Source organism: Lonchura striata, chromosome 1 (genome assembly GCF_050655825.1).
Source record: "Lonchura striata isolate lonStrDom1 chromosome 1, ASM5065582v1, whole genome shotgun sequence".
Classification (NCBI taxonomy): Eukaryota; Metazoa; Chordata; class Aves; order Passeriformes; family Estrildidae; genus Lonchura; species Lonchura striata.
The window spans coordinates 25,900,001-25,953,194 of record NC_140703.1 but is presented as its reverse complement, the minus strand read 5'-3'; the positions used below and the strand labels follow the sequence as shown (position 1 = coordinate 25,953,194).

The 53,194-nt window shown below is 44.4% G+C and overlaps 3 protein-coding genes across 7 annotated transcripts in view; 1 reads left to right on the top strand and 2 right to left on the bottom strand.

The window, feature by feature from the left end:
* Positions 1 to 4,866: 4,866 nt before the first annotated feature.
* QTRT2 (queuine tRNA-ribosyltransferase accessory subunit 2) lies at positions 4,867 to 22,371 on the bottom strand. Of its 3 annotated transcripts, XR_014958332.1 has the most exons (9): positions 22,172 to 22,371; positions 21,133 to 21,188; positions 19,814 to 19,890; positions 17,029 to 17,238; positions 15,914 to 16,113; positions 11,323 to 11,474; positions 9,730 to 9,847; positions 7,495 to 8,685; positions 4,867 to 6,883 (listed from the first exon to the last, which is right to left on the bottom strand). XR_014958332.1 is itself a non-coding variant. In XM_021549022.3 (8 exons), exons 1-8 carry the CDS (start codon positions 22,360 to 22,362, stop codon positions 8,424 to 8,426), a joined length of 1,266 nt encoding a protein of 421 aa, XP_021404697.2. In that variant the 5' UTR covers positions 22,363 to 22,371; the 3' UTR covers positions 6,787 to 8,423. The 3 variants fall into 3 exon arrangements, 2 of the variants coding, with proteins under 2 accessions (XP_021404697.2, XP_085447586.1); XM_021549022.3 differs by having other exon boundaries at positions 6,787 to 8,685; XM_085591460.1 differs by lacking the exon at positions 21,133 to 21,188 and having other exon boundaries at positions 6,787 to 8,685.
* A 47-nt stretch (positions 22,372 to 22,418) lies between these two features.
* CCDC191 (coiled-coil domain containing 191) lies at positions 22,419 to 43,609 on the top strand. 2 transcript variants are annotated; one of them, XM_021548991.3, is made up of 16 exons: positions 22,419 to 22,490; positions 24,542 to 24,683; positions 26,929 to 27,057; positions 27,599 to 27,777; positions 28,291 to 28,514; positions 29,304 to 29,457; positions 31,311 to 31,501; positions 32,701 to 32,947; positions 34,283 to 34,737; positions 35,237 to 35,331; positions 36,904 to 36,986; positions 38,027 to 38,128; positions 39,007 to 39,150; positions 40,144 to 40,296; positions 40,679 to 40,833; positions 42,299 to 43,609. In XM_021548991.3, exons 1-16 carry the CDS (start codon positions 22,458 to 22,460, stop codon positions 42,429 to 42,431), a joined length of 2,619 nt encoding a protein of 872 aa, XP_021404666.2. In that variant the 5' UTR covers positions 22,419 to 22,457; the 3' UTR covers positions 42,432 to 43,609. The 2 variants fall into 2 exon arrangements, with proteins under 2 accessions (XP_021404666.2, XP_021404667.2); XM_021548992.2 differs by lacking the exon at positions 22,419 to 22,490 and adding an exon at positions 22,546 to 22,680 and having other exon boundaries at positions 26,934 to 27,057.
* Positions 43,610 to 46,637: 3,028 nt separating this feature from the next.
* The window catches only part of ZDHHC23 (zDHHC palmitoyltransferase 23), a 7,422-nt gene continuing 865 nt past the window's right edge, over positions 46,638 to 53,194 (bottom strand). Inside the window, exons 2-4 of one of the 2 annotated variants that reach the window (XM_021549014.3) lie at positions 52,991 to 53,194; positions 52,075 to 52,242; positions 46,638 to 51,273 (exon numbers count right to left, since the gene is read on the bottom strand). The exon at positions 52,991 to 53,194 is cut by the window's right edge and continues 459 nt beyond it. In XM_021549014.3, the coding sequence (XP_021404689.1) occupies positions 51,006 to 51,273; positions 52,075 to 52,242; positions 52,991 to 53,194 (640 nt within the window). In that variant the 3' untranslated portion in view covers positions 46,638 to 51,005. Of the gene's footprint in view, positions 51,274 to 52,074; positions 52,243 to 52,957 lie in introns of both variants that reach the window. The other variant, XM_021549013.3, reaches the window with a different exon arrangement.

Below are 53,194 nucleotides of genomic sequence, written 5' to 3'. Positions count from 1 at the left end.
ACTGACTAGAGAGAAAAAAAAAATAAAACAACAACAACAACAACAACAACAACAAAGACAGCACAAAACCCTCACACCATTACAAAAACTTAACTCAGAACCAAAACAATCTCTGTCTCCCCCTTGCTCTAGTGCTGCTTGAGCACCATGCTCAGTTTTCCTCTGTCATTATGAACATAGGTGATCCCATAGAAAATGCCAAGGAACAGAAGCAATCAAAGGTGCAAGCAGTTGATGCCCCTCCATCCTCTCCAGCAAGCCAGAGAGATTGCTGAGGGCCCCCCAAGACACACCTCCGCTCATTATTTACAGCAGAGCAATACGCATTCTCCAACTGCTCAATGTCTCCTACTAACCTTAATTTTCTACATTTTCCTCCTTGCTGTTTTGTTTTCCCTGCCTCCACAACTGGCTGGGAGAAGTGAGCTGTGATGCTGTGCTCTGCATTCTGTGGGGATTCATTTACATGCTGACATTCACATTAGAAAAGCCTTTGGATAATGCAGAAACCTCTCCTGCAGAGAAGAGGGAGCTCAGAGGCAGGCACAGGTTGCTGTGGCAGCAGGGCCGGGCAGGTGGGCAGTTGCAGCACGGGGCCCTGCAGGGTGTGCTCACCTCCACCAGCCCCACCAGGCAGCTGCAACGGGACACCTCAGATCCCCTGTGCTGGAAGACATTGGTAAATGAGAGAGAAGCCAGGAAGCAGCTCCACCGTAGCTGAGGGGAATGAAGACCCTTTGGAGATGAAGGAGAGCTGACAACACGCACGGGAAAGATCAGCCCCACCTCCCACAAGGTACAAGGCAGCCATCCAAGTACTGCCTATCTAGGCACATTTACAGCACGCCTGAGAAATGGACTGATAAACACCATTTATCCCCTGCATCCACCATCTCCCAGCTCACAGAGCCATGGGCTGTGGCTCAGCTGCAGGAACCCAGATGAATGAGCCCACATATCCCACAGTTTGCTATTCCACGTGTACCTGGGGCTCCCCATCTGTGACAGATGTGCCACATGTTGCACATTAAACCACAAAGTAACCCAAGTTACTAAAATCCTAAATGGTACCAGGCACTGAACTGAAGCCATCTAGAGTTAAAACCAAAAGCTCTTATGTTGCATTTTACACTGTAAAATACAAACAGAGAAGAAACCATAAAACACTCTACTTTGTCAGAGGCACAATAGGCACCAGATCATGCAAGAATCTTTAAGCAGAAGAGGACAAAGGTCCATGGGCCATAAGACAAAACAATCTTCCATGAGAAGAAAGCTGATTCCTGGAAAGGCAAGGAATTTATGGAGGAGGTGGGTTTCACCTGCCATCAAAGATCAATGCTCTGCAGGTGACACTGCTCAGTGAATATTCTGCAGGTACCTTGCAGCAGCTTTTGGACATGTTATTTTAACTGTCCCAGCTGCAGATATTAAAATCCACATTTGCCAGACTACAAGGACAAAGCAAAGCTTTGGCAGAAAAATCTCATTTCTCCAGGTAACCCTTCTTAGGTCCCTTAGGGACTGGCCTGGCCTGGCCAGATGCTCAGCTGGATCCCACGGTGGGGCTAAGCACAGGGAGCTTCCCCCTTGGGAAGATGAGGGAGTACACCTGGAGTCTGCCTCTCTAAGGGGGATTGGAGTGACTCTGTTCCCAGCTGTGACCAGCACGACCTGCTCAGGATGGCAGCTTCCCTGGAAGACAGAGTTTGGCTGCAGCTTATTGCTGTTGCTGATGTTTTCTGAAGGATGTCTAATCAATGCCAGCATTTCAAGGAAGGATCAACAGCCTGGAGGCTGCTGATATGGTGACATTCAGAAAACTACAAATAGGAATTATGGACAACTCAGAGGACACTGGTAGCAATCTGATTAGTTTCAGCTAAGTGTGTGATGGCTTGGTCACAAAGTGACAGACCCTGACAGCCTTCAGTCTGCAAACGCAGCTGGCTGCGAGGTGTCTCATCTAACAAGAATGGGCTCATCAGTTCTTTCTCTGGCCAATGCAAGTATCCCAAATCTGCATAAGCCTTTGAATGAGCCACTGAAGTGAGTTTTTCCTTACCTAATGGTAATAATGAATTAACATTAACATAACAATGTCATCTGGCCGTATTTTGCCACCTGCCTCATGAGCAAAGGAAGGCTCATAAGACTATAGAAATTTAAAGGTGTGAGTGACTCAAAACTGAACTTCTTCAAAGTCAGCATCAGCTGCTATGTACCTCTTGGTGAATGACATTGAACAGGATGTGGAAGATGCATCCCAGACCAATGCTGCCTTTCCATCTCAAAAGCCACTGATCCAGTTATTCTCTGTTACTCCCCAAATAGCCAATCTTAAAACATAGCAGTGGCTTTTCTTGTTATGCCTTCCTGGCATCACTCATGCCATCTCTCCTTGGTTCTTTACTGTCTCAAATGTCAGATCAGGAGCCCACCAGCTCTGATGCCAACCACACATTTCTACAACAGGGATACATTTTCTCTGAGGCCCAGGCCAGGAATTCTCCTGAGCTTCCTTCATGACTCTGGAAGTGAATTTCTTCCTGCCTGACACTGGTCTTATCCCTGAATGCCTCTGGAAATGTGAGGCAAAGAAAACCCCTGGGGCGAAAGAAGAAAACGAACATAATTAAAAATTAATTTCATTATAATGATTTAGGCACTTCAGTGAGACAAGCATCAAGCTTGTTGTATCCTTGGTGATGTGGGAAAGACCTTTCTGGCTTCCTGCCCTTAGGGACTCTTGTCAGTTTTAATAAGTTTTACTGCACAGCTGTGAGCATGGCAAATCCAACAGCCCAAATAAAGACCATTTTTCACCAGACAGAAGCACAAATACTGAGGGAATCACATTTCTTTCTGCCATCCTATGTCATGGCAGAAGGGCTGTGGTGCAGGTGTTCTGCTCACCTTGCCATGCCTCAGCTGAGAGGCAGCAGCACTTCTGTCTCTCTGTGGGGGTGAGGTCAAGGGACGTGAGCTACAGGACTCCCTTGAATGTTTGTGATGGCACTGGCTGTGGGCAGCAGGGGAGATAGGTACCAGAGCTGAGTCCAGCACAAAGTACTCCCATCAGCCTCAGCTCTGAAGGCTACCAGCATTACTCTGTGGCCTTTTGCATTTTTTTCAGCTGTTGCTGAATTCCCTGAACCACAACAGAGTGCTTCTTCCTCCTCAAGATGTGTGCAAAACAAGGGATGAAAAAAGGCACATGCCAGGGGCTTCTGCAACTTCATGTTGGCAGTACTACCCACAGACATACTGCACAGCTCCCACTCTTTTTTTTTTTTTTGCTGGCCTTGCCAAATCCTAATCATCCTGTTTGCCTATGTTCCTTCCTCCCAGATGCTCCATCTATCTCCTGCTCCCTTTCTTGAAGAGGCTGCATCTCTTTAAAGACTTCAGCTTCCTGCCAGTCTGTTCTCTCATCCCAGTTCCCTCAGCTTTGTCTGAGGAAAGCAACTGGCTTTCCTAAGGGCTGGTCAGCTGTTTTTCAGCACACAGCACTACTGAAGTTGACATTACTTTGTAGATGGTTCCATTCTGGCCCAGGAAGGACAGTATAAAAAAAGCTCAAGACAGATTCCTAGACTCTGCTGACTTCCTGCAAGATGCATCAATACCTCCCCTGATTACCTCATCAAAAGGCAAAACAGATGTTCTCATGTGGAAGGAGGGAGCAGCGAGCACAAAGCATTGCTACAAAGCCACCTTCATGTCACATATTACAACACATCCACCAGCTCTGAAAGGCAGCCAGCTCAAGAGCACCAGGTGTCACAGCACAGGCATGGGTCCAGGAACTCTGGCAAAAGGACCTTGGAACTCTCCTTTCTTTGTGAAAGTCTGTGCTGGGCCATTACATATAAGAGCCATCAGTTTTAGGTCTTTTCTTGATCAGCACCCTGCAAATCAATCAACTCTGCACGTACGGGCAGTAAGACACACCTTGTCCTGCAGAGCCTCTGGCATGAACCACTGCCATTGCCTTTCCCAGAGACCACTCCCTTGAGCCAGAAAATGCTTTACACAGTAGCAGCAGCATAGGGAAGACAGAAGTCTGGTTAATCCTGACCTGTCTGGCAGATCCAAATGCCTTTATTTATAATTCCTTTACCTTTGGTCCTCACTAAATAGATTCCTAGATTTTCAAGCTTCAGAAGCTTGAAATAATCCTAGTTAACCATATAGCTCCTTCTCATCCAAAATTGCTTCCCAAAGAGCTCTGCAAGACATTCAGACACACAAATAGCTGAGAACAGACCAGGCTTTCTCCCAAGATTTTGTAATGATGGGCAGTAAGCAAGGCCAGGAGCTGGAGTTGTGTCAGAAACATGATAGAGCATCCCACTGTGTTGCACCTTCATGTGACCAATGTAATTGAACACACAGACAACAGATGGAGACTTACCCAAGCAGTCCATCATCACCTCATTGTGAGGCAGGAAAGGTGCTGCTTTTTCAAATCAATATGTTTCCAGGGAGGAGACTGTGTACTTTGACAGATGCCATTCCCATTGGCAACACCAACAGGGAAGCAAGAACATTTTACTGCATCATTTTTGTGGCAGCACCAACTTTGCCAGTCTAGATCCAACTTCTTGAAGGAATTTAAATTAATTCTCTTTTTGTTTGAAAAGTCCTGTCATGGACTTTTCATTGTGGAATGTACATAAGGATGGTAACGTGCTTGAACATCTTTAATAGTCTGATGGAGTGCTGCATTACCAGAAAAGAGATGAGGTCCCTAGTGAATGATGTCTATCACTCCAGAGTAGTACAAATAACACCATTAAACTGGCCTGTACCATCATCTATTTCATGCATGCCTTCCACATCACGGAGGAAACAGCTCTGAAATTACTGAGAGAACGGTTTGTTTAAACATTTTATTGAAGCCCTTTGTCTACCACCTCAGGTTGTGAATCAAAAATCAACAAGGTTTGGGATGAAGGAAAAAAAAGCTACTCAATGCTTAAAAGCACCTCTGAAACATACATAGAACTAAATTTTCTATGCATAAAAATCCCATTATCTGAAAACCCACTGGACCTTATAGATGTAGAAATAAATTGAATACCCTTCCTGGAACATTTCCAGTCTTGGGCAGCTCCTGCGATCCTGCAGAGCCAGAGAAGCAGACCTAGAAACTGTCAGACAAGGCTGGATATACACTGTGTGTGTCTTGGACATTGTGTCCTAGTGATTTAGAGGATAGTGTGGATAAACAGCAGGAGGGGGGTGGGAAATTGCAAACCTGAAGGAAAGGAGAAGTCTTTTTTGTAATAAGACAATTTGATTTTCCTTAGTACACTTCAAAGGATACCTTTGAAACTGCTAAGAATCTGCAACATTAAAATAGCTCTGGAAGGAGGAAGTTACTGAGCAGAATACTGATGAAGTGGTCAGAAAGACACAGGCCTTAACATGAGACCCTGACAGTTATTCTCATCAGTGTGAAAGGTTTTTCTTTATTAAGGGGAAGATTACATAAAAAGTTGCTAAGGAGAAGATATTCAAGGGTCTAATGTTTTTGCAGCACACCATCTCTTTTGTATTCTGCTCTGCTCTTTTATATTCTGCCCTTTGGGGATGGACAGCAGTCAAGGATGTTTTTGCAGTCTTCTGTGCTTAGTGAAGTTAATTTAGCACAGACATTTTTCCACTCCTTATTAATTTTAATTTTCACTTCTTCATGGAAAGTTTAGCTTTCTTCATGCAGTTTTCATCCCCATATTAGGGCAAGAATTCTGTCTTTGAAAGAAATTAGATCTCTGCCTGGAAATAAATTTTAAAACTTTCTACGTTAGCATGAAAAATGTTGCTGAGATTTTACAGTGCAAACTAAGGGAACTGACATGTTGAGAAGTTGTATAAATAGAACACATTAAGATGGTTTGAGTGTTAGTCATGTTTGTAACTGTATTTATTAGATACTGAATGATGTAGCTGGTCAAATTCTGCCCAGTATAAAACGGTTTACTTTGTGCAGCCATGGTACACAGGTGCACACACAAAAGATAAGCAGAGAACTCTAACAGGAAAGACTAATGGGTAGGACTGGAAAAAAAAACATAACACAGCAGTATGGAAGGACTGGAAAGCCCAAAGTAGAGAAGGGTTTTTGAGAATAGCATGTTAGTGGCACTTAGCTTAGCAGGCCACTAAGATCCCAGTACAGCTACATTTATCTCCTGATGACATCCAAGCTGGGAGATAAAGAAAAATTAATAAATACAAATGATTCACAGAGGTGGGGTATGACGGGGAGACTGACTGCTCACAAGTAGTCCCCAAAAGGTGTAAGACAGCAATTCCAAAACTATCAGTAAGGTTATCAACCTAAGAAGTATGCAGGAAATAGTGAGGAGGACACAAACACCAGTACCCCTTGTCCTGTGTGTCATCCCAGAGCATCCCTGACTGACCTGCTGGACACAACCATCGTGGTGTCCAAGGGCTGGGCTGACTCAGGCATTTTGGTGATTCAGTGTCTGGATACAGGAGTGTCAGTGAATGAGAAGTCTCAAAACCTGTCCCCTCCCAAAATATTTTGCGCTGCAACATTGTTAGAAACAGACACTGCAGAAACAAGCATTACAAGGTCCCATGCACTACCACTGCATTCCTCTTGAAAGAAACAGAAATTATTTTTGTTTCATTAGAATTCCTGCCCTTTAAGTTAGGCAGACCTTCTACCTCATGCTGTATAGCCAGGACACCATCTCCAAGTTTCCCAGTGCTGCATCAATTTTAACAACCACAAAGTACTACCTGGAGTGAGGACAACAATTCTGTATTTTATATCGTTTCTGTGGCTGAATCATTCTCTGTCATCTGTCTGAAGACAACAGTAGAGCACCATTTCTTTAGGATCCTGTGGAACAGAAGTGTAGTTAGTGCAACTGAGTGAATAAGGCTGGAATGATAAAAAGGTGTATGACAACCTTGGGTAGTTGCCCAAAGAGACAGGTAAACTAAAAACCCCTTATACTCTATGGTAAAATCATTCTGATGGGAGGTACTAAAATTTTAAAGTATTGCAGAAATTGTGAAGAACAAACTACAAATTAATCCTTAATGGCTTTAAGGCCATTAAGTGTAGTATTTTTTCAAGCTTAATTAAGGTAGTAGAGTTCTCATGGGGAGAGGGACAGGCAGCTGTCTTCCACAGTTCCAAGTCTATTATGACATTCTTTTGAAGCAAATAACTTGGAAATCTGCTTCATGGTAGAATCCTACTCCTAAATAATGTCCTCCATCAGACTGCTAGGTCAAGTTTTCAGGAGGTATCTTCCTGAGTTCAAATTCTCTGGTACACCACTTCTGTCATACATTGAGGAGCCAGTGTTAGAAATAATAAATTTATTTTATTGTTGCTTTGTAATATAAAATTATTAAATCCGTGATTCCACATAAGGGGCAGTTAAAAAAACCGAGTAAGAGGAATGTAACATTACTAAGTCATATTTTAAAACAAGGACCCACCAGAACATTTTCTAAAAGTCTTTTCCTATGACACTTCCCTTCCACAGCTCCATCTCACAATGACATTTGTGTAGCCTGCTCTGTGACCAGTGCTAGTGTGGCTGGAAAGAATGGTACAGACATTGTCACCCATGTGCTAACATGGGAATGAAACCTGAAAAAAAATGCACAGAGTTAAAAAAAAGCCCTACAGCAGGACATGGATTAAACACTTTCTCTTCTCTCTGGTCTAATTTCACTGAATGGGACTCCTGAGGCAGGGGTGTTCAAGGCCAGGCCAAGGTGGCAGACTTCTTCCAGGCCCAGAGAACATTCTGCACTGCAGGTGGCCTGAGAGAGGAGTACACACACAGGCCCTGGTGCCACTGGACACAGCAGCACTTCCATCAGGTCCCTCCAAGGACACAGATGCTGGCAATGGCTACAAGGACAGTGTGCTAGACTGAGGTGGGATTTCTCACAAAGGAGATACATGATGAGAGACTAGGACACCACTAGGTTTTTCTAGAAAAATAATTACTGTTGAGTATGAAACAAGAGTCCCAAGCAGCTGCTGAGTCTCCAGGCAGCTGGATTAATTTTAAGTATATGCCCTGCTTTATGATCAATCACAGATTCAATTACTCTGTCCTTGCACATGGGAAACCAACAGCGAGTATTTGAAAACAAACCTATCTATACTGGTCTCACTAGTGAACTGTCCAGGGTCTTCCATCCACCAGGAATGCACCAAGCCAATTAACCAAAGGAGGTGTTTGAACAAGATCATCCTTCCCCCACCAGGAAGGGAGATCTCTTTCAAACGTCTCCTTCAGGTCCCTCCAGGAAGACAAAAAAGTGTTTTAAAGGCATTTTACTCCTGCCAGGTGCAGGTGATGCAGTCTCACTGATGAGGATGCAGCCTGCAGCCTCCCCTGGCCTCTCTGAGCTCACTGTCTCAGCGCCATGCTTGCCGGGCCTTGCACCGCCTGCCTGAAGATGAGCTCTTTGAGCTGGTCCAGTTTACTGTCCCTCAGGGCATCCCGAATGGCACTGAAGAAACCAAAGTAGTGCTGGAAGTTGTGCATCATGAGCAGGACACCAGCCAGCAGCTCGTTGGTCACCAGGAGGTGATGGACGTAGGCACGAGTGTGCCTCTGGCAGCAGTAACAGCTGCATCCTTCCAGCAAAGGACCAAAATCATCGTGGTACCTACGGAAGAAGCAATGTTGGGTAACATCAGAGCTAAGAGCCATCCACGCAATAAAGAGTTCCCCTGTAACCATGTGGCTTTTTGCAGGGACCTAAGCCTTAAAGTCCTGAGGTCCTTAATCCAGATTTGCTGACAAATCAGACCAGCACCACTGGCACAAATGACATCAGATATCAGAGACAGTCTGGTTTGGAAGGGACCTTAAAGATCATGTAACTCCCACACCCTGCCATGGTGTGGGACCATGGCTGCTGAAACCCCAAGCCTCCTCATGCCAGAACTTACTTCAGAGCCCATCTAAGTCAGAATAACTCTGACTACATCACAGCTAACAGCAGAGAGAGGCCTCATCTGTGCCTTCCCTGGCAGAAAAGCTGCAGTGCAAGACAGTTATCACACAGTTTACGACAGAGAAAGCCACCAAAACCACAGATTTACTAACCCCACTATTCACAAACCAGTATTCCACTCTACTGTGAGATGCACCATTTCACAGAGAGAGCAAAGCAACACAACTGTCTACTCAGACAGCCTAGAAGCAGCTGTGATCAAGAGAAGGAAGGAAAAGTGGTAACAATGGCCAAAGTTTTTGTGAAGTATCCAGAAATAGCAGAACTGCTCTGCAGCTGCCCAAAAAGAATCAGAGTAGAGGGTCTCCACAGCCTAAATAAAATCTAGTATCTGAAGATGACCCAAGTTAGATGTTGAAGACCAAAGTGATTCCCAGACCAGCTCTGTGAACCTATGGTCTTTCAGCTGAGACATAATTATGACCACAGAATGTTTGTTGAATAAATGATCACAAAACCCCTGGCTCTAGGTCAGGCAAAAAACAGCACTTTTAGAGATAGGCTGCAGCCTGATAACAAGCTAGAATGCTTGCCCAACACTCTCCACTCAGTGTCCAGAAGTACTCTATTCAACAGCTTCATGTTTTATGAAGTCTCTCATCCATCTGCTGACCAGTTGCAAATAAATACAGAGGACTAAAGCATCATATTTATTCATACAGCTGCAGATACTCTCCTCAAAAACTCACGTACTTTTTATCCTTCAGAGATATCTCAAATGGTGTCATTTCTGGGTCAGCTCTGGAGACTTCCTCCTGGTCTTCTTGAGCACCATTCTTCTCCAGGTCCTGGATCCCATTTTGTGGTAAAACTGATTAAATTAAAAACACAACAGCCTTAGAAGAGAGTGCTAGAACAGAGCAAGGGTAGCAACCTTAGAGTAGATATTTCTGCTACTTTCTTGCCAGCTGAAAACTCCTGCAACAAGTTTCTACCTCCTTTTTTCTAGAAAGCAGATATTTTACTTTAATTGCTGTAGATTAGTTAACACAAATACACTTTTAAATGATCAAAACAGCAAGAGACAAGTGAAAATTAATCAACTACAACTAATCAAAAGTTAGAGCTGAAACAACAGTATAACTTTTTGCTGCTCTACTGAGCTGAATTCTTTATAAAATGTCAAAAGTATTTTGTCTGAAGTGCATGCTGAATAGAATGCAATCACCTGAACAAATGGATTTTATTGAGATTTTGTTAGGGTAGACAAGCAACTCATCTGCATTCATTCTATTTTCCATGCTGTGATCACTCAGGGGTTTAGATGCCTCTTGTTTTTAAACAAAAAAAACCCTGGAATCAAAAGAGGCTGGTAGCAGTAATTCAGAAGAGGTGGTTCCATATCTGCCTCTTCAGCATCTATCTTAAAAATAAAGAACCATCTCATAATTTTATAGGTTTGTATTTTTAAAGTTTGTTCTTAAGGAGGAGATATATCCTGAAATACCAATATTACTGTTTGCATAATCCATGCCTACCATGTTTAAAACAGACACACGACAAAACCATTTTACCACATTACTCAGAGCCTTATAATTAAAGAATAAAGTAAGACAAGATAAAGAACAAAACAACAAAGAAGAGGGTTAAAAAATAGCAGCAAGCACAAAGAAATAAGATGTTCTATTCTATTCAGCTGGCTTTGAATTATCCAGGCATGAAAAGCCATTAGGTTCTACCCAAGAGAAAAAATGTGAACTGTTTCCCTGTATTAAAAACATTTAATAGGCCAAAACAAAACAGCTGCTTGAAACACATTTGATAGGTGCTTTAATGGATGATACACATTCCCATCTCACAGTGTAATGAACAGATCATTTTGGTTTTGATATAAACCTATGAATGCAAAGACAGAGAGGAAAAATGCCCAAATAAATGGGAAGCTTCTGACAGCTAGAAAAAAGAACTTCAAAACTCGATTACTGCAACAGACACATATTAATTTAATTCTAGAGAACACTTAATAGGTCCAGCCTTCACTGCTAATGGTAACAGAAAATTTGCCAATGGTGTCAAACTAAAACTCTATTCAGGAGGTGTTTAAGAAATATTTAATCATCATATTTTGGTTAATGAGACATTCAAAGTCCTCAAATTTTACTCAACAGATATCACACCAAAGCACCTTGCCTTCAAAAGCAACACATGGTAGTGGAATCCCACATTTTCCAGTGGCCACTGCACTTATTTCAGGAACAAAGCCCTCAAATACAGATTCCTTCCAGTTATGAATTGTGCTTACCACAATATAAATTCAAAAATGGTAACAAACATCAAGAAGCCTACCTGTTGCTTCAGGAGCTGGATGGCAATCATAACTGAAAACCAAGGCACAGCCTCGCTCCGTCACTTGGAAGGGAAAGAAGCTCTCAAAAATGTCCACTCCCCTTTCAATGCACTCAAGCACCTCATCTGGTTTGCCTACACCATGAATGATTCTGCAGGAGACACACAGGAAGAAAAATCTACAATATTCTGAGCAGAAACAAGCAGGTACCTGAAGGAAAAGACCTCCAGTGTGGCGAGCTCTGCCTGCTCCACAACGGTGTAGATGGACTGAGGTGAGAGATCTCTGAAGGCTGCTCTTGGGGTATAAGGTTTATTGGGGATGCAGAAAGGTCCTGCCTCGAGCTGCCAGATGCAGCACGTGGCGAGGCTTGAGAGGATGGGGAGGGGAGAGACAAAAGGAAGCTCAAGGAGAGGGGGAGTTCCAAGAGGAGGGGAAGATCCAAGAGAGGGGAGGAAGTTCCAAGAGGGCATCTGGCCCCTTGGAGACCCCTTCTCAGGGGGCTTCAAGGTGGGCTGGGACAAGGCTTAGGCCAATGGGGTTACAGGCACTGATGTTTTAGGGGAGGGATACAGGTGCAGGGTGAACCATACATCTTTTGGGGGGTGAGATGAACAGTCCACTTGACCCCTGGACCCATCTGTAGGCAGGGGCATTGTCCGGATAGCTGGGAGGATTGTTCTCATCCTGGCTGTATCATTTATGAATAATTATATTTATCCATCCTCTGTAACACTCCAGGCTATGTGCAGCATATGTGGCTTATCTCTGCAACTGGTAACAGATACCATTCAGAATTCCATGTGCTTCTGCTTCCCCACCTCCAACATATCCAGTACATTACAGGCTTTTCATTATTTGCCCTTTGGAAGGCAGCAATAATCCCTTACTTACTGTGGAAAAACCCCATTCTGTTCACTGTGTTTAAAGTGATTTGTATGTGATTTATTTCACATACACATTAATACCATTAGATTCATCGCATCTGTGCCATAGAACAGATATTTTCCTTACTCATGTTTGTGCCCCCAGTGACACCAGAAACATGGAATCTTTTGCTACCAACTCCCAGACACATGGACCCTTTTGCTTGTTAGCCTTTTAAAAAGAGTCTCAACAGAGACAGCAGTAGATTGCTGGTCAAAGATAAAAGTCCTTCAGGTGACAGACACATCCAATTGCACTTGGAAACTGCCTGAGGGAAAACATACTAATGAAAAACATCATTAGAAAGAGAAAACCTCCTTGCTTTCGTCTTCCCTTTCCTTTACACTCAACCTGCTCAGATGATTTACCCAAGAACGTGGGCTGTAACATCTCCTGAGACATGGTATTAAGAGCCAGGAAGAGCCTGGCTGGATTGCCATCAGTGGTAATAGAAATCCTGCTGGCAGCCAAATTTAGTTGGCAGCTTCACCCAGGGCGGGTGAAGTGTGAGTAGAGCAGTGCCTGCTCTCCTGCAGGTGCATAGGCTGAAAGCAGTAGAAGTTAATGTAGGGCAATGAGGTAAACAGATAATTAGGAAAATATGCAGGGGCTGATAAATGAAGTCACAAGGTGCCATTTTTAGTCACTTTTCTAAGTACTCCAATTAAATTGATGAGCACAGAATAAGGATAGGAGAAGTTTACAGCATGAGTGTTTTGTGTTTCAGGTTCCCATGACAGGGAGAAAATGAAATGCAAAAGTCAAAACAGTAGCTCTGCATATATGATCAAAGCCTTGCTGAAACTCATATGTGCACAGGTAAGGACAAACATTTGTTCTTGCAAGGGTTCCTATGCTACTGGAAAGAAACACAAATTTTATCAAGAGACTTAAGCCGCTTTAGGTACATGAAAGAATTCTTCATGAAGAGTACACTCATAAGATCATTTTCCCATCACACAAAAAGCAGCCACTTCTTGAGTGAAGCAGAAAAAGTGTTTATCTTCTAGAGAATTTCATGCTGAGGAGAACAGAGCTGAAAAACAACTTCTCCAGCCAGAATGGCAAGGGTGATTCAGGAGCAAGGACTGCCTGAAATTCACGTGAGGCACTTCAAGAGTCCCTGGGGCTAACCACCTCTCTTCCTATCAAGGGTCAGAAACACTTGTCTTAACAAGACAAGCAAACTATTTGATAGATGAGGCAGATGCACTGGTAGACTCTGAGGTTAGCTGAGCAGATTGGACTCATGCTCCCAGGGGATCTTTCAAATAGCTCAACCAGACAGGATAGCAACAACACAGCAAGCTTCCTAATTGTCAGGAAAATTCAAACCCCAGGCAACCTTAAGCAAGAACAAGCTGCAACGCCAGACACAGTGCTCTTGCATTTAATTTCCTTTTAAACACCATCAGGTCAGAGCAATGCTCTGCTACTAGAGGGAAGCAGGAACATAATGGGGCCTCAGTCATTCTCTTCAGGAAATGATGAAAAAAGCAACCGTATTATTTCTGTAGCTGTTGCTCAGGTGTCGTGGTTTGACACGGGAAGAGAATTTTTTCCGTAAGGAAGAGGTCAGTTTGGATATTGACCAATTGAAGGTGGACACGCCTCTGAGAACACAGAGGGGTTAAAAGCAGAATTCCCAGGAGAACTCACTCTCTTTAGTTCCAGTCAGTGCGCAGTGCAGCCTCTCCCCTGCCCGGCCGTGGCTGGGTGGGGAGGGGAAGGCCCATGGCCTGACTGAGGTAGGTTGAAGGGTGCAGGGACTGGGACCAGGCTGGCCCCTGCAGATGGAAGGGTGGAGGAAATCTGGGATGTCTCCGTTCCCCCCCCCAGAGTTTCTCTCCCAAGAGGGGGAGAGAAAGAGACATCAGCAGTTTTTGTCAGTTCACTGCGAGGAAGGAGGAGCGGGGGGCCGCAAGGTGCCCAGTGCGTGGGAGATACCGGAGTCTGGCATTGAGCCATCCGGGGAGTTCGGACTTTTAACCCTTCCTTGAGAAATGAAAGCTTTGTGAATTTTTCCTTCCCCTCCTCGGTTTGAAAGAGAGGAAGAGGGACACCTTGGACCCTGGCATGTTAGAAGGAGGAATTCTAGATGGGAGGGGGACAAGGAGTGGCTTTTGGCTGGACTTTTCCGTGTTAGCCACAACCTGAACCAATCTTCTCCTCCAAGAGAGATTGTATTTTGGGAGGATGCCAAGAGTCAAGAGATCTGCTTCAGCTGGGAAAAGACAGAAGTGGAGTGAACAGAGAAAAAGTTAGGGGGTTTGTGATGGTACCCCCTGTCCTCAAAGGAAAGAGAAGAAGATCTCTGTTCTCGGACCCTCAGCCCCAGGGGAAATGGGAAAATGGGGGGGACTGTGGTCCCAAAAAATGAAAAACTGAACTGTTGTTTTTCTCCCCTCTTGGCAGGGCATCCTTAAAAAGAAAAATCCTAAAAGCAGTCTGTCCATCCATGCATTGGTGGTGAGAGCACTGTGCATGGAAAGGAGAAGGGTCACCATGGCAAACTTTTCTCCGGGCGGTGCCATGGAAACACAGGATGTGGAGCTGTGTTTCCTGGGGGGTCTGTGGCACAGGAGAGACTCCTGCCTCCCTCAAAGGGGCTGAGTATTGATTGTCTGGAGGGTGGAAACCTGATTGGGGTCCAGATTATGTCTCACTGTGGTTTGTTGGAGTTGGGTGGTGGGGGGAGGAATGCTTTGCAAGGTTTTAATTTGATCTTTGTGTGTTTTTTTTTCCTTTCTGTTTTTCCTTTTTTTTTATTTTGTAGTAGTAGCTTAATAAAGTTTTTTCCCTGTTATTAAGCTTGGGCCTGCTTTGCTCTGTTCTAGATTCCACTTCACAGCATTCAAGGGAGGGATCACATTTTCATGGTGGCACTGGCATTGTGCCAGTGTCAAACCATGACATCGGGTAAGAACAATCCAGCGAGCTCAGCCCAATAAAGAAAACCCTACACTTCTGAACCACTAGCAAATATCAGTACACATTTTCAAGAAGTCTTTAGTTACTGTTAGTCAGTTATAAGGATCAAAAAGCTGCCACTCCTGTCCAATGCTTGGCATGGGCCTGATGGGCACAGCTAACAACTCAGATATGCAATAAGCCCCACATTGTCCAAGAAGAGAGCACCACTGTATTGGGCCAGCCTGTACCACCCTGGGTAGTGCACAGGCTCAGTGCCTCAGGTCCTAGGACACAGCTGGCAACCAAGATTGTGTAGCAAGCACTAGCTGGTTCTGCCAGCACCCTCTCTGCCATCCACCAGCTTAGGCCAGAGAGAACTGCAAACATTACACTTTTACTGAGAAGTCCCTGCAAAATAACTTGATAATAATGGTTTTGTTCAAGCTGAACTTCAAGCTGAACTAAACCATGGCCTCCAAATGCAAGTAACCCTGATATATCCTACCTGTAACTCTTCCTAAAAACTCTTCCTCAAACCCACAGTATGAGCAAAGCCTGGTGCCAGTTGCAGCTAAAAACTAAACAAGTGTTGAAGACTGCAGCCTGACAATGGTAAAATTTATGCAGCCTGGCAGACACAGAGGTGTGCAATACAGCGATTATTTCCTATGGAGAAACTGCACAGCAGCCTGTAGATGCTCCTCATAATAGGACAGATGGATTTCTTGGGATGTTGCCCACACAACTTACCTTGGTTTATCCTCTGGCAGCTCTGCTGTGACAGAAGCTATCAGTTCCAACTTGGTCTCCTTGGCCATGGCACTTCCCTGGAAGCCATCTAGCAGAAAGCCACCCACAGGCCGCTTGGCAGTCTCTCTGGCTGATCTCAGTCTCTCTTCCAAGATATCTCCACCTTCAATTGCCCCAAACATTACACTTCCTTGTAGTTCCTGTCCCAGGAAAAAGCTACAAGTGTTAGAGCATGCTCTGCCAAAGACATGAAAGACATCTCACAGCCCAGACTTCAGATGCCTTCTACTAAAGCTCCACATTCCCAGGAACTTGCCAGAACCACAGTGTCATCTCATGTAAGACTATTCCCCACCCAACACCGTGAAGTCCATGTGTCAGAAATGGGACTGGTAGAGACAAGAGTCTGCTCCTTGCCTTGACACTAACTCACTGAGAGTTTTGATGCCACTCTTCCCACCTCCCTACACAAGGCAATAACCACACACCATCTTTGTACATGGCTTTGTATGGATGGGGTCTCAGCAATGGATATGTTAGTGCAAAATACAAAGCAAGTGCCATTATCCTGGCTCTCAGACACCAGATGTCACAGGGAATTCCCTTTCAGAAGATAAAAACACCAACTCCTGTCACCTGTTTTCCCTTGTAGTGCAGACTAGTATGCCTCCTTTCACTAATAGGGAGTTTCAAAGCTGCTGGAAGAAATAAAGAATAGCACTTACTAATTCTGTCAAATCCTCCCTCACTTGGAACCAAGGAGACTTCAGAGTAAAAATATGAATAAGAAGATCCCACTTTGCCAATAATAAAATCTAATAAGGTAAGTGAAAGAAATGCATCATAACCCAAAAGCAGAAACAAAAATCCTAAAATGTAGTTCTCCTCAACGAGTAGAGATGAGGGCTGATTCTGGTGCAGAAGACAATTTACTAAAGGAAGGAAGGAAAACTCACTGTGCTACTGGTTATTCCTCACTCTGGACTGTAAGCTGGGCATTCTCTGATATACATGGGACACAACTTCCTACTGCAATTTCCTGGGGCTCGTCCAGAATGCAGTACAGACCAAGAAGCACTTGTAGGGATATTGCCTCAGTATCTTGGGGACCTTACCGGTGATTTTTCTTGCAGCTGAAGGCATATATCCAAGAAAGAAAGTGACCTATCCACAGACTTCTTGGCTCTTTTTCTGCCAGCTTCCCCAGAAATGGTGTCTCCATCAGAGATGCACTGGAACCAGTCTGGCTGGATGGCCCGCTGGATGTCTATGAACTTGGAAGCTGTCATCTCCATGCGCCCTGAGCTACCCCACAGGGACACCGTCTGTACAGGAAGAACAGGGAGGAACAGCAGTTGCAAAGGACAGCTGATCTTAAGGGTGAAAGGAGAGAAGGAATTGGTTTGGTGAAACACCAGCTACTGGAATGTCAGCTCATTAGGTAAGTTTCCCTGGAGCATGGCTCAGACAATCCAGCTGCACTTGACACAAAGGAGATAAATATCTGAACTGGAATTTCTACAATACTCTTTGGTGAAACCATCCCACTCAGCACTGACTTCTCCATCCAAGATAGAGCAACTGGCCTCTCATCACACAAATTAGTGGCAGAATTGGGGGAAAAAAAAAAAGGAGCTTGAATTACCACCAAACTTGTTGTCAAGTAAGCAAAAGCTTATAAAAAGCAGCAAAGGCTGTGATAATACAACCTTCTAGTTTTCTGTACAAAATGCAAACCCAAGAAACTACTTCCTCTTCTGAGCATTTAACTCACACAGCACATATGAATGTATGTGTTTTTATAAACCATGCAGACTGGGAAGAATACAAAATCTTGTTAAGCACTCAATCTTAGAACCCCATGTTATTTTAGGTCCCAAATACAGCAACTCTAGAAGACACTGAAATACCCAAACCGAGCCAATGTAAGGAATGGCACATGCTCATTAGGATTTCACACATGATCTTCCCTGTCTCTTCACATGCTTCCCATCCTGCCAGCACACATGCAACCCCATCTTCCATTGTTATTCTGTGATACCCTCAAAAGAATTTATAGCAAGACAAAAGGATGTGGACAGAGAGGTTATCTTACCTGAACACCTCCAGTCTAGGCTAGCAGATGTCACCATTCAATTCACTACACATTCAGATTCATAAAATGTTCACATTTTAGCCTACTTTGCAGAATCTGTAATCAACCTGTGAGTGCAGTCTGGCCATTGCTTTGGTTGTATTATTGTTAGGCTTTTGAAACTCTGCTCCAAAACTGTAAAGAGGTATTTAAGTAGGTTAAGTAAAAGGCTTGAACCCTTCGGAAGTCAGCTCTTTTCATCTGCAATTCTATTCATGCTTTTTTAAATGAGAAAGGGTTTTCAGCCATCAGAAACAGCATATAGCTTGGAGTGTTATGGGGACTTTTTAGGGCCTGAGGGTATAAACACATTCTAATAGTCTATGCCAGACAGACAGATTAAGCAGAGCAGTTCTCATGTATACTAATTTGCAAATTGAATTGCATCAGCACATGCAAAAAATATGAACAGAAGCCTTTTTTTGGGTCTGATCTCCACAAAGATCCAAAAGGATTGCACAAGTATACCACAAGCCTGTTGTCCATCCATCCATCCTGATTACTTTTGACCTTATCAGCAAATTTCACCAAATTTGAATAAAACCAGAAGTCTCCAGAGTGATAAATTTTTTTGCAAATTTCCAACTAAAAAAAGAGCAACTCCAAAAGGAGTTCCAAAATTTGCATCTACAGAAGAACTGAAACACAGCAGCTGTATGCTTTTCTGCAGCAGCATGTTGTTCAGACAGTATTTGCTGCCTTTACTGTGAGAGCATTAAGGAATAGCTGGTAAAGGCAGGCAGAGGAAAGTCAAGAGTTGTCTGAGCAAAAGGGCAGAGTGTAATCACATCTAGTAACCTTCATTCTGTTCTCGAGAGGAAAAAAGCTGCTTTAATAAATAAAATAGCCCCTCAGCTTAGAGAGCTGAGCATTATCCTGTGATTATTTAAATCCAGCCAGTGCTAGGCTTTCTGGCACAGAGCTTTCTGTCCCATTGCTTTCAAAAAGCTTTCCTCAGTATTTGTCAGCACAGATCCAGCTGCAGAAGGCCTTACAACAAGATGACAGATATCTTCACCAGCTTATTTAAAAAACCCAAAAGTCTCTGAATCAAACACCCAGGTTTAGATTGCTGCTCTAACCTCAAAGCTGCACAACAGTGGGACAAGTTTCAGGTAATTCCTTCCCTGCAGAGAGACAGGACTCAGCCTGGTTCCCAGCAGCAAAGAATATACACTGATAGCTGTCTAGCAGGAGTTATCCTCCTTCACTGAGTTACCTTCCACCAATTGTGGCCATACCCAAAAAGCCCTTGGGACTGACTATATCCAAGCAGGTGCCAGGAGCTCCAGCATGAAGCTGTGTCAGGCAGCAGGCAGTGTGTGGGCTGCACAGCAGTGCGTGTGCCTGTGGCGTGCAACAGGCAAATGTCTGCAACTATGCACCCCTGGATTGCTGAGCCACCCTCCTGCAAAAATTCTGATGTCCTTCCCCTTTGTGGGCCTGTAGCAGGCTGTATGTAAATACCCACACAGGGGGTCAGATTTACTGCTTATCAGTGGCATAAGCATAAGCTTGTACTGCAAATATGCCAAAACACAGGTATTTTCTTTTACTGCCATTTAAACCACAACAGCTGCCAAGTAAGAACATGTGCAGCTTTATTTAGTTATAGGTATGAGCATGTAAATGACAATCCTCTTTGTGCAAGATTTATTTTGCTAATCTTGTGGCTGTCTGAGCACACCCAGAGAGATAAAGAGGGGACTGGCAGATTTGTTTTGGGAATGTAGATGGACCCTTTCAAGTCTTTACAGCTACTGTACCTTGTTAGTGTTGTAGCCAGAGGGGCAGGGAGTCACAGGGTCATGAAGGGAGCAGTAGAGCACAGCATCTGGCATACCTGAAAACAGAGAGACAGATCCAGAGCAGAGTTTCATGAACCAAAGCAAAGCCATGGCAAAGATGTGGTCTGCAGATGTGCAAAAGGGAACAGGGTATTGTCCCCCAACAAATAAATCCATTCTGACGAAGAAAATATTGTTCATCTACCTCTCAGCACCAAATAAGACAGACTTCTTCCCCAGCTTTACTAACTGCCTGGAGAAGAGTACAGCAGCAGGACAAACCATGAAACAACACTCTTTGGTTCTGCAGCCTGCATAGCTGCTTCAGGATTTATCTTTCTTCTTGATTAATACTCCACCTATTAAAATTTTCCAGACCCAGCAGCTGACTCACTTGACTACCCAACTGATATCTAACATTCTGGAGACATCTGACACTTGACACAATCCAAACTAGCAACAGTCTAGAACTTTTAAGGAAGGACAAAGTAGAATCATAGAATGGTTTGGGTTGGAAGGGACCTTAGAGATCATGCCTCAGGGGCAGGGACACCTTCCACTAGACCATGTTATTCAAAGCCCTATCCAGCCTGGCCTTGAACATTTCCAGGGATGGGACATTCACAATTTCTTTGGGCAACTTGTTTGAGTGGCTCACCACCCTCACAGAAAAGGAGAGTGAGAGAACGGATCAACTACACAAATGAGAAATTTATCATCCCTGCTGGACTGGAGGTTTCAAATGTCAGACAGCTAGACAGTATGTCTCTGTGACATACAGCCTTTTCTTCAGAGAAAGTCACTGAAACTGGCAAAGCCTCCAGAAAGTTCCAGATAAAGACATTTTTCAATTTTTCTTAAGGAGTAAATTGCTCCAAGCAGGTATGGTTTATTGAAATGTGGGTGCAAACTTCTTTTGGAAAGCCAAACCATCATTTTTTTTGTATATGTAATGAAATGCATGTCCCAATTTTTATGTGTTTTTTAAGAAACTAAAACAAACAAAACAAGCTTAGGCAACTCATTTTTTTTCTTGCAAAATGTGCTAGATGCCACACAAAGAATTGTCTGTAATTTATAGAAATTACACACATCATGACTGTCTAGCCTAACTGAAGGATTTTTGGCCATACTAGTGACAACATACAATTTCAAGTCTTCCTTAGTGTCACTTTGAGTGAGAAAATCCCTAAATATTCAAAGCCCATATTTTTCTGCTTACTATACTACCTAAACATGCTCTAGTGGGATCCACCTGTATTATCTCTCAGATACACAAGCAAATACTAGTACTTTACCCATAAATTTTGCAGCTCCCTCTTTATACTCCTCCAGGACGTCATGAATTTCTGCCCTGCAATCGAGATATAGGAACACATTAACTAAGCAGACAACTATCTAGAGAGATTGGTGGTTTCATAACCAAGGCTTTTTTTTTTCCATACTTAGGCATTGTCTGACACTGAGCTGGTATTTGCCATCGAGCGATGCCAGTCAGACAGTGAAGCAGGGACAGATGGAAAGAAATGCCAGAGTCGCAGAGCTCTAGAATCACAGCTCACAACCTGGGGCACTCATAGTTCTGTGGCAAAAAAGTAAAGCTTTCACCTGCACTGACCAGGGACCACTGACTTGATGGAGAGCATGAAGCTATACTGTGACTTTTTTGGGAGCATCACTTATGTGTTCACGTTCAACAACTGCACAAGCTTTAACCACGTTAATCTTTCCTTCCGGTTGCAGTTTAACTAGTTTTGAGAGTTAGTTGCTGCTCCAGTTTTACATTAAACATCTTCGGGTATGGAGTACCTACCACCTCTCTGGGCAGCCTGGTCCAGTGTTTCACCACCCTCACTACAAGACATACCCTCTTATAGTTTTAACTCATTACTTCTTATCCTACCACAACAGGCTCTGTTAAAAATCTGTCCCCATCTGTCCTATAATCCTCTTTTAGGTATCAGAAGGCTGGCAAAAGATCTCCCTGGAGCCTTCTCTTCTGCAGGCTGAACACGCCCAAATCTCTCCGTCTGTTGTTACAGGAATGATGCTCCAGCCCTCTGAGCGTCTTTGTGGTGCTCCGAAGGACCTGGTCCAACAGGCGCACATCCTTCCCCCGCTGCGGGCTCCAGAGCCGGATGCAGCACTCTCGGTGGGTGTCACTAGAGCAGAGGGGCAGAATCACCTCCCTGGCCGTGCTGCCCACCTCAGGATGACTGTGAAGTCACCACGACGGGTTTGGCCTAAATACGCTAAAAACCACGCAGCCCTCCAGCTCCCTCCTCCCGTTTCCTACCGCTCGGCAGGGCAGCAGGCCCGGCCGGGCGCGGTACTCACAGGGCGGGCAGGGCGATGTGCGCCACGCCGGGCACGCCGCGCACCTCCCGCAGCGCGTCGTGGGTGAGGTGCGGCGCCGCGCCGGCCCGCGTGTACAGCAGGCAGCCGGGCAGCGCCAGCGCGCCCGCCCCGCCGCGGCCCAGCCCCGCCAGCGAGCCCAGCCGCCCCGCACCCAGCAGCTTCAGCCTCATCACCGCCCCGCGGCGCCGCAGAGGGACGCGGGGAAGGCGGGCCGCCCGCGCCGTCATCACCGCGCGCCGCCGGGCGGGCCCCGCCGGCCGCGGCGATGGCCGGGAGCGGCGGGCGGCGCCTCCCGCAGGTAACGGGCGCGGCGGGGCGGCGCGGCCCGCCCGCCTCAGCGCCTCGGGGGGCGCCGGCCGCCGCACGCTTCCCTGCGGTCCCGCTTCCCTGCGGTCCCGCTTCCCTGGGATCGCGGATGAGGTTGTCGGGGCCGTGCGGCTTGCCGGCGGGTGGGAAGTCGCGCTGGACTCGAGCGAAGGGCGCCGAAGGTGGCATTGTGAAACTCGGGTTCGGGAAGAGGCGCGGGAGGTTGGAACGCTGTGGTTTTCCTTAGTCCCTGCCGTGGTTTGGGTAGCTTGGAACAATGGGCCAAGGCTGAATAACTTGGGCAGTGATATTCAGGATCAGCTTAGACGGGGCTCTCAGTAACCTGAGATGGCTGAAGATCACAGAATCATTAAGGTTGGAAAAGACCTCTAAGATCATCAAGCCTCAACCATTAATTCAGCGCCACCCTGTTCACCACCAAACCGTGACCCCACGTGCCACATCCACAGGGCTTTTGAACGCTTCCAGGGATAGTGACTTAACCTCTTTCTGGGCAGCCTGTTCCAATGCCTGGTCTCCCTTTCTGTGAAGAGATTTTTCCTAATATCTAATCTAAATATACCATAGTAAAACTTGAAGCTATTCCCCCTTATCCTGTCACTTATTACCTGGGAGGAGAGACCAACCCCCACCTGACTACATCCTCCTTTCAGATGGTTGTAGAGAGTGACAAGTTCACCCCTGAGCTTCCATTTCTCCCCTCTAAACAATCCCAGTTCCCTCAGCTGCTCCTCTAGACCCTTCAGCAGCATTGACTTCTGAATCCACACCTCAGAGTCTTTCCTGAGTTTAGGGAGACAAAAGTGGACACAGGACTCACGGCAGCCTCACCAGTGCCAAGTACAGGGGGACAATCCCTGCCCTGGTCCTGCTGGCCACACTATTGCTGGTACAGGCCAGGATGTGATTGGCCTTTGTGGCCACCTGAGCACACACTGGCTCATGTTCAGCTCCTGTCAGCCAGCCCCCCCAGGTCCTTTTCTGCCAGGCAGCTTTCCAGCCACTCTTCCCCCAGCCTGTGGTGCTGCCTGGGGTTGTTGTGACCCCAGTGCAGGACCTGGCACTTATTAAACTTTATTGAACCCCATACAATTGCCCTCAGCCCATCAATCCAACCTGTTCAAACCCTAATGCAGAGCCTTCTTGCCATCAACTAGAGCAACATTCCCATCCAACTTAGTGTTATCAAAGATGTCCCTGCTCATGCCAAGGAGGCTGGGCTAAATGACCTGTAAAGGTACCTTCTAATCTAAACTCTATAAAGAATAAGGTGTTTTGTTGCTATGCATAAAACTCAACACAAAAAACTTGCTGTTGAGGAATGCTACAGGTTTTTAGGGCAAGCAATACAAGAGATTTACCTCAAAACACTGTGACCTGCACCTGCAATCCCTTCATCATTGAAAATGAATTCTAGGGTGAGGTTCCATTTGTTTTGCTTCCTTGGGCACACCCATGCTCCCAACCTTCAGCCTGCTTCTCGTGGCAGGTAGGAGTGTGTATCTGCTTCCTCAGGCAGTATCCTGGACCTCTGGCAGCAGCACAGAGGGAAGGAGTTCAGAAATCTGGACTGTCTGGGGCACAGGTGTTACTTGTGAAAACACAGTGACATGTCAGGACCATTAGCATTTCAGAAAGATGAATATGGGACAGAAATCCCCTCAGCCTGGCTATGACAAAAAGTTGGTATCAAATTTTATAGTTGCTGGTTGCTGGGCACCAGCTCAGCAAGTCTCCATCCAGCCCCCAGGTGCTGGGTGTGTTCTATTCACTCTCTGTTCTCCAGTCTCTGTGTTTGGCACTAATTGCCAAATGAGTGTTTATTCCCTAATGACATCTAAGTCCAGTTTATCAAGCAGATCAAGCAGTTGTAGAAAAGCATTTAAAAAGAAATCTATTCCTTTATATCAACCATGCTTTTGTGTTACATTCCCATTAATTTTGCTGTCTGGAGGAAAAATGTGGATATTGGAAGTGTAAAAATAAATATCCTTAGAAATGTTTTCCTTTCTTTAATTTAAGAGAGTGGACCGAGCCTCTGAGTATGGTGTCTCTGAAGCTTTTTCCCTTCAAAAGTCAAGGTGTGCACTTAGGCCCTGGGGTCCTGTGACAAGTTTGGAAACTGCAGAACGGCTGCAAGTTCATTGTGAGGCCTATGAGGAAGGTGAGGTAAAATTCTGCTTGCCACAAGATGCCTAAAATGAATTGTTCTTGGTCCAGCTTTGTTGTTCTGACTTAAACAGGCTCTTGCAAAGCTTGAGTTCGCAAGAAATAGTTTGTAGTAAGATGTCTTTCATCTAATGGAGAAAGGCATAAGAAGGACCAGTTGCTGGATTCAAGGCAGATCTTGACTGGCATACCTGAGAGAAGGATTAACTCTCTGTCTCCTGGAGATACCAAGGTCAAAACAAGGATAAGAACTGCCCTTGAAGATACACTGGTCAAAACCAAGTTAGTGCACTACAGGAAACCAGGTGAAATCACCTGACATATTTATGATAACAGATTAGTAGTGGAAATGGAGTTTGTGGAGTAGCTCTGTGTAAATTTCACATCTATAAATAACTGGTTTTGTTTTGATTCCCATGCAAAATTTTCCTCACTAGTTACCTAAATAAATATTTATTTTGTAAAGCCTGCAGCTAAAAGTGCTTGCTGAAGTTTGAAAGTAAAGCTGTGGAGGTTTCAAAAACAAAAAGAAGGAAAATTATCACCCATCAGTGCTAGAAATGTGTCTGCATTGTAAAAAGCTAAGAGGAGACAGTATTTTAAAAAGTGAGTTAACCATTCTTTTAAGAATCAAAAGTCAGCATTACAGAACCAGATGATGACACATCTTAAAAGCATCCACTTCAATCCAGGAAGTCAGCTTTTTCATTTGTAATCATCAAGGGTTCAGCTAACAGCATGGAATGCACTTACCTGCTTACAGTGCACTGTCTGAATGTATTAGACAGCCAATGGCTCCAAAGAAGCTGTGTTTGCTGTGGTTAAAAGCCTTGTCTTTTCCTTTGGTGGAAAGGTTGCTTGCTTTCCTCATGTTTCTTTATTTATTTTTGTTTGCCCTTCTCTGCTAGAATCTTCCTTATTATAGCTACCAGTCCCTTGGAATTGTTCCTAGCTCAACTGAAATTCTTTCACCTGGAATCCATTATTACAATAGTTAATGGTAGTAACTACACAAAGCCCACTTTGTAAAGAGAAGTGCCAGGCTTTTACTCTAGTTACAAGAAAATCACAAACTCCAGTCAAAAAAGTAACCCTTCCCCAAGTGGCAAGTTGTTTTCTGCTCTTCTTTCTGTTATCAGATATATTCCCTGCTCCTGATCTGTCTGGAGAGATTGTGAAAGAGAATAAAAGTGATTTGAAGGACAACAAACAGTAGATTTATGTTTTCTTCAAAAAACTCACCATTTTCAAAGAATGTTTGAAAAAGGCTTTATTGCCTTAGAAATACCAGGGAGCATCTTTCACTGTGTGTTAGGAGTGGTATGAAGAGCAGCTGCTTGCTCCTGTCCATTGACTGTGTGTCTTACACTGTCTCATGACTCCTGCTGGAGTGGCTGGTGGGATCCCAGCTCTTTGTCCATCCTCACCACATGGATGGATGAGGATGCTTCTGCTTCTTGGGGGGCTGCTCCTGATGCCTTGCAGTTTACAGGCCTGCGTCCTGCTTCAGGAGCAGCTTGGCCCATACAGCAAGGCCAGCTGGTTTGTTAAGGCAGCAGACACATGAACTGGCCTTGCTTTTGAGAAGAAACTCTGAAAAAGGAATTTTTATTTTTTTATCACAGTTGTTCATTAGGGATTTGAGCTCACTGAAGAGTACCACATCCGTCATAGATGCATTCCTGTAGCTGCACCCATGACCTTGAGTTCCAGATGAAGTTTGCCACCTGACAGATTTGTAATTGTTTCTGTGGTACTTGCAAAGGGTTAACCCGTACACATGAAGCAAAAGTTTGACCAAACAGTGGTTCTTTTGAATTTAGCATATGATAGCCTAGCCTGCGCATGTGGAAACCATCTAAGTGTCTTCAAGTGCAGTGGCAAAACATATGAAAGCTATCTAAAGTATTAATGACCTCATGTGAATTCCATCTCCTTGATAAATGCTAGAAAATAATCACAAGTGATCTAAATGCCTGCAGAATCATAGTAAAAGTGAGGTGGAGAAGAATTAATTTCTGATACACATGACAGGAAAAAGTTTGCCACCTTCTCTTCTTGTTCTTTTACAGATCAAGAAGATAAGAACAGAACTATTAGCTTTATTCCATTTTCTGTTGCAGATCAGGTTTCAGTCGTTCCTAGAATGTGATATAAATATCCCCGACTACTGCTAGTTTACACTTAGCCATATGTTTTTTCTAAGCAAGTGAAGTCATTGGTCTCTTTCCTCATGGTAGCCCAGGAGCTGCTCAGTAACTGGATGAAGTCCCAGCTGCAAATGGAGCTGAGTGATGGAGAAGAGGAAGTTGATTCTGTCCTTCAGGAAGAGCCTTCTGCAGCCCCTCCAAAATATGAGCATTTTGATGGTGAGAGCACTGCAAAGCAGGTCCTGGTTTCCTCTCCCAGGGTCTGCTGGGGAAGGAGGTCAGGCCTTATGGTTTGTCTGAAAGACTGAAAGGTAACAGTTTTTTTCTAGCCAGGACAGTGGACTCAATAGAAACAAGATTAAATGTGATGGTTTTGTCCCCCAGATCTTTACAGCATCTTGCTGTAGGGCTGCATAAATGTGACTCGTAAACATTCAATGTCTCCCTTTGTAAAAGAGAATTTTTTTTCTTTTGTGAACAGGTATTTTTGAGGCCTGTCAAGTTTATACAGCCATTTGAGATGCTCAGAGGCAAGACAGTAAAAAATGGATTAAACATTGTTACTGCTCTAGCGTGTTCAATGGGAGACTGATTATCACTCTGGGGATAAATGGAGTGCAGTCAGTGTGTCCATGTTCATCAGAAATGCATTCACAATCTGGGGAAGTGATCCCTTTAATTACATTAGGCTTTGTGATCTGAGACAGAAGGGTTTATTCATTTCAGACTAGCCTGAGATAATCTGAATTTCTCATTTCAGACTTATGCAGCTATTTGGAATGTGAAATGGAAAGTTCCTCTGTCCAGAAATACCTCCAGCATCTTTTGCAGAGTGAAGCTGTGAACTGTGGGATAGTGAAACATCTTAGACTTGAAGAGATCAAGGAAAAAAACAAACTTGCAGATCCACGAATAATCATGGAGCTCAGACACAAGCAGGTGAGCAGGCAAGGCAGCTCAGTTAAAAGGAATAAGGTGGAGGATTATAGGATTAGAGTAAATGCTCAGTGATACCTCTCCAGTATTCTCTCAGAGCCTGCAATAATCTCTGACTTGGAAGCAACTACCCAAAGATACTCTTCCACAGTTCAGCTGAAATTTTACTGCATCTCCATGTGCACATCAGCCTTTCAGCAGTAGCTTGCACAGTCAGCTTTCACTAAAACTTTTCAGGTTTTTCCCCTTTCTCTGAAGACTCACAGGAAGAGCTGCCACAGCTGTCAGTTGTGAGTTTGCTGCCATTAAGTAATATTGATTTAATTTCACTCTCTCACATGGAGTGTTTTGCTGGTCAAGAGCACAGTCTCTCCTATGAGAGAGTCTCTGCTATGGATAAGGTTTCTTGCTTAATGTGAAAGGTGGATTGTGACCTACCCTGGCAGTGTACAGTGAACTTCAAATTCTTCAGCCTTTTGTGTTTGCTTTGACTTTTGCCAATTTTCTCCTGCCCAGGTGAAAGAAAACCGAATGAGGCATCAGAAGGCTTTAGAGCTTCAGAGACAAGAAGAGTCCCTGAAGAAAGCCATTCTGTCTGAGGCCAGGCTCCAAGCACAACAGGAGGACAGAAGAAAGGCCCTGCAGGCTAAGAAGGAGGAAGAGGAGATCCAGAGGGAAATAGTGAAGCTAAGAAAGGAAATGGCTGAGAAGAAGTACACCATGGCAAAAGTTTGGAGAATGTAAGGAAGGGTGTGGGGGGTGTGGAGAGATGAAAACCACTTATTAGGTCCTTTTGTTAAATATAAGAGCAGTGGTCATTCCTAACAAAACAGCTGTTGCTGACTTTGAACTCTACAAAAGCCTTTTAGTCCTGTTACCAACATCAGTGGCAGAGTTTTTCATGAGTGGGAAGGTGAGCTAAGGACAGTGTTATCCTCCCCTCAGCCATTACAGTATGTGCACTGAATCACAAAGTAGCAGTGTTTGCACCACTGTGCATTCTCTCTATCAATTCTGTGGCTACATCCAGTCTTGCTAGCATCTAATGCCACATGAAAGCCGGTACACAGAAAAAAAAGTAAAAGAACAAAAGTCTATGTTGAAAGTCTAGCACTTGCAATACTTTCCCTACTATGAGAGAATAAAGAGCATTTTTGGCTGAGAATTCTGCAGAGACATTATTTATTTTCTTCTGCTGAGCTTAGATTGTCACAGAGATGTCCCTTTTAGGGATGCCATTTATTTATTTTAGCAGCCTTGAGATCCTAAATCTTCTTACACAAATGCTTTAATGAAATATTTACTGAAATAATTTACTATTTTCTTCTGCCTTCTATGTTTAGGAAATGCACTGGACTGTTTAATCTCTGGGGCCCCAAACCATTACAGAGGTGGTTTTTAAGAAGGCAGAGTTAAAATAATCAGCAAATTTCTAAGCTGTAGAGGTGGTTCTCTTACAATTGTCCAAAAAAAGAAGCTATTAGATTGTATATCATGATATTAAATCTGTGTGTTTGTTCACTTTCCAGGGAGGGGAAGAGACAAGAAAAAACTCAGAAGCTGTCAATGCAGGAGGGGTCTGCTGTGTCACCACCCCTGGTCCTGAAGAGGGAGGAGCAAGGAGAGGAGAAACAGAGGAAGACTCTGGAGTTGCTGCGCAGGATTCACACAAGGAAGCAGAGAGTGAGCATCACTTTTTTTTATCTGAGACTCTGAACTACCTGCCCTTGGTTACCATTTTCAAACCTGAAGTAAAAAGTCCTGTTTATACAGAATTTTTTACTTTTTCAACAAGCTCCTGATACTAGAAAAGTAGGAAAGCAGGGCCAAAAGTGTCTTACAAGACTAGGAGCAGGAAATCCTGAGGTGCCAACCCCACTGGGCCTGTGCCTCGAGTGTATTCAGTGGGACATTTCACTTAGAATTGTGGAAAAGACATGGCTCTCAAGACAGATGAGACCATAATGGCTTCTGCAATCAAGAAATAAGGAGATGTACAGAGGAGGAAGTGGAGTGAGATTTATTTTCCCTCAAGGAAGTAAATAAAAGGGTAAAGTGGCAGAAAAAAAGGCCTGAGAAGCGCTTATTGTGTGCATGGGAAGACATTGCACATTCTAATTCAGGAACAGGGAGAGGAAAGAGAAATGCTACAGCCTGGGATGAATTTTGAGTAATGGCTCTGAGAGTTGATGCATGCCAGCACATCCACAATAACAGGTTCCTCAACGATCCCTTCCACTAGGTGCAATAGGATATTCTGTGTTACTGCAACAGCTCTTTTGAGGCAAACTTTAATAATTCCTAGTAGGAACCCCTTTGTTGCATCCTTCATTATACATGGTCAGCTCTGGGTTAAATACTTATCAAATATTCACAACTAAAGAGTGATATTTTAGTACTGAATAATTTTGTATTATCTCAGCAGTTTCAGCAAAGGAAATACATTTCCTGAGTGCAGGTAATGCCATCCATCTCATAATGTTTTTAATTAATGGAGCAGTCATCATCGTTGATGTCTATATGTCTACATCTAGGGTTTTTTTCAGTAGAAGAATCCTGTAGATTTTATGGTGATCCTCCTCACAGTTCAATCCATCTGCCCATCTGCTGGATTTGAGCTTGGCTGTTATTTATCAGTACACAGCCTCTCTCCAGCAGTCTAAGCTGTGAAGATAAGCCTGAGTGAAACCACAGAACAATTCAGCACTGGCATAATGTAAGAAGACACAGCTTGGCTGAGCTAAGCAATAGTGACATTTTGATTACTTTCCTAAAGCAGAAAGAAACAGCTAATACATTGACTTTTTGTAAGTCTCCACTTGAAGATTTCAGCAAGAGAGGAATGCAATTAACACAAGGCACTATGACAAAAGGGGAACAGCAGAGTCCTGTAAGTTGACCCACTTGGATGATCAGAATGAACAGTGTCTGCAGTGACAGGGCTAGAATTATGGGATAGATTAGACAGCAAATTGCTGCTCTGTACAATGTAAATTACTCCCAAAGGCAGCGAGTCTAATTACACAATAGGGGAAAGGTTTGGCTTCTTGCTGGAACAAGGATGAGCTGAGACCGTGTCATAAATTTACCCTAGGAAGCATTTTGATTTTTGTCTAAGTTAAAAATCCTTTTTATTTTTTTTTTCAAAAAAAGCAGCAGTTATTCACAGATATATTCTTACCCGTAGCATCTTAGACATCTTCTAGATTAGAAAATATTTTCCCTGTCTCTAGAAACTGTATGTTCCTTACCTATTTCCTACCTTTATACTTGGTGAACTAAGTGCATTTCACTCCAAAGCATAGAGCCCCTTGTTATGATGTCTCTTCCTAAACCTTTTATGTTCTTTGTAGAAGATGTACACATGCTCTGCAATACTTTTTTTTTTCTTAATCCTCAAGATAATTGTTGAAAATGAGGATTATAAAAAGAATCCAGAAGAAAGGAAAGCCAGAATAGGCAAAGGGCAGAGAGGATCAGTATTTGTATGACAGGCTGTATCTTGCTCATTGGTTTTTTGAAACTCTCCCATGCAGTGCTTGCAGCAACATTTCTCTGCTTGGCTGAAAGTTATTCTGGAGTACAGAATTAAAATGGGAAAAGCCAGAGCCTTTGCTGACTGGAGATGCCAATTGAAGGCCCTGCGAGGTTGGAGAAACTATACTTGGGCCCAGAAAGTAGAGCAGGAGACAGAGCAATTGGAAGTTCATCTCCAAGATCAAAACAGGTAGTGACCCTTTACTGTGGAATTCCTCCTACTGCAGTTGTACTTGGGCAGAGCAGTGATCAGGGACTGTAAAAGCAGCTTGTAATTTATCCAGCACGAGGAAAACAGCAGCTTTTTGAGAAAATTGCTACACTGCCTGCAGTCTGCCAGAGGCATTGTGGCACAGATGAAAAGGAGGACAGATATAAACAAGAGCTTTAGCATTTTCCAACAATCCTGTGTCTCAGTCTTTGTAGACATCTTTCCTAGAAAACTCACCCTGGCTTACTCTGGACTCCAGAGAATATGAGTTGCCAAATTTATTCCTGATTAATATATTTGCTTTTTTCAGTAGATGTACAGCAGAGATCATTTTGGCCAGTGCCTTTCATTAAGGAGGCTGTTGGATGAATTCCCTATCATCCAGAGAAGATACTTCCCTTCACAGGTGTCTGGCAGGCTACAGTGGTGAGACACTGTCACTTCCCCATACGCAGCCTGCCAGAGAACATGATACCTCTTTTGCAGCTGTCCTGAATCCCAGAGATGCCACAGGAAATTGCAAATTGTGAACTAGTGAAACTTAATTCAGAATAGCAGGCATGCTTTCTGCCCTCCCACTCCTCCCCAGAGGAGCTCTGTACAACTTCAGAGGGCCTTCAGAGTTCAGCAGCAAAAAGACTCAGAAAGTGATGTGGCTTTGTGCCTGGGCAGAAGTCTCACCTCTGCCATAATGATAGTAAAAGGGTTTTAAAATCATGGGGATTAAGGGTTAAAAGGAAAAATAAGCTTATTAGGCCCTGGAAAAATAAACACCCTAAGCACATGGAGAACTTGTACTTGCTAGAACTGCACCTGTACATGATAAACGATATAATTGTTAGATGTTTAGTTTAGTTTTAGATGATTGTTTAGTAATTAAATATAATTACTGTTTAATCATAAGAACAATCATGAGAAACTGTGGTCAGGGACCTAAGAAAGATCATGAGAAATTCATGTCAATGTATAAAATAGAACAATATAAATTTAATAATTAATATGTAAGTTATATAACGATAGAATATAAAATATGTTAGCTCGAAAGCCATGTCGGAGTCAGATTTGGGTTTGGACCCCTGATTCCCAGAGCTCTTAATAAAAGCACCTGCATATAATCATATCCCGTGATTATGTGTGTTCCGGAATGCTAACAATAACACAAACGCATTCCCATTCAGAAAAACCCAACTGGCTGTGGAGCACAACCAGCGACGCCTCCTGTGCTGCTGCTTTCTGGCCTGGCAGCACTGGAGCCGAGCGGAGACGGAAAAGCGAGAGCTGCAGATGAAGAGGGAGCAGACAAAGAGAAAGATGCAACAGCTGCTGGAGGCTGTATCACTGGGGACAGGTGGGGACAGACCCCTGGAGGTTAACAAGCCTGGGACAGCAGAAGTAAACCATCATCAAGATTTAGAGCAAGACAAGGTAAATCCTTCTCATGTAGTTTTGTCTATTGGCATATCAGTATTCTCAGAAAGTACTTACTTTATGCAGTCTGAAATAAAGAGTTCATTGCCCCAGAGGAAATTTTCTTTCCCAGGATTACCCCCCAAATACCTCCCTGCAACTGTTCAGGAGAGAAGTCTAAAAATCAGAGGCAAATGTGAAGGACAATGGATGACTTTTAAAAATAATCTCTAGTGCTGCCAAAGAACAACCCTTCATGTACTCTGAGTCGCAATGAGCATCCCACCCCAGATCACTTTTACTGAGAGATTAGTTACATCTTTGATGCCAGCTTATACTTAAAAAGAATAACTTGACTGCATGACATGACAAGAGATATTTTGCATGCCAGTGCAGCTTTCCTGCTTTTAACTATGGGGGTAAAAAAGGTTGTCACTGGCTGTTTCAGGATAATGCACATCACAGGGAGGTAAGAGAGGAGAATAAGAGGTTGCTTCCTTAAATTGTCATTTGTCAGGTTAGATCCCCATCTTCCCTTCTGTCTATAAAACCTGTACCACATCAGTGATCTAATGTCAGTATCAGAGCTCACATGTACATATTACAGGTCAAGCTTTCTGTTTGCTTAAGTGTAAGCAAAAGTTGATGCCTTTCAGTGCTTATACTATCCTAGTAGGCCCGTATTTTTCTTCTGCTGCACTGGTAAAATTTGTGGTCAAGGAATGGGACTGAATTTAGGGTTTGACCTAGGAATCAGAAAGCAGACTCTATAGCTGATGCAGCTTCAGAGAATGACCATGTGTCAAAAAGGTGCAGCCTCACTCTCCACTGTGCACCAGTTTTGTGGTAACATTTATCAAAGCTGGAAAAGAGGCTTAAGGAAGCAGGACATTGAAGACTTCTCTTCCATTTAAAAGGGGCCTGTTCAGTAGATCAGCTGTGTAGATCACTTCAACAACTGTTTTTAATTTTATTCTCCGTCTGAGCTCTAAGCAGGGACAACACAGTCCAAAAGGGAGTGTGCTAATCCCCAAGAAATGAGCTGTCCTAAGATGTGCTCCCTAACAAAATAGTCAGGATGTATTCCTGCCAAAGCTCTTGCTGAATCAGGATTTCTTCCTCCTGGTGAAATGGCACACAGCTCCTTAAGAGTTCTTTTCCACAGCCTCCACTTTGTGCATAATGGGGCCCCTCTGGCCTGACTGGATAAGGATTGCATAGCTGAGATTACCCCACTTCTCAGGCATCTCACTAGATTTGCAGTAAAAAAAAAACCACTATGCAGGAAAGGCAGAAGAGTGCTTGGTTTTAATCAATGCCAAATTTTCCTCATTTCTTTTTGTTTTTCCCTAGCCAACTGAAACTTACCTCATACAGAAAGAGCCTGATCAGACCAGAGACCAGTCTTGTTGGGATATTGTTCACACATCTCATTTCTGCAGCAGCCCCAAATTTGCCTGGGAGATTACCATTAAACATGCAGCCCTGAGTGCCCAGAACCAGACTACGTACAGGAATCATATAGCCACAGTGCTCCAGCAGTTTCAGGCACTCGGTCCAAAGACGTCTCCTGCTTATGGTAGTTGCTTTGAGCACCGTCACGCCTTCCAGCAACGTGTGATTCAGGAGCAGAGGCAGCAGCTTCAGAAACAGCAAGAGCTGATCCTTAAACTGCAGGAAAATCAGAAGCTGAGCAGAGATAAAGAAGAGGCAGCACAAGCTATGGCTGTAACCCAGATGTTTCACAGTTCTGTTTCACAAACCAGGGAGAAAAAAGAATCCAGATGCAAAAATACAACCCCTTTGAGGTATATGCCCTCCATAAAGCAGGGTCAGTTAGTCATCATGTCTCATTCCCACTCAAGTTGAGCCAGAATTTGCCAGGCATATTTCAGTCATGCTAGTACTATCTGCTGTTCCTCTCAGCTGTGACTTAGCCTCAAAGGAAGTATCAGACTGGCCGCAGTTCTTTCTCCTTCTCCCTCCCTGCACTGGCTCAACATCAGGTGATCCATGCAGGATCCACTTGGAAACAGCAACACCAGTGTCACCCATAGTAGCAGCAGGGATCTATTTAGTTATGAAAGAAATGAGCATCGTCTTCCATTATTCCAGACCATACAGGAGCCCTGGAACTCAGTTCCTTTGCAAGGGTGCATCATCCAGTCCCATAGCAAGCAAAAGAAAGGTGTATCAGGGATAATGCAGCACAATGGAGAACAGAAACTACAAGGCCATAGGTGGTAGGTGTGAGACATAGTTTGACCACATTCACTGAAGAATTTCCTTACTCTTTTTCTTTCACAGCCTACCTGATTCTCCTGGGCCAGAAAACACAAGGGCAGCAATGCAAGGCAGGAGGCCTTCCAGCCAGCTGACCTCACCTCATCCCATACTGAAAGGTATTGTTCTAGACAACAAACACCATTCCAGACCACTTTTCTCAAGAGTTTGTATGGAAATGTCTGTCTTTGCCTCAACTTTGCTGGCTGATGATATTGTGCAAGTAAAATTGTGCACTTTCTTTCCAGTCTGACGAATGCTGTAAGAGGAGAGTGTGAACTGTTCTCCTGTTCGAGTCAGGCACTTGTAAAACCTAGGACACTGCAGGCCCCTCATGTCCACACTGTTGTGGCAGCTGTTGCAGCACTTGTGGTGTCTCTGCTGTGACAAGACTCAGAGAAGCTGTACAGGTGTTTTTTGCCACCAGTCTCATTCCCTTCGTTATGCATCCAAGAAACACTTAAACTAGCCAGTCATTTTCATCCGAATTTGTTAGAGGTGTTGAGATTTCAGAGGGAATTAAGTGCCTAGCCAAGGTTTTGTGAGACAACAATAGCCAGGCTGGGGAAGGAACTCCAGATCCTTGCCTTTTGTAAGATAGCTTCCCTTCTCTGGCCACAGTGGCACAAAATAAACATGGAACCTAGCCTTTTCATCAGTAAAGTAGAATCAAGGTTCTGTTATATCCTTAGGTCAGGTTCTTCTGTATCAATGCAGGGTACTGACAGTCTGCATGAAAGGTTGTCTGGAATACAATCATTGTGATGTTTCAGTAGTTTGGGATCAGCAGACCTTTTTGGCCATGACAGTGGGCATTAATATGTCTTTCACTACCTGTGTTCATCTCCAATGCTACCTAGTCCAAGCCATCATTCACCCTGATTTGCCTGAACTCTGTATACCTTAGAGACAGCAAACATATTTCTCAAAGCATTCAAGTAGTTGTGTTTAAAGATCCCAAAAAATTCAGTGAAGAAGTTATCACTGAATGGTTTTCCCTTGGCTGAGAATCCTGGGACAGCTGTGAGGAGGAAAGAATCTGAGGAAACATACTGTGGCCAAAACACTTCAGTGCCTCCCAGTTATTGATTGCTCCAGCCTGTGCTTTGTTTGCAACTGCAGAGGAAGCAAGCACAGGCTCCCAACTCCTCTGCATGCTCTGTGTGTAACACCTTTGCTGATGGCCAGCAAGATCACTCCATTGCAATTTATCTTACAAAACAAGCATTAAGCAGTAGTTTCTTACTAGTGGGACCAAGTACCTGTATGTTCCTGTGACAGTGATGGTATAATGAAATTACTTTTAAATAACCAGTTAGAGCTTCCTGGAGACCTCAGAGTAATTGCTGCTATATCATGTGCCCTGGGCCTCAGCCCTCAATCAGGCAAGGCAGGGAGGGACAAACCCTCTGAACACAGTTCTTTCATAACTGAGCCTCATGGTTGTGACTGTCAACCAAGTAGGGTGGAGAGAATGTAATTGCCATGATCCTGAGTCATCTCACAAATGTTTATAGGTTCCTTGTTCATGACACTGCCAGCTGCAAGGGGCAGCAGGAAGCAAGTCCCTTTGTGCTGGCATTGCCAGGGCAGTGGGGGCCTGGCATAGAGTGATGCATCTTTGTTCACCAAACTTCTGCCATTACATCATGGCTCATTTCCACTAAGCCTTATGTCCTTTGTTTCTGCAGGGATGCAGGAGAGAGCGATTCAGCGGGCAGAACAGAAGAAGAAAATAGAAGAAGCCAAACAACGAAAAGCAGAGGAAAAATTGGTAAGGGAAGTGGAAAATGAAATAAAGTGATCTTGTAACTGGAATAATGTTTCATTCCAGTTACAAGAAATGCTGATTTAAACCCAGAGTCAGGGACTGAGAAAAGGCTCTTTATCCAAAACAGGAGTTTTGTGACTTGTGAGAAAGCAAATACCCATCACACATCAAAAGAAGTAGTTACTGCTATTTTTGCAGCACCAGCCCTCCTGTATCATAGACAGATCTTGAAGTTGCAGTTCTAGAAACAGCCTCCCTTACCACTCCCCAGCACTTTTTTCACATGACAGTCTTTGCTGAGAATGGTAAGGGTGGAAGTGCCACAGCAATCCACTTGATGGGACTTGGCAGTGGTGGGGTTCCCCTCCCTGCCTTTCCTCTCTGGTCACATGCAGCTTGAGGACATGCAGCCTCACCTAGTAAAAATCTGAATCTTTCTAGGAAATCTCTGCTGAAGAGAGAAGATACAATGTTTGTATAGTTCATACACAAAGTCTGTGATACACACCCAACAGAGGAGCCTTCTTCAAGTCAGGATATAAAACTGTCACTGAAAATATTGCTAGTAAATTGCATTAGGATTAGAAAGTGTGATTTCAGTGTCTGGGGAAAGAAATGTTTGGGTACCTGTAATGCTACTTTGCATGTGGAAATGAAACTTGAGAGCAGAGCCTAGGGATTCAGAACTGACTTCAGTAATCAAGTTCTCAATAAATTACTTGGTGCATGCTTTACTTTTTTTTAGAGGAAGAGTGAACAAATACTATAACCTAGGGCAAAGATATGCATGTACATACATAGAAAAATAGGTAAGATACATAGATAGAAAAAGATATGTATATATGCAGTAAAAAGGACAATCCCTCCTCCATGTCCCTTCCACAGTTCCACACTAGCACAGATTGTGTCTAGTATGTGAAAATTCACCTGCTGAAGCTTCAGGTTCTGGTCAATATTAAAGGAATACTAGGAAAGTTTGAAGATCTGTGTTCATGGAAAAGGTCACATGAAACAAATTGAATTTCACCTTTCTCCAATTCAAGGCCCAGCTGAAGGCTGAAGAGGAAGCACGACAGAGGAAGGAAGCCGAGGAAAAGGAAGCACAGCGGGAAAAACGTCGGGAGGAGAGAAGGCAGCAGAAGCTGGTGACCAAATGCCTTAACTGTTTTTTCCCCTTTAGCAGGGATAGGGAAGAAGATCCATTACCCACTGGTACTCAGTCAGCAGCCAGAATAATGTGAACTGAAGGTCTTCATTGGAAGAGCATAGTTCCACAGCACCCACAGTACAGACTTACAGAGTCTACAGCCACGTAAGCCCCTCACAGTGGCAGCATGTTCAGTCTACTCTCAGATTCCTTCCACTCTTGTCACTGCTTCAATCTATGCAGTGATACCAGTCATGAACACATGATTCAGAAGTAAACGAGCCTGACAGTTATATCAAGATCACCTTTTCCTCTTAGAGCTAACCTAGGAATAGCTGCACTTCATTATTGTTACTTGGAAATGAGTTGTCCTAATAACCTAAATAGCGCATTTGAAATCCTACATGAATTCAACCTGCAGCTACTGTTCTACTTGGATTGAGTGTTTTAGAACATTTGACCTTCATTCCTGAGTATCAGTCAAAAGTAGTGTTACACAGTTATGAAATACCTACATCCCTCTCCTACTGTTTAGGCTAGATTAAGTGGTAGGGTCCATGCATAAACTCAGAATCATTTTGGGACATGTTTTGGACATTAGAGAAGATTCCTGCTACATCAGCACTTAACTCCAAACGGCAGGGCTGATACACAGCCCAAGGGAGTGTCCAGGAATACCATCATCTCCCAGAAGACAAATGCTTTAGAACACAGGTTCCACTGCATGGGATCATGTCTGGTCTGCAGTGCTAAAGATGATGCAGATCCCTATTTCCTGTCAGGTCAGAACCTCCAGCTCCAATATGATAGTCTATTGCATTGCTTAATGTCCTCTTCATCCTGAGGGAATTAAAACTACTGCTTTTCATATTGCAGAAAGAACTGGAGAAGCAGAGGAGGCTGGAGAAAGAGCAGCAGCTCCAGAAAAAGGCTAGAGATCACTATGAGAAGGTCCTTCTCAGAAAGCTGGGAATAGTGCCATGGAAAAGGCTGAGGGAGCAAGCCAGAGAAAACTTAGTGGTAAGTGCTAAGGATAAAGGAAATGACTGGTGCCATAGGAGGAAGGGAAAAAGTAGATGCAGCACTTAGAAGAAGCCTTAATAGGCTTTTAGGCCAGGTAGAGATGGAAAATGCAAAATTCTCCCTGCATACCCTGCCTTATATTAGTTCTTTAAATCAGCCGATCTGACAATAATAATGAAAAGCCATTAAAAACACACAGGGATGGCATCCTCATTTATAGCTGATTAAACAGGATTGAAAAAAGAAAAAAAAAGTCCTATGACATGTGCCTGTCTGTTTTCTTACTCCACAGCAAAGTTTATCAGTGAGATACCACCAAGCAACTTTAGCTGTAGGAGTTGGCCACTGCTAGTGGCAGGATACTACAGGTGATAATCCAACAATCTATTCTATCCTGGCCCTATCCTGAGTGCAGAACAGGGAGTGGCACCTTCCAAGACCTCAATACAGGAGTATTGCTAAAGAAACATTTCTGCACATGACTGAGTCAGTATCCCTTATCAGGGAGAAGTGGATAACACTCAGCTGTATCCTGAAGATCCAGCCAGAGCCCAGGGCTAAGTTGGAAAGCTTCCATTTAAGTCACTGGAACTGGAGCTACTCACAGTACTTGACCAAATGCACACAGGCCTCCAGCTGGGAAGAAGTAGATGGATACAAGCTGTTCCATATGTCCACCCCGCTGGTCAGCATTATGGACAGGTTTGGACTGTGCTGTTACAGGCCATTCCTCTGCCCCATTCACAATCAGTTAAACTGAGCATCTCATTCAAAAGGGTATTCTCTAGAAGGGATGCAGCAGGGGCCTGGTAGAGAGACTGATCTTGTTCCTTATGCTCTTTGTGGGATCCTTGAAGTTATTCCAGCTGTCAGAAATCTGGGTTTGGGTGGCCTCAAAAAGCTAAGATGATTTTCTAGTGCACCAAATTTTCTGTGGCTTTATACTTAGGTAGTCATCAGTTCAGGTAAGCAGCTGCTGTCTCTACTCAGGTGGCAGAAAGGCACCACAGCTTGGGTCTGAAGAGGAAATGCCTGATAACTTGGCTGCAGGACACCCAGCAGAGTCTCAGGGAGAAGATGTCTCGGGCTGAGGACTTCTATTCCCATATGTTACTGAGATGGGGCTTCAGGAACTGGCTAAAGGTTGGCCTGCACCACGGTAGAGAAATGATACCAAGAGAGCTGGCTGCTGCCACACTTTCCTTTAACCACAGTGCCAATTCACTCACCTGTAGAATAACTTGGCAAAGGCTGTGCTATCTCCCCCTTCCAGCAACATTATTCCCTTTTTCAGAGACCTTCTCTCAGCTTCTCACTCTCCATCACTCTTCCACACAGAATTTTCTCTTACACACTTCTCCACCATCTACTGTCTCACCCTGATCCCTGCTGATTTTCCTCCACTCCTGTGCCCACCACCCTTCACTGTCACAGTCTCAGCAGTGTTTTATTTATTGGGCCAGAGGTTGGGAGAAAAAAGAAGAAAAAAAGCCATTCTCACCTGTTTCTTTGTCCTCCTCCCCAGTACAAGGATTATCTCTCTGCTCAGGAGGAGAGAGCAAGTACCTTCCACACAGTGTGCCTCATGAGGAAGTGTTTCTGGGCATGGTTTGACCATATCCTGGAGGAAAAAAGGGCCTTATGGGAGAGGCTGAAGATCGCTGCTGAACACAGTAACAAGTGAGTGTATACCCTTACTAGCAGTTCTTTTTACTTTAGTTTAATATACCCTGTAGATTATTTTAGGGGCAACTTTTGACAGGTCAGCTTGTCCCCAGGAACACATGGAACAGATTCTCTACTGCTGGTGTTTTACTTCTGTGATATGTACAGACAGCATCAGCAGCGGTTTATGCTAAGTTTCCATGCAGCCTGGAAAAGAAAGTGTAATGACACCCTTCACAGGACTTCTAAATCTGAAAAAAAGAGAATACAGTGAAAACCTAAGTAAGGATAAGAAGCTGAAACTCTCTAAGCTGATTAGCAGATCTGGCCATGCAGCTTCTGCTAAAAGCTGCCTTAGGAAAATCTTTAAGTACAATTACAGCAAGCCCAATGATTGTGTGGGAATTACATAGTACTTTTTTGTACACAGCAGATTATTTAGTTCACAAATCCAAAGTTGATCAACCAGAAATCCTACTTAAGGAGTCTCTACATTTATGCCATCACCAGCCTGACTTGGCAGCAAAAACTAGAGCAGTCAGTTCTAGCAATCATGACCAGAGCTGGATACACTCAGTCCACTCCTTGTCCCATAAAATGCATTCTAGAAGGAAGAAAGAACTATTGTCAAAGTTCAACAGAAAACAGAAGCCTGTTCACCTGCCTCATCTTGGAAGCATGGTAGCTGCATGCAGTCATGAATAGGCTGTGCCTGTGCACAGCCCCAACAGGATCTGCAGCACCTTAGAAGAAGAATGAAATTAAATTCACCTCTTATGTGGTAGAGCAAACCTGTTCTAGCTTGCTGTGTCAGTAAGGTCTGAATAGTGCAGTTTAACATTAACAAGCCAGCAAACTGGAGGAACCAAGGGAAAGTCAGACCCAGGAAGAGACTGGATACTAGGAGCATAATCACCTGACATGCTTCTTTATCTCTTTCTCAACTTGCAAAAGGCAGTTCAGACCTTGCCATAACAAACTCTTCTTTAGACAGGACTGTGGTTCCCTATTGCCTGTATGGGAACCCAAGGCAAGGGCACCTTTGATGGAGTGATTAAAATCAGGTAAGAATTGGAAGCCAGCTGCCTGCACTTCTAAGGGGCTGGTTTGGACCAAATGAACCTGCATTTTTCCTAAAGAAACTTCTTTCAGAGGCCCTGTTCATTCTTCAGAAAACCTCTTTCATTATTAGAGTGCTAAGCAAACAGCAGCTAATGAATCCTGTCAGAGAGAACAGAATTCTTGGTGGAGAGGAATAGAAAAAGGCAATATGTTATTTCTCCCCAGCATGATTGACATTTCAATGAAATGGTCTGCATGTAGATGCTTAACATGTGACAGGCCTGATTAAGTGCAGAAAGGACAAATCTTCAAGATGTGAATTCCCCTTTCAAACAGAAGTTCTCTTTTGATTGCCCGTTATGTCATGTACACATCTGCATGTTGTGACTTTGTTCCTTGTGTCCCTAATTTCTTTCAGGAGACTTACACTGAACACATTCAAGGCATGGAGGCAGTACCCATTACTGATGAAAAAGGAAAGGGAAAGAGAAGAAAGAAGAAACCAGCTACGCAGGAGAGTAGCTGAAATTCTCCCCGACTTCCAAACATGATAGAAGAGAGTCAGATGAGACAGGAAGGGGTCAACAAGATTAATTCAGTTCAGTGCTATCTCCCTACTGACTGAAACAAGTCCAGGGGGAAGGCTTATGAAGTGCAGAAGGTCTTAGAGCCAAAGGGAGCTCCCTGTAGTCAGTGTTGTTGTAAACAAAGTAGAGAGGAAACTTAACTGACAGTTTCATGTTGCACTTCATGGACTTACTCCTTTTAAGCCTCTGTAGGGGTATCTTGGCTGGTGGCTATGAAACCCAGATAACCAAACCCAGCACGGGGTGTCTTTGAGGTCAAGGCCATTTCCACATGCAGAGCTAGCTGCAGCAATAACATGAATCCTCCTTCATCCAAAGAAGCACAGAACTGAACTGCACCTCTTTTTACCTAAGAAGTAGCCTGGTGCTTTTCTGTTGACAGTAATCTGTAGGGTGACAGCTTGTCTGGAGGGCAGACAGACCTTACTGTCAGCTGACCCCTAACAACAGCTGTGAACTTGGCCACCCAGAGCACAGTTTCTAGCTAATTGTGCCAGGAAAGTTTGGATGGGAGGGGGAAAGGGAAGAGTCTTTTATGCAAACCATATTTGCTAATGATCCAGATCACATCACTGTATACTGGAAAGTCTAAAACCTGGGTTCTTTTGCAAGAGGCTGCCTTGTTTGCAGCACTGGCCAGTACACAAGCACAGTGCTTTGATTTTGGTACCAAGCAGTGATCCCAAGTTTATGAGCCTCAATTGTCATTTAAACACTTCCCAAACTGTTTAATATTTCAGGGTGTATTGTGCAAGTCTGTCTGAGCTGTTTCACTTGATTGAGTACTTAAAAGAAAAAAAGACAAAACTCCAAGAAAAAGACAGATTGCAGCTTTTACAGAAGCTGATGTGATTAAAATGGAAGTTTCATACTACTGTTTTTAACCTTAACCTGCAGCATAATGCAGACAGGCTAATGCCTTCAGGTACACTATGTCTTAGTAACAACATAAGGCAGGAAGCTGGAATCATTTGCCTCTCACAGCAAGATAGGCAAAGCTCTCCAAAAGCATTTGGCAGTACAGGAAATACTTGAGTAACACCAGAAAGGCAACAGTTTACTATTACCTTGTAACAGATCGTTAGTAATACCCATATATGCACTGAAAGTTTCTAATAAACCCAAATCTGAAATTAATACAACTGAGCTGTTGGTGCAGATTGTGTCAAGCCAACTGAATGGCACTGGACAGAAAGCCAGAGCCAGAGACCTAGACCAGCATTAAGTGCTGCAGATGAAGTGGCATAGGACAGGGTGGGTGCCCAAGCACAGCAGCACACCGCAGAGCTTTAGCATCAGGAACTTGTCCATGTGGACACAGGGATGTGACCAGAAAGAGGACCCTGCTCACAAAGCCAGGCTGTCGGTGCAGGTCTGAAGACAGCTGTGACTCCCAAGTACCTCCCACAGCCACCCTCTGCAGCAGCCAAACACTCCCCATCTTCCTGCAGGCCTGGCCAGCAGCAGGTCGGATGAGCACATTCTCCAAGCACAGGGAGCTGAAGGTGCTGCGTGGAGTGTGGGCGAGCTCAGACCATCTGGCTGCATTGAGAGGCAGATTGTGAGAGGAAGCACAAGCTGGGAGAGGCTGGATAACACGTTGCAGGGAAGAGCAGGGGGCGTTTTTTGCAGAGGACTGAGCCAAACAGGCAGGGAGGAGCTGAGCTGGAGATGAGCTCCCAAAGCAATGCCCCAGTGCAGCCAGCAACTACACTTGGTGCTAACAGCAATCCACTTGCTCGTATGACATTCTTTCCCATTGTAAGTCTCTGCCATGTAGTGCCCAACAAGCTCCTGGAACTCCTGAACCAGCCTTATACTCCTATTTTTCTGCCGGAATTTTCCTCCCTACTGGGGCTTGACAGTGAACACAGCAAGGAAGGCCTCTGGCCCACCCTCCACTTGGATTTACAGTATAAGGACAATAGTGACCCAGAGGACAAAAGGCAAGAGAGAGAAAGCATCTCCATCTGGAGAGAAGGCAGCATTCCAGCCAGCCAGAGACAGGACATGCTGCAGCTGTAAGGGGAGGAACAGGAGTTTGTAGCAGTAGCATGGATGTGCCCACATGCAGCCTGGGACTGACCCTAGTAACAAGCTGGATATGTATCAAATTTATATCTTGCACAGCTAAAAAGGTGGATTGGCACTCTGGCTACTCAGGGGTGTTATCCAGTTTACTGAACTGCAGATTCTTTCCCTAGCAATGCACATTTTGTCTTTACAGCCCACAGCTCCCACTCATCTCAGTGCCCCCTCACCATCCATGAAAATAATGCTGCTTACGTGTGGCTTAGTTGCCTCCAAAGAACTTGAAGTACAGTCAACACTTTGGAAACTGCCCTTTGCTTCCAATACTCTTACCTTCCAGGCTTTCCTTCTATTTCTACTAGCTTTGAAAGATTCTCCTGACAAGACACTCTTTGGTTGGACAGTTGCAGCAGCAAGAAGCCAAAAGAAGATCCAGGTGTGCTATGACAGCCCTGGACTACTGCCAGTGCAAGCATGGAGCTGAAGTCTCAACTAGATCCAGCTGAGCAATACGGAAGATGTTCAGGAATCAGGCAAAAACTGAATATGGTCTAAAGCAAAAGGGAGATGAGAAGCCCCTTGACTTCCCTATTGAGCCACACTTGGCTGAAACAACTCATACCTCCTTGGCAGAAGAAAGGCCATCCCAGATGCTGCACAGGATACCTCTAAAATCCCTGGCACAATGTTGGTGTTTTGGAAATTGAGGCTCCCACAGGAGGGTGACAGAGAGCTTGTCAGACCAAGGAAACCATTTCAGCCTGCAGCTGTGCCAGAGCATTCCTCCTGCTCCAACACTTGGCTAGATACAGATGTCAGTGCCTTAATGCTGGTCAGCAACCCACACTCACAGCTCAGGCATGCTCCTGCCTGTCAGCTCCTTGCTTTTCTTAGCAAGAGAGGGAGGTGGCTGCACAGCCAGGCTTTCTTCTCCTGCACAGGGTGGGGGGAGGACTTTTACTGCAGTGCAACAGCAAATACAGAACCTTGAAGTGATTGCAAACTCTCCATACTCTACCGGACACCCCTGTCCTACAGCATTTTTATGCTGTTTTCAAAAAACCTTAACCACAGAAATACCATCTTCTCATTAAATCTGTACACCAATCACTTCCAAGTCCCCCAGGCCCTGCACAAACTGTATCTGAAAGGGTGCCTGAAATATTAAACAATTTCCTCTGCTCCCCCCAGGCCTGGGGGAGGGGGGGGTCCATGGACCACTGCAGTGTGATCCACAGCCCACATCTTTGTAGACCTGTTATCCATTACAGGCACTTGCCCCAGCAGCACACCTTGGCCTTCCCAGCACAGAAGCTGCCACTCCAGGCATGGCTCTGCTCTGGGCCAGCACAGCCAGACAATAATATGGGGAATATAAGGAAAAAAATAAAAGCTAGGGAGAGACAGAAGTTTCTTCTGTCCCCATCAACAGCACTGGAGTTAACAAAGCTGGTCATGCTTGGGTGTCCAAGTTTGACACCCTTCTGCACAACACCAATCTCATCCAACTTTGCCCTGCTGTGCAAAGTTATCTTCAAACAGACAGCTGAACAGCAGACAGAAGTACCACCCAGGCAAATCAAAGGAGAGCTCTGGAACAATCAAAGGCACCTGTAAGTCTACTCATTAAAAGTTATCTTGACTTTGAGCAGTTGTCCCAAGATACCAACAGAATTAAAGGTTATATCTCTTCCCACTATCTACAACAGAATATCCATGTCATTTCCAAATACGGCTTAGAAAAGGGTTTAAAGCAAGAGATTGTTCCTTCTTGAGGTGCTGGGTGTATTATGTGGGCAGGTGTCAGGGAGGAAAGCAAGACACAGGATAAAAAGGCCAGGAACCTCCTCAGATACTGACAATGCATTGCTCATAGGATGAAAGATCCTCATTCAAACTGCAACCATGTGGGAATGTTCCTAGGATGCTGAGAACTGCCAGCAGGTCTCTCTTTCATCTCACTACCAACAAACCCAAAGGTCAACTTTTGCAGAACATTTGTTTCCCAAGTTTTCTCTAGCCTGTTGCTCCCTTATTCCCAAGTCCAGCTCAGAGCTGAATAGCCATGAGATAGTGGCAGCTTTTGATCATTTAGCCTGCCTGCATGTGTCAACATAAATCAACAGGCCACTCCACAGATACTTTCCATTAATTTATTTTGATTCATTTAATACCCATTTGGAAACACTGAACATGATGCAAAATACACACATGACACAAACATACACACATCAATCTCTTCAAAAAAGCTCACAAATGTTTCACAAAATTTCTTCCTAAAGTTCAGGTTTAAAAAAAAAATACTTCCCACTTTCCTCCAGAGCCCATCACTCTTCACATTATCAGTAGAGGAATTCCATAAATACAAGATCTTGGGATGCTGAATTCCCACATTTCAGAAAGAACCTCACCTGTCTGCAAACAGATTTTTTGCTGCAAGAACATCCTGGTAGTGGCAAAAAAAAAAAAGTCCTAGGTAACTGTAGAATTTTTCACTAAAAGGAATACAGGAAAACACATCCATAATCACACATGCTTCCTGCCCTAATGAGGAAATATACATTCATATAGGAGGAAAAAACCAAGCACATTATTAAGACATTAGGCAGTGAGGCAGTATGCATTTTTTCTTCAGAAAAAATTTTACAGCAAATGGTTTCATTAAGACACTTGAAAGCAACCTACTTTAAAGGGAAAAAAAGCACCATCATAGCATGAAGGCTGAAATGTGATTAGGAGTCACAAGCAGCACCAGCTCAGGCTCACCAGTGACTTTTGTAATTTGAGGACAAGTTAAATGGAGGAACAGTTGACATGGGGATCTGTGATTCGCCTACAAAAAAGCACAATGCACAAGGACACAGTTAAAGAGTGCCAAGCCACCACTTACAGGGTGTATCTAGTGGTGCACTGCTCCTAGTACAGACACCAAACAGTGGGGTGATGGTATTTGGACACTGAGGGTGTAACACTACAACACCAGCAAAACCAGAACCCTGCCCCCCTAAGAGCTGCCTGGTCTGCAGAAGTCCACACTATTTGTGAAACAAGAAATTTCTCTTAAAAGGTCATGGGTAAAGCAAGATAAACTAACTGCCAAAGTCTCGGTGGAAAAACATCAAGGCTGGCTATTACCAAAATCCTCCCCTGCTCTTGATCACCTTTAGGTCCTCTCTTCACATTCAGGAAGAACTTTCAAGAGCCAGCAGGGTACTGTTTTCTGCACTGCCAGGAATACAGCTTTACAAGTGAGACACTGGTCTTTGCCTGAAGGTCACACACAACCCACAAGTGCCCTGTCACATGCAGGCTGCTCCAACCCCCAGGCAGCATGGATCTAGGAAGCTACTAACACAGGGAGCCCAAGGACTGACTCTGTATGCCTAGATTTTAACATTTGTCTACCAGCATGGTCAGTACCAAGCTTAGCAGGAAATTACTCAGAAAAGAAACTGTTCCTGAGCGCACCAGATCACAACAGTTTGCCCTTGCAATAACTGGAAAAGCAGCATTACTCTCCAAGGGTTTCTTGCTAATTCTCAGGGATGTGAAAAGGAGAGCTCCCACATATGCATCTGAAGGGACTGAAACTCTTCCACCCATTTAGATGCCTTTCAAATATCCTATTACTTTATGCTTCTCATCTCCTAATGCATTCACAAAGCAAATCCTACCAGGAAGAAGAGGTAAGCCAATGCCATGCCGTTAAAGAAACAGTCACCATTACTATGCAGATTATAGCCACCTGAACCTCCTATTCACTGAGGATCCAGCATTGCATTTTCCTCCTAGAAAAAAAACTCCATCCTTGCAACCCTTTAGTGCCCTGAATGGTTTCAGTTCCCCCTGGCATCAGTGCAAAAAGCAAAATTTACTTCAGCACTTTGCCCCCACTCTACTGGAGCATGTTTGACTATGGTATGGAATGGTTACAGTAGTCTCAGGTCCTTTGCTCCTAATCTGCACTGGAGATTCCACACTGCCTGGGAGAACAGCCCAGAGAGTCTCAGTGTAAGCAGTTCAGATGAAACCTCCCACTCACTAACAGACAAGGGACAGGCTACAGTGACAGACAGGCTGCAAAGGTGCAACCAATCTCTGCCTGTGGGAGCAAGTGAGCACCCCAGGGTTAGGCACTGCCAGGGAAGAGCCCTGTCATCTGCCCTGCTTTCTCCCAGACAGGAGTAGCAGGACTCTGAGAAATCACTTATTTCAAGCCTGCAAAAGCTCCCAGAGCTTGTTCAGCCTGAGGCTACATGATTGATTCCTGTGCATGCAGCACACAGGGACAAGTCGGCTGTGTCCACTGCAGGGGTTCATTTCCCAGGAAATCCTTCTGCCTTTATCTTCCTCAGTGCCAGCAGGATAAGATCTAAGAAGATGCTGCTAGCCCACAGCATCCTTATCTCCAGGGTTGCCAAGCTTGGTATCACCTCAGCAGGCATCACACAATAGGTATGTGCCATGGAAACATTTACAGACAACTCAAGTGGAAGGTACTTTGTCTCAATTTGAACTCCTAGAATTAGGCTTCAAGCTCCAAACAGAAGGTCATAAAGGAACACTTTGCACAGTCCAGCTGGGCACTTTTTTATTCACATTAGGGTCAAGAAGGTGGTCAGAATCTTCTACTGTGCTTGGTTATAGGTAAGAAGCAGAAGAACTGCCCCTTTACCTCCTTATAAAGAACTGCTCACTGGATGAAAAGGGGGAAGAAGAAATAAGGGAAATTCAGTAACTGTACAGTCACATTCTAAATGCAGCTGTTCCTCAATTATCTGCTGGTTATAAAATATGCCACTTGAGGAAACGAATCAGTGCAAAGAGAGACACAGTCTTTACCTTAAACTGGGACATATCATGAGGAGCACTCACAAAAAATATGGCAGGGATCCCAAGGGACAGCCCTGACTCTTCTTTCTTTTGGCACCATGCACAATCCATTTATTCTTCAAAGCTACCACAAAGCAGCACAGTGAATGTGCATCACTTGCCCAACACCCCCCAGCTGCCTGCCATGCCCATGCACGCAGGGGCAGGCATGACCCACACATGCTGCACATATCTGAAAACATCATAGCTAGGACAAAACTCTATCTCTGCTTTTGCACCTTAGGCTCAACTGTAATTCTTGTGCCATGGTCCTGAGGTCTTCCAGACAGACCTCTCCTATTACTGCAGGGCAAACAGCATACATAAAACAAAAAGCAACAAAAAAATCCCACCCATGAAATCCAGAAACCACTGCCACCAAGACCTTGTTATTTTGGCTGAAGTTCAAGTCCAGGCCATAATACAGTTGCAGGTTGATGAGGACAAAACAGCACCCTTGCAGGGCAGATTTTAACAGATTCATTTACGTGCCAGCACAGGTCATCTATCCCAAAAACAAACACCTCCAACACATCCTCCACCTCTCCCTATGTACCTTAGGGCTGATCTGTTCCTTGTCTTCTTGGCTTGAGAAATCTGATCTACAGTCGGGCAGCTCCACAGTAACTGGGCTGAGAGGAGACAAGATCACTGTGCTAACAGCAACACAACCAAAATGCTACCTACCAAACATGCTACTAGCAGAACTGCCTACTCTCCCACAGACTCCCTTCTCCCATAGACATAAGGTAATTTCCATAAAGCTACAGTAATACCAGCACTCTTGTTTTGCCTTCAAAGTTCACTGTCATGTGGTGCTTCAAACTCCTTATTTGGTGTATTTACCTGCTGTCACATGTCACAACCCATAATCAGAGCAGAAATACTCTGAGGGAGATGAGCAAAGCCTTCAAACCAACACAGACCCAGCTTGAAGAAAGAACAATGGCATCTCTTTTCACTCATTTAGACATACAGGGATGGAATAACAACTTTAGGGGTCAAGAAGTGAAGGGATCTTACAAAGTCCTACAGGAACGTAGCTTACAAAGGCACTTAATGGAAGCATGTAGACAGCTGGATGGAATCAAAGATAGAAAAAATAAATAAATAAATGCACCAGAGAGGAGAGCACTGCCCAGTGACTGCCTAGACATAAAGAGCTTGGTTTCTGTAAGGGTCCATCTGTTATTTGTATCCAAAGTTCACTCTTCTGATATCTCCAAAATGCCACACGTAGGTACAAACCCAGGGATTCCTTAACCTTTGCAGGAACCAGTCCACACTCTGAAGCCCAGCAGCAGGTTCCTCCTGATGCCAGTATTCACATCTAAGGGAAACTCAAGTTCTCAAAACCTTGTGCTCTTCTCACAGTTTCCCATGGTGGAAAAAGGCAGCAGGCTTCTCCTCTCCCCACCTGGACATATGGCTTACTGCTTTCTGCATCCTATTGCTGGCTAACAGCATGTGAAGAACCATTCCACCGGGGAAAACATCTGCTGTTGTCAGTGAGGGGATAGCCCACATAATGACCACGAGGAAATGCTGTGTGAGGAGTCCTGGTGGGAGGGGTTGCTCCCCTGCTAAACAAAGTCAGTGAGCCATGACACAACGCCATCTACAGAAAGAGGGGTGTCACACAATGTCCTCGGCAGAGCGCTGTGGAGGAGAAGACCCGAGGCTCAGGAAGTGGCCCCAGTTGCACAGGAGCCCCCTGTTATACTGGCCAGTGTCTATCACTAATCCGCCCAGCAGCCTGTGTCCGGTGTTGTCCCGCAGAGCCAGCCGGACTTCCCTCTCAGTCACGTTGTAGCTGATGTTCAACAGCTGGATAAGGAGGATGTATCCCATGCCAGCTGTTACAATGGCACAGTACCATACACAGGTGAACGACAGAGCAGAGCTGGCAGCAGAGAAAAAGACAGGAAAGAAGCCATTTAGTACTGGAGCAGCTGCTTTAAAGTGACTTTCCCTGGTAATCACTATCCTTTCAAATCCCTGTCTACATCTGCCACAGTGATCTCACTTTGCTGCTTTCAACAGATAATCCTTAAAGGCTTTCTCAAAATTAAAGCTTCAGGGTTTACTTAATGAGAGCTTTTACTGCAGAGCTACTATTGCACATTGCTGTCACACAACCTAGCTCTTCACTCTTCCTGTTATAATGGTGCTCAGGTCTTATTTAAGGACGCCAGGATGCTCTCACTTTACAGGTCACGAGATGGAAAAGAGGAAGAGTCACTTGAGTACTAGCAGTACTCTGCCCATCTGTGTCTCTGAACTCATGTCCAATAGCTCCCACCACCTTCACTGCCAGACAGAGCATGCTCTAGGCAGATAACTTGGAGGACAGTCACTAGATAAATAGAAAGGAATGAGAAGGAGAGAAACTGTGTGGGTTCCAGGATGTCAGACCATTTACCTGCATTGGGTGGGGGGGCATACATATTTAAAAGTACATCTATATATATAACACAATAAATACTTCAAATCCTAGCTCCTTCAACTTTTTCCAAATAAATAGTGAGCTCTCTCCAAGTCTCAGGCTGCTCACCTTGGCAAAAGCAGAAATACATCTTTGCTTTCCAGTTTTTTAGGGAGCGCTTTGCATTCAGGTCTGACAGCCAGCAGAACAAGGAACAGTAACTAAGCTGCCTGAGCCAGCCTTCTCCCACCCCAGCTCTCTCCCAGACAGACATCTCACCTGTAGTCAGAATAGGCCCCGGGGCAGTAGAACAATGCCACAAACGGAGTTCGGCCCCTACAGATGGTGTGCAGGGTCAAGGTAATCCCATACACAGAGGTGAACAGGAAGAAGGAAAGTGCAAGGATGAAAGCTTGATGGTTCTGCTCCCCTACGCAGCTGTTAATCCTCCAAAAGGAAAGAAAAGATTACTTTGCTTTAAAAAAAAGAAACTGTCTTCTCTTTCTTCTCCCTCCCCCAGCTGTCAGAGAACCTGATTTCCAAGGTGCTTCCAGTGGACACAGACTAAGAACGTTGAAAAATGTTCAAAGAATCTTTATAACTTCATATAGAAAGGTTACAAACACAAGGCAATAGACCTGTAGGGTAACAGCAGCAGACTGTTTGCATTAATTTTTTAGCAGTTGTAATATCCTTTGCTGAGACAATGTTACACCTTACTGCCCCTTGGTTCCAGTACCACAGGCACACCCAAAAGGCAGCTTTGGGTTCCCTTGCCCCAGGAGAGCACTAATGCAACTGAACTGCAGGTTTGATAGTGCTCCACAGATCAAGTCTAAAGAAAAAACAAAAAAAAACAAAACAAATTCAAGAAAACCCACACCAAAAACAAACCCAAACTGATGAAAAACAGTAGAGAAGTAAAAGCGACTCTGAAGTATGCTGCAGAAGCTTTCAGCCATCAGGTCAATCCACTTAGAATAAACAGTTATTTTAACTGTTCTTTTAAAGGATAAATACAAAGCTTTTTGTATTTAAAGAGTGTCATAAGGTCTTGCACATAGCAAAAGCAACTCTATTTGCTAGGGACTGTAAAAAAAGATGCTTACTTTAAAAAAGAGGGAACTCGGAACACAGGGAGCCTCAGCAGTGCAAAACCTACCAGACACAGTGATGGTCCAATCTCCTCACGCACCTGCCACAAAGCCGGCAGTGCCCTGCTCGGGCTGGCCTGACCAGCTGGCATGTAGTGCACCAGTCTTTTTTCACACCTGCTGGCTGCTCAGCTGACATCCTGCAATAACCTTTAGTCTCCCCATTCACAGCGCGACTGCTGGCAGCACCTGAGATGCCATGGAGTCCGCTGGAGCTCCCTCTAATACTCTCGTTGGGCAAACCC

Excerpts from the sequence above, each read along its gene's own strand:
- QTRT2 (XM_021549022.3), bottom strand. The coding sequence starts at position 22,362 with ATGAGGCTGAAGCTGCTGGGTGCGGGGCGGCTGGGCTCGCTGGCGGGG. Across the intron at positions 21,189-22,171 it reads CACATCGCCCTGCCCGCCCT|GGCAGAAATTCATGACGTCC; the intron begins GTGAGTACCGCG and ends TCTCGATTGCAG. Across the intron at positions 17,239-19,813 it reads CTGGCTACAACACTAACAAG|ACGGTGTCCCTGTGGGGTAG; the intron begins GTACAGTAGCTG and ends CTTCCTGTACAG.
- CCDC191 (XM_021548991.3), top strand. The coding sequence starts at position 22,458 with ATGGCCGGGAGCGGCGGGCGGCGCCTCCCGCAG. Across the intron at positions 29,458-31,310 it reads TTCACACAAGGAAGCAGAGA|TGCTTGCAGCAACATTTCTC; the intron begins GTGAGCATCACT and ends TCTCCCATGCAG. Across the intron at positions 36,987-38,026 it reads GAAAAGCAGAGGAAAAATTG|GCCCAGCTGAAGGCTGAAGA; the intron begins GTAAGGGAAGTG and ends CTCCAATTCAAG.